The 66,240-nt window shown below is 37.2% G+C and overlaps 4 protein-coding genes across 4 annotated transcripts in view; 2 read left to right on the top strand and 2 right to left on the bottom strand.

The window, feature by feature from the left end:
* The window catches only part of LOC107563516 (progesterone receptor-like), a 9,932-nt gene extending 6,218 nt beyond the window's left edge, over positions 1-3,714 (bottom strand). The window contains exons 1-2 of the mRNA XM_016248410.1: positions 2,918-3,714; positions 2,078-2,187 (exon numbers count right to left, since the gene is read on the bottom strand). Coding sequence (XP_016103896.1) covers positions 2,078-2,187; positions 2,918-3,705 — 898 coding nt within the window. The 5' untranslated portion in view covers positions 3,706-3,714. The remainder of the gene's footprint in view (positions 1-2,077; positions 2,188-2,917) is intronic.
* A 9,243-nt stretch (positions 3,715-12,957) lies between these two features.
* LOC107563508 (short transient receptor potential channel 6-like) lies at positions 12,958-26,562 on the bottom strand. The gene is made up of 12 exons (XM_016248403.1): positions 26,314-26,562; positions 25,866-25,896; positions 21,936-22,121; positions 20,647-20,811; positions 20,241-20,457; positions 18,631-18,858; positions 17,290-17,554; positions 15,851-16,046; positions 14,002-14,205; positions 13,706-13,762; positions 13,395-13,470; positions 12,958-13,094 (listed from the first exon to the last, which is right to left on the bottom strand). Exons 1-12 carry the CDS (start codon positions 26,403-26,405, stop codon positions 12,958-12,960), a joined length of 1,854 nt encoding a protein of 617 aa, XP_016103889.1. The 5' UTR covers positions 26,406-26,562.
* Positions 26,563-27,976: 1,414 nt separating this feature from the next.
* On the top strand, positions 27,977-32,231 carry LOC107563517 (RING-box protein 2-like). The gene is made up of 3 exons (XM_016248411.1): positions 27,977-28,243; positions 31,154-31,201; positions 31,772-32,231. The coding sequence occupies exons 1-3, from the start codon at positions 28,069-28,071 to the stop codon at positions 31,888-31,890; spliced, it is 342 nt and encodes a 113-aa protein (XP_016103897.1). The 5' UTR covers positions 27,977-28,068; the 3' UTR covers positions 31,891-32,231.
* A 2,300-nt stretch (positions 32,232-34,531) lies between these two features.
* On the top strand, positions 34,532-41,644 carry LOC107563518 (G protein-coupled receptor kinase 7B-like). Its single transcript, XM_016248412.1, is given in 5 exon segments — positions 34,532-35,131; positions 36,079-36,516; positions 39,859-40,130; positions 41,315-41,397; positions 41,400-41,644. Coding segments are annotated over 5 exon segments (1,638 nt in total).
* The last annotated feature ends 24,596 nt before the right edge of the window (positions 41,645-66,240 follow it).

Genomic DNA, 66,240 nt, shown 5'->3' on the forward strand with positions numbered 1-66,240 from the left:
GTTCTCCACCGGAAGTCACTGAAGGAACATGTTATTTTTAAAGGAGAATGATTTGGAGAGTACGAGGGAAAAAAAAGAGAAGAGTAAATTGGTTTGCAGCAAGGCTGACAGGGCATAGTGACATGGCCATGGTCAGACAGTGGCTCTTACATATCTGTCCTCAGTGATAAGAAGAATAACAAGTCAGAGAAAGAACACGATGAACATTGGTCCAAATGATAATAACAGTCTTCTGGGACACTGTATACACCGTGACTCACATACATTGAAACATGATATAAAGGTTTCTGAGTGCACAACACTTTACAAAACACTGAAAATATATTTAAAAAAATTTTTAAAAACATGCAACCACAATTTCTGTTTTGTAGCTTACCATTAACATCTTTTGTTTGCTTTCAGGCCATCTACTATATGCTAGTGTGTTCCATAAAATTGGAAATACTAACATTTAGCATGTGTGCACATTTACAAAAAATAATAATAATAATTCTTGGTCTACTACAGTGGTTCTCAAACCTCTCCATGAAGTACCCCCAGCACTGCACATATTGTATGTCTCCCTATATCTGACACACCCACTTCAAGTCTTGCAGTCTCCACTAATGAGCTGATGAGTTGAATCAGGTGTGATAGATGAGAGAGACATACAAAATGTGCAGGGCTGGGGGTACTCCAGGACAGGTTTGAGAACCACTGGTCTACTAGGAAAATGCAAATTTTTGTCCAATCAAATGCTCTTTAAAATGAGATCCCCGCCCCCAATATCATCTTCTAGCCAGTAGCAAATCATGCTCATGGCTGTGAGGTAACTGAAGCCTATTGGCTAGCCCTTAAATATGTCTTAAATTTGGGAGGTTTCCTGTTTACGAAATACATCAATGGCCCTGTCCCAAATGGAACACTTCCCCCTTGTCCAAATACCCAAACTTGCGGTCTTGGCCACTTGAGAGCACGTGCGCGCAACAGGAAGTAAGTGTGCAAGACCGTCCCAGGTCTTAAAAATACCAAAGCGCAGTGCCCTTAACGCACACTAAACCCACACACAGGGTTAGTGTATCCCATCATGCATCATGTTCTGGAAATAAATTGTGAGACTTTTTGCCAAGATCGCGCGAGAGGTCACAGAAACCTTTCCAATGTAAGGTAAATATTAATAATAATAAGATATTACATATAATTTGGTGGTAAAACAAAGTGCTACACATTTTATTGCTGCAAAGATTAGTATATTTATTTTTGTACAACATTTGCAACTGCTTTTTATCACTTAATTAAATTGTAGCGTTTTTTACACCACTATAAGTGTGTCCCATCAGGTAAGGAAAAGTTGTACACACACTTGTGGTCTTCATGCTCACTTGAACACTTGTACCAAATACAGGAAATACGTCATATAAGTAGTCAAGTGGTCAAGTGCAAAGACTGCAAGTGTGGGTATTTGGAAAAGGCATTCATGTGCACTTTCGGTCTTGCGGATTTACAATGGCCGCCGCGTGCGCATGTCCGTTAAGTCCACGAGACCTTAGAGCAGGGGTGCCCAAACTCGGTCCTGGGGGGCCGGTGTCCTGCAGAGTTTAGCTCCAACTTGCCTCAACACACCTGCCTTCAAGTTTCTAGTATGCCTATAAGAGCTTGATTAGCTGGTTCAGGTGTGTTTAATTGGGGTTGGAGCTAAACTCTTCAGGACACCGGCCCTCCAGGACCGAGTTTGGGCACCCCTGGTGTATGGAGGAGAGGAGGGGTCCAAGAACTGATCCCTGAGGAACCCCAATCGTCATTTTAGCGTTCAAAAGGGTGCTCACGAGCGCCCCCTATGCGCCCTCGATGCGCACTTCTGCTGAGCCCGCACTGGGGCGAACTCCGCAGCAGACTTCTACCCGACAGTCAAAGCGGCATTACGTCACGAAAGTGTGGACTCAGAGGAAGAGGGTTTAGGGTACGATTTGGGACAGGGCCAATGCAGGAGAGAAAAACTGCAGTCTGCAAAGTTCATGGAGTCATCAATATACCCCATGACAAAGACAGATTATTATATTTTGACAGTTAAAGATAGTTTTAGCCCAATCTTGCTCACCTTCAACAGCTCTCTTGAAAAACACCTTGCAGCTTCCACAGGTAAGAACTCCATAGTGGCAACCCGAAGCCTCGTCTCCACATATAACACACAGTCTTTGAGATGGAACCCTGAATGTAAGCAAGACACAATATTCTATGGATGGTATAACCAAAACACATCCTGAACAACAATGGTGTATTTGGACCAAATGGCTTTAAACCTGCAGATGTTACTTTGATATTTTACATTTAATAATTTACACTTTTATCCAAAGCAATTTACATTGCATTCAAGGTACAGTTTATCAGTTCTTACTTTTCCTGGGAATTGAACCCATGACCATGGCATTGCTAGCACCATGCTCTACTGTTTGCAATGACATACACATTTCTTTGTGTTCCAAACGTGTCCAAGTGACTTTCTGGCTTTCCTTTTTTTTTTAATGGTTAGCTTATTCAGTGCTAAACTAGATGTGCTCAGTCCTGCTCCTGGAAAGAATTGGGTTCTGGCTTACACCAATGTAATATATAAATGTAAAAATGGGCATATATACAGGTGCATCTCAATAAATTAGAACGTCGTGGAAAAGTTCATTTATTTCAGTAATTCAAATTGTGAAACTCCAGAGAACTTGATCTATTATGCACAATAAAATGATTAAAGTTAATTTATTTAAATATAGTGACATTTAAATACAAATTTGTAAAGGTGACATTTCCAAAATAATTATTATTCTGAATAATTAAATTAAAACTACACACATAATTTTAATACTACTTCTTTAAATTCCGACAACTCAGCTTTAATTTGCTTACATTTAATTCTTAATGAGGCACAACATACATGACATATTCTTACCCTGGGAATGCCGTGTAGACTGTCTGTGAGCGCGAGATGAACCCATCTGGTGAAGAGTATCCAGCGAGCTCTTCATTAGTGGTTGGAAACCAGAACGGGGAGTCCGCGGGTGAAACCCATTTGGAAATGTCCGTATTGGACATCGTGGTAGATGCGCTCGCTCCATCGAAATTCAACATACCTCTACCGAGAGAAGGCGATACTCTTCTCGGAGGTGGCAAAACCAATGTAGATTGATTCATGTCAAACTGAAAGTTAGAGGAACTGTCCACAACCACCTGTTGGGCAGCTTGAGATGAGAGCAAAGTTGACGAGTCCTCAATAAAGTCACACTGCTGTTTCTTTTCGGCTGGGTCGTAGCAGTTTTCCAAGGCGCTGATGTTTAAGCCTAGGTCGCAGTCAGTATTGGGTGGCTCCATAATGAGAGACTGCTCATTCTCATCTTTGATTAACGCACTCTCCGAAACATCTGTCTCCTTGGGCAGAAGCACTTTTGCGCTCCACTGTCCGCTTTCTACTTTCAGAAATTCATCCATTTGGTCAGTATACGTTTTGGTACCGAGAGGCAAGTCAAGAAAAGAGAGCTGATCCAGACCGTCGCTGCTTGATCCAGGCGCGCTGCTGCGTAAAGACCCCGCGTCTCCAAAATTACGCACGAAGACCCTGCCGTGCCCTAAACTCTCGTCCGTAAATTTTTCGATTAAACTACTTATTCCAGTCCTCATCTCTGTGGAATCAGCGAGAGAAGTGTTCACAGTGTCCATTCTGCTGTTAGTTTTGGTTTCCATAATCACAAATCTGGCCGGCAAGATGCGTCCTCTCTGTTTGGTTGGATGTTGTGATCTGTGGCATATAACCTTCTCTATGTATTCTTCCTTGTGGTGAGAGGATGTACAAAAGTGTCCCTGCGACTTATTCCTAAGTAAAAAAAAACGACAAGTTGCTTTATTAATTAGAATCTGTATTTACAACATTTTATAACAGTATGCATATTTTAACATATGATATTTAGTAACCTTGATGTAGAAATTAAACTGTATTTCCTATCTTCACAACATGCCATTGAAGTGTGCTGCATGTTATTTACTTATTATAAGACTTTTTAAAATAAAGACTAGAGTTCAGGGCAAAAGTCTATATTGAATCAAACCAGTTGTGAAAAGAGAATTTCTTACCTTTTGGCTATAAGTCACATAAAATCAAATAGAGTCTCATGTAAGAGTGTGATCAATGAAGACCAAAATATCATCATGGAGAACTGGTGGTCATGGATGACGTTGTGAAATAAAATTCCTTATAGCCTAATAATATCGAACATGCTCAAGATAGCCAACATGCTTCACATAATGTGTTCAGCACAACTGGAGAGAGAAAAGACGTCCTTCTAATTTATCTACGCAGAAGTTACACATGGAGAATTTAGACATTTGTTTCCAGACTGAATATGAAAATTAGGCTATGTAGCCTAGCCTACTAAACTGTATGTCTGTGTCATCAATTTTAACCAAAACTGTCTGTGACATCTATGCTCAGCAAAGTCCACAAAACTAACTAAGAATATAGGCTGGTTTTATATTGTGAATGATCTTTGTTTGAGGTCATCCTGTACTTGTGTGCTTGGTTCCAGAAGGCCGATTAAAAGCTCTCTTGAAGCTCGTTTCCTTGCAGCAAAGCATCATTTAGCCTACTCATTTTCTCACCAAATAATTTTCCACTAAAGCATATCGTTTAGTCTAGGTGTCGAATGCTGTGGGGAATCAAATTTAATTATTTTTTCAAAGTGTAATTTCAGCAATATAATTTTTTTTAATGTTTGACTAATAAAGTGTGTTCTATTAAAGGGGTCATATGATGCGATTTAAATTTTTCCTTTCTCTTTGGAGTGTTACAAGCTCTTGGTGCATAAATAATATCTGTAAAGTTTCAAAGACTAAAGTCTCAAATCCAAAGAGTTATTCTTAATAAAGATTTAAGAGTCAGCCACGCCTACCTAAAATGGCTCGTTCTAACACGCCCCCACATGTCTACATCACGATGTGGGAAGATTTGCATAACGCTGCCCAAATGTTCACGCAAAGAAAAAAGGCGTAACTTTTATTCTCGCTGTAGTATTGTTGTTGCCGCCGCCGCCATGTCGTGAAGGGGCTGTGTGTTTCGTTGTGAAAGCGAAACTACTTTGTTTGGCCTTCCAAAAGAGGATGATATCCGCTTCGTCATGCCTGGAGCTGATCCGTGCTGGTTGCTGAGGAAATACAACAACTTTGTGCTGTGGATCACTGGATCGGCTTTCACTGTTCTCAAGCCCGCCGACCTCTGCTCACTCTAGCCCTCCGGCCGTTCCTCACTCTAGCCCCCGGCCTCCGCTCCCCACTAAACTGTTCTGGGAGTATCAAAGTTTGGCGCGTTTACGAAATTAAAAAAATGCACGTGTATAACTAGCCATTGTAATTACGACAGTGGTATATTTACGACAGTGGCCAATAGTGGTGATTGCTGTGGTAAACACTGCTAATTATATCATGTTTCATAAGTTTTGACTGTTAAATATGACTGTTGCTTAGCCTTGGCTGTATGATTATCACCCACGTCACAAAAAAGTGCAATCACTATAGCTGACAGACACAATAATCAAATCTTTCAGAATAGTGCTAGTAACAGCCCAATGGTGACAAAACTTTCCTGTTCTCCAAATCTAATTCAAAGTCTTTTTCTCTCACACTTCTCACATCAGAGTGCTCAGCTGAGAGGGTCAAAGTGACCAAACAGGTTCTTTTCTTCCCCTTCCTGCATCTTCAAGGCATTATTTCCGATTACCTTGCCAACCAAGCTTTATTGAGCTGTGACACTGGTGGGATGGCAAACTAGCCCCATAAGAAAAACACAAAAATTTGATCTTGTGCTACCATAATTAGACAATTTAGAGTATAATAAATGATTACATGAATCTTTGGAATACTTGGTCAAGCTTTTAGCATTTTTGCATAATGTCTACAAAATAATAGTCCCAGGCAATCTACATTAGATATATAATTTTGTGTCACAAAATAATTTTAACTCAAATCATAGTACTTCATGACTTATTGTTTATTTATTTGGTCAAAAAAAGAACATTTGATTCTGATTGGTCAGTAATTGAATAAAATATGTAAAATCCAGTCAATATTTCATATCTATGTATTTGTTTTTATGAAGCAGCAGTGTAACAAGCTAGATAATGTACAATGAGATTAGCAGGAAAAAGAACAAAGATACAAAACTGTTACGCATGTTGGGATATCATTTAATGGATGCAGTCAAGCAAGCTGTTATTGAGGTCAGAGCACTGGTAGTCAAGTCAACCAATGCTAATAAAAGCTTTTCACCTCTGCTATTTCTGACTCATTTCCAGAAGCACCTGGTAAATTATATCTGTACGGTGGGAAAAAAAGGTTTGAGGCTCTCGAGAGGTCAGGTTGAACTATGGTGTAACATCTCTGCCTCTTACTTTGAGACCGGAATTTAAAATGTATCGTGATAGACATCTATTAGAGAAACCTTTAGGATGAATAGCATAACAATTGTGTGTGTAAACTACCTATCCCTGGTAATCTGAACCTCTGGGTTGAACAGAATTACCTAGAAGACCAGATACAATTTTCACATACTGTATGAGTTTCTAACAAGGAAATAACTTGGACTTAAAGGTTCATTGCAGTGGTTTAGTGTGTTGGTTTCTCAAGTTCTCATTTGGGCCAGGCCACTATTCTGTCATCTTTGAATCCTTTTCTGGAAAGCCAAATGGTGGAATACTTGGCTGCATGTGATGGAGCATTGTCATGCATAAAGATCGTGGCTTTCTTGAATGCAGCTGACTTCTTCTTGTACCACTGTTTTAAGAAGAAACTGGCAGTAGTTTTGGGATTTAATTTTAGTCCGTCTACAGCCCAAAAGGTTCCAACTAGCTCATCATTAATAATAGCAGCACACACCATTACCCCCAACTCCACCGTACTGTTGACTGACTCAACTGGTGCGATGTGTCCATTAGTGAACCAGCCATGGGCCCAGCTGTCTACTCCATCAAGAATTACTCTCATTTCATCTGTCCATAAATCTTTCAAAAAATTAGTCTTCATGTATTTCTCGACCCAGTCCATGCTGCAGCTGATGATGTTTGTTAACTAGGGGTCATGTTTCAGCTTTTTACCTTAGCAAGAGCAGAGCCTGACACCTTGAACTTCTGGAGATTCCAGGTAAGTTGCAGTTGTAGAAAATGGTAGCACTGGAGGCTAATAAGTTCTGGTGGTTTCACGCTCACGCTCAAGTCTTTGCAGATCTTTTGCTGGTAATTTGCAACTTTTCTTCACATTTTTTGTAACCTCGCTGATTGTTATTGACAACAAACCGCTTGATTGTCCGATAGTCACGCTTTAATAGTTTGGAAATGTAAGACCTTTGTTCATCTTTGGAACACAAATTACGATATTATTGATGAAATCCGAGAGCTTTCTGACCGTGCATTGACAATAATGCAACTGAAATGTTCCCAGGCCCAGTAAGGACATCGTTAAAATAGTCCATGTGACATCAGTGGTTCAACCGTAATTTTACAAAAGCTACGAGAATACTTTTTGTCATGGTACTCTCGATAATGGCGGAGGACATTAATGCGGAAAAGAAGAATTGTTGAATAAAGTCGTTATTTTTGTTTTCTTTGTGCACAAAATGTATTCTCGTACTATGTATTAACGAACGAACGAATGAATGAAAGAAAGAACTCTTATCCCTTAAGTCTAAAAGATGGTTTGCTGGCCTGTTGGCTTGTTTTAGAGGGGCATGGGGGTTGCCAGAATGACAATTCAGGAATTTGCATTATCTAATAATTATTTTTATCTCTTCAATTACAGTTCACAATTCATGTAAAATATAATTTGCTGTGCACCTCCACTGAAAGGTGTTGCAGGAAAAACTGGTTGAACCAGGTTTGAATTTGGAGTAATTCAGGGTTGAATGCATTCAAGCATGACAAAAGATCATTAAAAAACTTATAACATTTTTGCTAAAGAAATAAAAAATATGCTGAAGATTTACTCACTCTTAAGCCATCCAAGATATAGATTAATTTGTTTCTTCGTTGAAGAGATTTGGAGAAATTTAGCATTACAACACTTACTCACCAATGGATCCTCTGCAGTGAATGGTTGCCAGAATGAGAGTTCAAACAGCTGATAAAAACATCGCAATAATCTACAAGTTCACATTTAATTCAATTAAGCATACTTTATCACAAGGGATATCTTGCTCACTGGGCTATTTGTAAACTGCTTTTAAGAATAACAGATCTTTTAAAGGGTCATATGATGTTGCTAAAAAGAACATTATTTTGTGTATTTGGTGTAATGAAATGTGTTTATGCGGTTTAAGGTTGAAAAAACACATTATTTTCCACATACTGTACATTATTGTTTCTCCTATGCCCCGCCTTTCTGAAACGAGTCGATTTTTACAAAGCTCATCAGTCTGAAAAGTGAGGTGTGCTCTGATTGGCCAGCTATCCAGTGTGTTGTGATTGGCTGAATTCCTCAAGCGTGTGACGGAAATGTTACGCCCCTACCATACTGTGATTGCATGTCCCGGCCGAAGCAAGGAGACAAAAACATTAAAACCCATTATAAACGAGGCATTTGTTGCATCGCGCCGCGTAAACATAAAACCATGTCTGCATTTGTGATCGGAGAAATGACAAACAACAAGCGCTACTCTGCACTGCTCAAAACTTGCGTTTGAATCGTCAGTGGCAAATTCTTTAAATATGAAAAACGTACTTACAGTCTGTGAGTCAGAACAGCCGGCATTGTAGTCTACTCTCCCAGGATCAGGACACAGTCCTCCATAAAATGTGCTAGACACATCTGAATATTTGGGTTAAACTGTCGTGTCCTCTTTTGGAAGACCAAACAAAGTAGTTTTGCTTTCACAACGAAACACAGCGTCACACACGGCGGGCTATAGTGAGCGGAGGCCGGCTTGAGAGAGCTGAGGCGGGCGGGCTTGCGGCAACCACATGTGACGACCCCCTCTGCTTCATCCACGGTGAAAGCCAATCTGGAGATCCACAGTGCAAAGTTGATGTATTCCCTCAGCGACCAGCACGCATCAGCTCCAGGCATGACAAAGCGGATATCGTCTACTTTTGGAAGACCAAACAAAGTAGTTTCGCTTTCACAATGAAACACAGCGCCTTCACGACATGGCGGCAGCAACAATACTACAGCGAGAATAAAAGTAGTACACGTAGATATGTGGGGGCGTGTTAGAACGAGCCATTTTAAGGAAGGCGTGGTTGACTCTTAACTTTTTTAAAGAATATCTCTTTGGATTTGAGACTTTAGTCTTTGCAACTTTACAGATCTTCTGTGGCCTAATGGTAAGAGAGTCAGACTCGTAACCCAAAGGTTGCGGGTTCGAGTCTTGTACTGGCAGGGATTGTAGGTGGGGGGAGTGAAAGTACAGCGCTCTCTCCCACCTTCAATACTATGACTGAGGTGCCCTTGAGCAAGGCACTGAACCCCCAACTGCTCCCCGGGCGCCGCTGCATAAATGGCTGCCCACTGCTCCGGGTGTGTGTTCACGGTGTGTGTGTGTTCACTGTGTGCACTTTGGATGGGGTAAATGCAGAGCACTAATTCTGAGTATGGGTCACCATACTTGGCCACATGTCACATCACTCACTTTTTTCACTTTATGCACCAAGAGCTTGTAACACTCCAAAGAGAAAGGAAAGATTGAAATCGCATCATATGACCCCTTTAATAGATTTGGGGCCTATAATTAATAAGTGAAACAGGGATTATTTTCTCAACAACTTAAATTGTCTGATAACATCTGGTGTCTGAATTATGATAAACCACACTACCAAAATGAGGGATTACTGAGAATCTCAGTAGATTCATTACAGTAACTGAGTGTAGTGAACTTATTAGGGTTCAGTGCATATGTGTTAAAATAAAAGTACAAAAGAGGGCAAACGAAAGGAAAGCACAATTTACCACCATTAAAGAAACATTTATTTTTACGTTTTCAGGTTTTTTTATTATAAATATACCATTGTCTCTGCAGTAAGACTGACATTTTTTAACTGTCAGACTTCACACAATGAATAATTTATAATTAGGGTTAATAAAACATTTGTGGTGGACCATGACTCTTAAACAACAATCATAACATGATAAAATATGATAGATTTTCAAAGTCAACAACATCAATAACACCATGCAAAACACAGTGACTACACATGTGCAGTGACATTAGTTCCCAGACTGTGGTCTGTTCTGTCACATAGGTTTGACTCTCTGCTTCACACAGCTTCAGTGAAAACCGAGTATGATGAAATCAAATAAAATTCAATCAAACCACCGTATATTTGTCTCTGTGCTGTGTAGTTCCTGTGTTTTGCCTTTGTAACATAGCATATTTAGATTATGACACAGCATGGCAACACAATGGCTAACAGCAGAATTATTAGCAATGTCAGTACCAAAAACGTGACTCTCCATAAAAAAAGTCATTCTGAAATGTTTTAGCATTTTTACTTAATTTAATTTCAGCTTCTTTTTTTGCAGAATTAGTGCCCTCCAGAGGAAACTTTGCTTAAAAAACAAACAAAAATTACTTAATTTTGAGGAAAGAGTAAAGAGTAATGACTACCTCACTATGACTACACCACTATTGGCTGACTCTCCCTATTAAAAACATGTTCTGGGGCCAGTTGAATAATCTGATCAGACTAGTAAATTTGTTTTCTTTAAGACTGGTAATGACGTCTTTTTAAGTCGGCTGCATAAAAACTTAAATCTAATTTTAGAATAAAAATCCTTTTATTCTTTTCTAGTTGGTCAGGCTAGTTATAAAGACACAGCCTTACATGGCTGTGTTTATGTAACTGACCCCCTGGGGCCTGTACCATGATGGTAGATGAACAAATTCAGAGTTACAGGATTAGTTTCGAGTTGACAAAACCAAACTACTCCAATCTGGCTTTGTTGGTACCATGATGCTGATCATCAACTTTCTTTGTCAACTCAGGCTTTGATCCTGAGTTTGTGGAGCACGTGTGACATCGCTGGCGAACAGCCAATCACGAGCCTTGGTTAAAGGTTAAAGGTTTTGCTAAAGGTTAAGAGATTGAATAATTTGATGAATTTAAATTCAGTTACAATAAAAAAGTACTTGTTCATTAAAGAGGACAAATAAAAGAAATTATCTTGATTTATCAGTGCAGTCACAAGTGAAACTTGTTATATACAGCGATAGAGACTCGAACATGTAAGGTCATGTAGTCATTTTTAAAGCATTATCTATTGATTCTACAGCTTATTTATATTACATACAATCTGTATATATTAACATTCATTGAAAATAAATGATTTATAATAACTGTTAAACTAAAATTGCTTGCGTGTAATGGAATAATATAAATAATATAATTATCTAAATCATTTAAAATAACTCTAAGTAATTATCATTAAAGCCAGACATTTTTAGTACTAGTGACCTTTAATTTGGAGCAAGTTAAAACTGGGGGAGTGACTTTTTTGTCTCAGACATGTGTCACTTCTCACATCTGATTGGTCCAATTTCAGTTTGAGCTGTCTAACTCAGAACATAACCTGCCCCGGAGCAGGTTAGCCGTAGAATGTTGGCAGCTAAAAGCCAAACCATTTTCATGGTACCTAAAAACCAGGATTGGTGCAAACTAAACTGAAACTTACCTGGCTAGCCAGCTAATCCGGCTTCATGGTACAGGCCCCTGGGGCCCATTCTTCGTACATCGCTTATTACATCCGAGATTAAATGTCACATCCAAGATGATATCATCGCACTAATCAGGATCTGGCTAATTCGGTTCTTCGAACGCACCTGTTGTTGATGATTAGTATGGCTGGATTGAGTTATCTGAGATAATTGCACGTTCATGGGTTGGTTTAATAGGGGCTATGCATCGATACTTGAAACCATGATCAGCAACGCAGCGATTGGCTGGTGGCAAGACAGCAACGTAATGACATCACATAATTAATAAAGACACCTGACAAAAAACTTTATACATTTTTGGACTTTTATCAGGAAACAGCCAAGCGAACAAAACTACATAAATGTTATAATAGATAAATGAAATGTGCAAATGTGTTTTTATTTTATTTTATATTTTTTTACAGGATTCCCAATTATTTATATTCACGATTTCTAATATTTGTACAGGCTTTAAATTTTTATTTCAATGTAGTAATTAGCAATTCATTTAATTTTATATTTGAACAGATTTGTTACGTGACAGCATTAATTAAAGTTTCTTAAGGGTCAAGATCATGTTATCTGCATCTCCTGCGCTCCATCAAGCCACTCCCATAATAGCTGTCAGCACTCAAATTAATGCACGACTCTACATTATCTGTATAGCATGTGTGTAAGACTCGAATACAATTATGAAGTAATAATTTTATGACGAATAAATCTTTCAGTGAGTAAAGCTGGCTGTGTCTGTTGTATTAAAGACTACACAATATTATTATATTATCTTTTTAAAGGGGTCATATGATGCTTTTTTAAAGATCATTATTTTGTGTATTTGGTGTAACAGAATATGTTGACATGCTTTAATGCTCAAAAACCACATTATTTTTCAAATACTGTACATTATTGTAGGTCCTCTATGCCCCGCCTCTCTCAAACGCTTTGTTTTCAACAAAGTCCCTCCTTCCGACAAGCGCATACGTACGAAGAACGGGCCCCTGGTCATATTTCACCCCAAAAATAATAATAAAAAAAGGAAAAGGAAGCCTATTTTAGTATGATTAAGAAGTTTTGCATTGTGAATTATATAGCGATATGCTATTAAATATATAGTCATGTCCCCCCCCCCCCAAGTATTTATATGTCATTATTAGGTGTACTACCTTTATTTGATGATATTTTAAATGGAAAAAGCATTATTTATGTATTATAATATTAATGAGAATCACCACTGAGAATAATGAAAAGATTGTTACTATTGAGAAAAACTACAGGTTTCGTTGACCGGTTATTCTCTCTCCCAGTCTCCTGACCAGTTCTGCTAGCTCCTCCGTCTGACGGGATTTCTCCTCCAGCAGCTCATAGCGTAAACTTGAGATATCCTGCTTTATCTCCTTTAGTTCCCCTGTAAGACACAAAGAGACTGATAAAGACCTTCTATCATCAGTGATATGCTTACATAACTGGATCACTGACACACAACCAGAAGTCCACCTAGAAAAGTACTTCCAGTGGACCACATTTTAAATAAAAAAATTAAACCTAATAATAAATACAAATATAAAACATAAAGTATAAAATAGAAAATAAGTTTAAAATTCAGATTTTAAATGTTAAAACAAATTTTTAATTTAGAGGACAGATATTACAAAAATGATCTCAATTTAATTAACAGCACAAAGTCTGGTTTGGAACAACATTGTACCTTCATTTACTTCATCTCCCTCTTTGTCAGTCTGCGCTTTGATCACATATCGTTTGATTAGCCGTTTCATGATCCTCTGTGGAGAGAAAAAATAGCACCAAATGTATTTCGAAGATTCTGTCAGATCCTAAAACATACATGATATACATTATTATTAAACAGCTTTCCAAAATAGCTTCTTCTGATTGGTCAGTCTCTGCCATTACTGATCACTGTCAGTAAACTATGTTGGAAATTCTTGTCTCTAATATCGTTCTGTGATCTCTTTATTCTCAGCATTCTATTGGTGACTTGTCAGAGTTGTGTTTTACCTGGTAACGACTTGTATGAGGTGAATTCTTCTCACTGGATTCTTTTTGTTTACCCGACTAAAAAGAAATAATTTCTTTGTGAATATCAAACCCAAACTATTTTGTTCTTTCAATAAATCAAAAGCTCTTCATGTTGTTGCACAATCTGGCCATAAGAGGGAACTAAATACCAATAAAAGCGAAAAAATATGCAGTTACATTAAGAACCCCACATCATTATATAAATAAAATGGAAAGCAGTGTTGTGAGAAAACTCTCTCTCGCTTTGATTTGAGAATGTCTCTCCTCCACCTCACCTCATTGAGCTCCGTGTCCTCCTTCAGGTCCTCTTTGTGTCTGTGAAGAGGTATTAGCAGGAGCTGTTTGAGATTCATAGCCAGGCTGATGACTGATTTTGGGCTGGGGATGAGATTAAAGGGCACAGGCAGCGTCCCTCCTTCTTCAAAGTACGAAAACCACAGCTTAGCCCTGGCAAACTTCCACTCCACATCTGAATCATCCTGTTACAAAGATACACACAAAGTACTGGCAAGTGACATTTCACTGGAAATGCCTTTAAATAATTTCCATATAGGTACATTTAGAGTGGCATCAGATATTATTTCACACTAATACATGTATGAATAGTGTTGCTTTAAATAACCAAAATGTCCATCATCAAAGTATCATTTATAAACATAAAGGTAGCACAGATACACTTTTTAAGAAAACCATTTTACCTAAAGAAGTGTTTTATAATTTTGGGATTTACGTTTGAAGGACAGAAATCATAAAAAAATTAACTTAACTAGATGTCTGAAACCAACATATAAAGCTACTGCTAGAGAAAGTGCATATTTTGAATCTTTACTGAGCTATAGAATTTCCTCATGTGACAGCTAGCCTCAGTCTTCTCTATATACACACTTAACATCAAATGAAATATACTAATATACAAAATATATCCCTATTTACACTCTTAAAATAAAAGTTACAAAAGGGGGGCTTTGCAGCAATGTCATTAAAGAACCATTTTGGGTTCCCCAATTAACCTTTCATGGAACAGTTCTTAATAGTAACATTTTTCGGTAACACTTTACTTGAAGGGGTGTGCATAAGACTGACATGACACCTTCATAATCATGACATGACACATGTCATGAATATGAAGGAGGTTTTATGCATGTTTATGACAACTGCCATTAAGTGTCATTCGCTCAGTTATGTCATTTTTAATGCAAATATGACATTATTTGACCTAACCGTAACCTAACCCTACCCCTACCCTTACCCCTAACCATAGCCCATAACAAAGACATCTCTAACAATGTCATCTTTGCATTAAAAATTACATAACTGAGCGAATGACACTTAATGACAGTTGTCATAAACATGCATAAAAACCTTCATATTCATGACATGTGTCATGTCATGATTATGTAGGTGTCATGTCATGATTATGAAGGTGTCATGTCAGTCTTATGCACACCCCTTCAAGTAAAGTGTAACCCATTTTTCTTAGTGTAAAGATCTTTTGAATAACCTTTTTCCACAATAAAGAACCTTTTTGTGGAATGGAAAGGTTCCATTAATGTTAAAGATTCTTCACGGAATCATAGATGCCAATGGAGATTCTTTATATTCAAGAGTGTACGTAAGAACTAAATGACACTGAATTTGAATTTGTAGCATGAGCATCTGATGAAACCAAATGCTGTTGACATATTAGTAATGGTCAAATAATGAGATTCCCAGATGGCAATAAAAAGCATCAAAAATGTTTCCTGTTTCCTGTATCCACATCAGACCTCTCTGGCGCAATAAACCTTTTATGGATGGATAATGACATTCTTGCTTTGCAGCAGCAACTATATTTGTTGTATTTTTCGTCCAATGCATGAACAATTCATATTTCACTGGTGGGTGCTACTGTAATATATTGTGAAGACCAAGTTGCTTTTACACAAATAGGCTGTAATTTATAAAACCAACAAAAATCAATTTCACAAGAGGACTTCTCATTGCATTTTAACAAATGCAACAGTACTATAAAGGATCTGTATCTCATTTAAAAGGGAGTATGAATGGGAAATGATGGTGTCTGGACATTTGCCCCAGGCCTGTACCATCCTACTATCCACAGATCTCCTTTCAGAATATGATTACCTCAATTTCCTGAAATGAGTTGTTGATCATGGCGATGAGCATGTTAAGTAAGACGATAACCATGGTAACATTGTAGACTCCGTAAAGGACATAGCCAATATTCTCAATGAATTTGTGCCCGTTGTTGATGACGACAGACTTGACCTCAGAAAGTCCAAAAATAGCCCAAAATAAAGTTTTAAAGCTTTCCTCAACCCTGGAGAAGTGGAAACAGGCAACTTCCTTTAGTATGGGTTATATCATTTCATAACTTATCACATATACATACATATATGAAAATATGTTTTATTATATGCATACGTCAAATTACTTAATTTGGTAACACGCTACAATAAGGTGCCATTTGTTAACTAACATGAATAATGAAACATATATCTTAGTTCATGTTCATTTTTAATATTTACTAATACATATTAAAATCAAAAGTGATATCTGTTAATACTTGACTAACATTAACAAAGATTAAGAAATGCTGTATTGCACATTATTAGTTTATGTTAATACATTAACTAAGGTTAACTAATGGCACCTTATTACAAAATGCTACCCAAAATGTTGCTTTGTGTTTTCTAATCTGTTTGTATGCTTTAAGGTAACTTAAGGTCAGTCTAAGAGTCTTTCTCTTAGTAAAATAACAAAGAATAACAGTGTAGTAAACGGTAAAACAATTTTCTCTACAATCCAGTGTGTTTATAATTATGAAAATAAAATAGTCTGATAATAAATAACATCAAGCAACAACAGTGGTGGTGAATTTCTATGAATTTTACAATCTGCTTACATCCAACCGACATGGGGTGCGTTTTCCAAAAGCAACTATGGTCGCAAGTTCCGTGGTTACCAATAGAGTTCAATGGAACTAACGCCCATAGTTAGCTAACGATGGTTTTGGGAAATGCATCCCTGACCGATGATTAGGTTTAGGATTTGGAGGTGGACCTTCATGCTTAGTTTTCTTCAAAAAAATAAAATAAAATCATTCTTTTTCATACAAAACAAACTGTATGAATTCATATAAAATCGCCAACTCAAAAAATACTTAATTTTCTCATGAGATTGGGTTGGACCTCAATATATGACCTCAAAGCTAGACATCATAAAAGCCACAACCATCCAATTTTGATTTCACAAGGTCTTTACTGAATTTCACTGTTTTTCAATGAATTACTTATCTATTTCATATTACCCCGAGCCTTTTTACAGAGTATGAAGAGTCCTGGACACTTATTCACTCTCATGTCCACATGGACATGGTCATGGTGTGGTAGTCATAATCAAATTTGCCAAACGCCTACTTCCAGTATGTCCTTATGCATTGCTTCCAAAGGCTCTGAGAGTTGTTGTAATTATATAACTAATAAAGACATGGATGTGATGCAATTACAAAGGACAAGACAAACAATCATCAAAGGAATTTATGTGAATTAACCATTGCTTACGTTGTGAAGGCGCCATTCTGCTTGGCTCCACGATAGTACGAGTAGAGGTTAAACATTCCCATCATGAAGGCCACAAACACCATTATGAAGATCACCATGAATTTAAATATGTCTTTCACAGTCCTGCCCAGAGAGATCTGCAAGGGCCCAAAGCTCTCATTCGCCGGTAGGATGTACGCAATCCGAGAGAAGCTTAGAACCACTGCGATGGCATAAAGGCCCTCAGAGATCAGCTGAGGGTCTGAAGGAACCCAGTGGACGCGAGCTGAAATGTGTACAAAGGAAGCTTGTTAAGGTTGAGCATGTTGTCTTTTCTATAGGTATTTCAAAAGGTCAAGCTGAAGGTATTCAACAACAAACAAACAAAAGTCATTGGTGGAAAAAAGTGTTAGCTGTCATATATAGATTTCTACTTGTCAGTGTTGGTTTTGCAATTCATTAACCTCTAAACCAAATGCATGTCGCATGGAACGTCAGAGTCTGCAGGGGTCCTAGGAAGGATTTAATTGACAGAAATACTGAAGCTGACATTTTCCAAAAGGGACTGAACATTTTAAAAAGACTGAACTTTTAAAGTTCATTTCTTCTAGTAATCAAAAATGTTCAAAGCTGAAAATATAGTTTCTAAAATAATTTAGTTTCCATGTGTTTTTTCTACCTGTTTTTTCCCAACTTTATTATTTTTCTGTAGTTTAGTTTTCACATCCTTTGTCTGTAGTTTAGTTTTCACATTTAGTTTTCACATCTTTATTTTCCTAAAATTATTGCTTTAATACTGACAGTGCTATGTCTGTCTTTACTGACATATATCTCTGAACTACACATTACTATACAGTATTATGCATTTTAATCAGTTAATCTATGCAAATAATGATCTCAACTAGATTGATCAGCCAACAGGGATGAATTCACTACCACATCATTGTCATATCGGAGTAGAATATATCAGTGGGAAATACAAACATTTAAATTTAAAATTTGTAAATAAATAAAAGAATAAATATAAATGTGTTACATTTACATTTATGTACTTGGTAAATTGTTTTATCCAAAGTGTCATACATTGTCTTACAAAAGTCATTTCTTAATAAATGTAGTAGAAATCATAATCATTTCTTTTACAATTTTTTATATATTTTTTTATGATGAGAAAGTCAAAAAAGATAGTAAAAGAAGCTGCATGTGCCACAAATTTTAGGAAAGTACCATGTATGATCTTCCTCAACTATAATTTAGAACACTGCACAAAACTTAAGTTTTGCAAAAATAATTTTTGCATTAAATTAATGATGTAGAAACCATAATCATCTTTTTTTCTTTTTTTTTGACAGCATTACTCACCAAGACGATAGTATTCTATCTCAAGGGGCAGGGTAATGTTTGATAGATCTGTGTAGTGCTTGTCGACGTAATTCTGTGCAACATTTGCATGCCAAAACGCCATAAATCTAGCAATGAATGAAGTCACAAAAATGGCCAGCATTCCAAAGTCCAGCAAATTCCATGGCTCTTGCAGATATTCCCGAGGACCCTGAGACCATATCTCTTTACATTCAGCCCAAATCATTCCTTTAATTGGAAGAAGAGACAGGTAATTAGAGTTCATGCACTCAAAGTCATTTAATGTCTTACAATTTATTTATTTATTTTTTTAATTAAAGGGATACTCCACCCCAAAATGAAAATTTTGTCATTAATCACTTACCCACATGTCGTTCTAAACCCGTAAAAGCTTCGTTCTTCTTCGGAACACAATTTAAGATATTTTGGATGAAAACCGGGAGGCTTGTGACTGTCCCATTGACTGCCAAGTAAATTACACTGTCAAGGCCCAGAAAAGTATGAAAGACATCGTCAGAATAGTCCATCTGCCATCAGTGGTTCAACCGTAACGTTATGAAGCGACGAGAATACCTTTTATACGCGAAAAAACAAAAATAATGACTTTATTCAACAATTCGTCTCCTCTGTGTCTCTCCGCATCACCATAGCGCTATTTTGGAGAATAACCACTGAACGCCATCAGCGTATGCTACTCTGTGTCAGCCGCGCTGCACAGATGCGCTGTTTTCTTTCAAATCAAAGCATAAATACACATAGAAAACGTATCCTTGTGTCGCGGCTCCTCCCGGTATTTATCCAAAATATCTTAAATTGTGTTCCGAAGACGAACAAAGCTTTTAGGGGTTTGGAACGACATGGGGGTAAGTGATTAATGACAAAATGTTCATTTTGGGGTGGAGAATCCCTTTAACATGATTGGTTTACAGATTTTGATAGTGCAGATGTGACAGATGTTAGACAGTTCAAAGTGTTGTGACCTATGAATCATTGTGTGCTTGCATGAGTCATTTGGGATTCATTTTAATGCATCACTGTGGGAAACAGTAAAATGGAAGAGTATTTTTGAACCTTTAGTTTCGTGTTGCTCATAGCAGGTTTTCACATTTGTTACACCAGACATTTATGGCTCTATAGTATAATATGGAGCTCATGCTCAATACTTTGGTGCAGTTGCTAATATTTATGTAGCCAAAAAGTAAAATGTGCATAGTTTTATGATAAAAAACTCTGTAGTTTTTATTGTGGTGGGGAAACATATAATGCAAATAGACATTCCTCAAGTCTACTCACATTTTAAAGTTTTTTTTCTGAAAAATATGTATAGATAATAAAGTAAAGTTGCTTCAGTCCAGTAAGTGTTCTTCTTAAAATACTACTAACAATATAAAAGCTACTCTTATGTTAACTTCATAAAGTACCAGGGGACAAGGGGGACAATTTTTCAAATTACACTAAAAGGCCTTTGACTTCCTAAACAAAGTATAAAATATCAATCAGACAACAGAAGACATACAGGTTTGCAATTGTCATGCAAGTGTTTAAATGACCTGATCCAAAATAAAAGTTTGATTTGTTGTTGTGTAACACAGTGAGAGATGATGTCTGACCTACGACCCAGGAAATAATCAGCATTTCCATCCAGGTAAAAGGGGTGGTCTTCATGCGGAACAACTGGGAGGGGTGGTCATGGATGGTCATATTTGGTAAGAGAGACGTCCCTTCGAAACGGTCGGCAGCATTCATTATGAGAAGGCCAAGAAAGATTGTGAAAGAAGCTGCGTGTGCCACAAATTTTAAGAAAGGACCACGTATGATCTTCCCCAACTATAATCAAAAACATTGCACAAAACAAATAAAGAATGTTCTGAAGCAATGTAATTTTAGTAAGAAATCAGAAACAGCATTGTGTTCATCGTTTTATTTTCTTACTCATAATATCACATAAGCAGAAAAGAAATTCAGTGCCATGGATGAATTCACAGTGACTAAAGGTTCAGGTTATTACAGTCTGACCTTGCTTGAGGGTGCTATCCAGTACAGTAAGGCCAGGATGGGAAGTCCAACCACAACCCCCAGAACCACCAGCAACTTGACAGCTGTGGTTTGCTGCCTGAGCCCTGACAGATTCTCATACCATATGGACAAAAGCTGCTGTTGGCAGTTTGGATGGGCTACAAACTGTGTGGGAAGCATCAGAGCAGGCAGAGATACAGTAAACAGATTTGTTTTTATTACTGTGCTATCATGCAGTCATTAAGTCGTTGTATTTTAGCACTTAAAGGGATAGTTCACCGAAAAAATTTAAATTCTGTCATTAATTACCCTCATGTTGTTCCAAACCCGCAAGAGCGTCGTTCATCTTCAGAACACCAATTAAGATATGTTTGATGAAATCAGAGAGCTCTCTGACCCTCCATAGACAGCAAGGGTACTACCACGATCAAGGCACAGAAAGGTAGTTGAAATCGTTGAAATGGTCCATATGACATCAGTGGTTCAACTGTAGTCGTATAAAGCTACGAGAATAATTTTTGTGTGAAAAAAAACCTAAAGTAACTTTATACAATGCATGTGATGCTGCTGACGTGGAACACGCATACGCTGCGCCTTGTTAACATTTAGAGGAGAGTGCACACATGCGTTGTGGCACTCTCTAAAATGGCACCCTAGGGTAGGGTGGCCATATGTGCCATTTATATGGGACACATCCTGGCCAGGATTTTTATATTGCCTAAAACATCCAAAGTAGTTTGACCAATAACATGCAGGTATTGTACATAATCGACCAATCGGGGCGCGTCGTGCGTGAGAAGGTGAGAACGATCAAAGCGATGCAAATACGTGCACGTGTTTGTTTGTTCGTTCGACTTGAAGCTGAGCACCGATCGTTGTATGACACCAAAGTACCGAGAGCGATTTGAAAGCATAAGGAGCCGTCTGCTCTGCTCTCTATAGCTCTTGTGAAATAATGTCATACAACAATCAATCTGCACAGTGCAAACAGCCAAAACCTGGATATTTTAGGCAATATAGAAATCCTGGCAAGGGTGCGTCCCATAAAAATCGCCCGTATGGTCACCCTACCCTAGGGTGACGCGAAGGAGAAGAATTGTTGAATAAAGTTGTTATTTTAGTTTTCTTTTTGCGCACAAAATGTATTCTCGTAGAGTAATTAATGACATAATTGTCATTTTTGGGTGAACCTTTCCTTTAATGCTACAATAGTTGAATAATTACGCCTAATAATTATATCACTTACTGAAATCACTGTGTGAAATATTAATGTTTATTATGAAACCTACCTTTTTCAGCTCGTATTTGATGGCCAGTTTTAAGCGAACTAGATTAGGTCTGCCGCCCTTGTCAAAGTGGCCACCTGCCTCTGTGTCTCCATTTAAAATGGCTTCCACCTCCTCTGTATTCCGACACAGATCCAGAAGTCCAACTACAAAATCCTTACATTGCATAGACAGCTTTTTATAATCGTTCTGTAAAAGGAAATTTGCATAGATCTGTTGTAAACATACTATTTTTCATACATAGGCTTAGTGATTTGAACAAACTCATAAACCTAAGAATTAGCCTAAGCTTTGGCACATAACCTGTCCCACAACATTTGTGCTACTGATGTGAATTATACCTCAAATCATTATTAAGAAGAAGTTTACTATAATGTTTTCCTGGAGGGTTAAAAAATGGGCGAAAAAATTTCAAAGAATTTGAAGAAGGTAAGCGTTGAAGAAGCAACAAGGGCCCTATATAGAGACTATCACAGAGATGGGGATCCTGACAGAAAGCAATCTCCAAGAACACTCTAGCAACCACCTACTAACACCCAGAACACCTACCAATGCCCTAGCAAGCATCCAAATCACCCTAGAAATGACCATGCCACAGTAACCCCCAAACTGATATTACCATGGGCAAGCACCACTCACATTCTCTTTCATTTATCTTCAGTGACTTAATGAAAGATATCGTAAAGTGTTACAAACACATTTCCTGGCATTATTTAGGTTACAGCCAGAGGCAAGTTTCTGTCCGTTTTTCTAATGCGCAACAAGTTCACTGAAAGGAAATCAATATGGCAGAAAGCGACATCTATTTTCTTTGTTTTGAAGAGCACAGTGTTTTGTTGTTGTTGTGACTGTACACAAATAAAAGTAGATTCTTTATAGTTTCATAATGATGTCTCACTCACTCTTACCTTTGATTCTGCTGTAACAATCAAGTGATCGCGCAGGCGCCTCACGCATGCACACAACATCAGTTAGGCTATAGCATATTGACATCGCACGCTGTTCATTATCAAAATAAAATAAGCCATCCAAACATATAAAAAGTTACACTACTCAATTTAAATAGTCCGAAATACAATCCATTGCATTCATCCACCAAACATTGCAGATGTAAAGGATGATTTATGTGCATTGGACGAAGTTCAAAGCATAATAAATAATAGCATTCAAATAGGCCTACATCATGAATATGGAAACATTTTTGAGTGGATTCGTGCTGCATAAGAGAGGTAGGCTATGTGAGCCCGTTTCAGTTTCAGCAGCAATTAATTTGTTTTGGGTTGATGTTTAACTACTTATAGAATTTGTCATTCTTTTTCTGAATACCGTTAAATTTAAAGGATTTGTTATGGAGTGAGAGGAACTAAAATAGCTTTCAGATTTGTTTGTTTGTATTTATTGATAATGTTAGTAAGCATTTAGCTTTATTTACCGGTATTTTACATTATGAATGTAATAGCTATATGCGACTTGACCTTTACGCGGCTTACCTGTTTTTTTCTCTCAAAAAACGCTTTTAAACCATACAGCAAAAGTTTTAAAATATCTTTAAAAATGTACTTTAAAAACTAGTCAACTTTTGTACGCTTGCGCGCGGGCACGTCCATGTCTGTTTTGTCATTGTAACATAAGCAAATGTGAGATAAAAAAATTATTTTCCTTAAGCAACCCTGACATTTTAACTTGTTTCTATGAATCTTTAAGCTCTTTTATCATAATGCATGTTTCACGGGACAGTGTAGTACTGTAAATGTCAAAACTTATTGGTTTACTGGTTTTACAATCATTCACAGTGGTAAAAGTGTTGTGAGGTCACACAATGATATTAAAACATAAAAATAAAAAGTTATTGCCCTTTTACTGCCACTAGTGGTCATTTCTGTGAGAAAATACAGTGAATTGTATATAGGAAGTTTTTTTTGTTTTTTTTTACCAAAATGAAGATAAAGGCACATTTTTCCATCAAGCTTATGTTATAAGGCTTGGAAACACTACTTGTGGGGAAGTCGTGGCCTAATGGTTAGAGTCGGACTCGTAACCCAAAGGTTGCGGGTTCGAGTCTTGTACCAGCAGGGATTGTAGGTGGGGGGAGTGAATGTACAGCGCTCTCTTCCACCTTCAATACCACGACTGAGGTGCCCTTGAGCAAGGCACTGAACCCCCAACTGCTCCCCGGGCGCCGCAACATAAATGGCTGCCCACTGCTCCGGGTGTGTGTTCACTGCTGTGTGTGTGCACTTTGGATGGGATAAATGCAGAGCACTAATTCCAAGTATTGGTCACCATACTTGGCCACGTCACGTCACTTTTTTTAACAATGATTTCTATGTATTATAACTTATACAATATGTTAAAAATATTGTTTTATATTTAAAATATATTTCCCCTTAAACAGCTTCAACATAGTTAGCTATATGTTTGTTAGTAGCTTGACTAACTACTTTTAATTCTGAGTAGCCTGCAGCTTGTCCATTATCATGCTACTGAACTTTTTTGACAAATTAAATGTTTAGTTGTACATCATCTTCACAGATTTCTGAAAAAAAAACACTCCACCTGCATCTAAGATGCATATTAATTTTGAAAAACTTTCTAAACATGCGACATCTGTGATTTACCAAATGTCAATGAGTTTGAAAGGTTGTTTAAAACAAGGTAACAGGTGTCAGAAAAAGAATAAAGGATGAAGATGTGCCTGAATGATTGCATTTAAATTGATTCATTTTGTTGAAATAATTTGTTTGTTTCTGTAGCAATGACAGCACTGAATCAGAGATCAATGAGCCCTCCTCCCACACTAATGCTGTCTTAGTTATTCAAGAAAATCCTCATCCCAGTAGCCAAAGGGCACAACTACTGTTATCAGTGTCAGTCTTTTTCAATCTCTACAATATAAACCTTTTCCCTTTAAAATTCAAGAACTCTGAGATCTTCTTACAACTTTGACAACGTTCTGTATATTGAGTGATAATAACCCAAGTAAGAGAGACTAGAGCAGACAGCATGTGAGGGGCTAAATGTTGGAGAATGTCAAATACAGGTGCATCTCGATAAATTAGAATGTCGTGGAAAAGTTCATTTATTTTATTCATTCAACTCAAATTGTGAAACTCGTGTATTAAATAAATTCAATGCACACAGACTGAAGTAGTTTAAGTCTTTGGTTCTTTTAATTGTGATGATTTTGGCTCACATTTAACAAAAACCCACCAATTCACTATCTCAACAAATTAGAATACTTCATAACACCAATAAAAAAAAACATTTTTAGTGAATTGTTGGCAAAGGCTGCTATCAAAGCAACCTGGGCTTCCAATACACATGAGCAGTGCCACAAACTGATCGCCTCCATGCCACGCCGAATTGAGGCAGTAATTAAAGCAAAAGGAGCCCCTACCAAGTATTGAGTACATGTACAGTAAATGAACATACTTTCCAGAAGGCCAACAATTCACTAAAAATGTTTTTTTATTGGTCTTATGAAGTATTCTAATTTGTTGAGATAGTGAATTGGTGGGTTTTTGTTAAATGTGAGCCACAATTAAAAGAACCAAAGACTTAAACTACTTCAGTCTGTGTGCATTGAATTTATTTAATACACGAGTTTCACAATTTGAGTTGAATTACTGAAATAAATGAACTTTTCCACGACATTCTAATTTATTGAGATGCACCTGTATTTGAGATCAAACTTGTCATAGATTTACAAAAACATGCTGAAAGCAACTAACTGGTTCTTAAAATACAGACCACAGATGAAAGAGAGAGGGGAAACATGTGTAACTGACCTTTAACACAAAATATTACAGTTATTAAGATCCAACCCTCGTGACAACTTCTCTACGACAACATTAAATATAATATTAAAGTAAATCCAAAAATCACATCAGCATCTTAAACAGTTCCAGTTTGGTAGTTATTACCCCAATTCACCTTGAACTGGGCCCAGCATATAATGTTTGTCCTGAAATAAACATATGTCAAAAAACAGAATTATTTTGATGTCAGTTTCTTTACATATTTTTTTTCAGTAAAGACTACTTTTTAGGAACGATACTTCAGGAACATGTAACATAGTTTGAGTCATTTATCTATGTGCAGCTATCAACAAACAAATAGGGTATACTTCTTTATTATTTATGTTTTTTTCTGTCATGTATGTGTTTTGTGAATGTAGGCTACCACTGAGAAGAAGCACTAAATGTCATTGTGCTGTTGTGCAATGACAAAGTATACTATTCTACAATAAAGCAAATAAATACACAAGGAAAATTATGAAAACTTAATAGGTAAAATGTCCTTAACTTTGCTAATAATGCTAAAATGTTGTAACATTACTTCGTATGTAGGCTATCAAAAATGTCAAATAAACAGCACTCACCTCTTGCAATACCGTGGTAAAGGATACTTTTCAAAGTCGGTGTTCATCCGATGGACAGAAGTGTGTTTAACAGAAGTGTTATCAGTGGACATTGGTTTGCTGCTGTCTTCATGAATATCTCACTGCTACTGATGCGCACGAGACAGCTGCTCACCACTGGAATAGATGTGCCCATGCAAAGTTAAGTGAAATTCTCCTCAGTCTTGTTTTTTTTTTTTTATTATTAAAATGCGAACTCTGGTTTCGGTCTGGTCCATAGGACTACACGCGCATAATTCAGGAAGCTTATTGAATGTGTTCACCAAATCGAATGTATGATGACGTCACGGCTATAATGTAGAAATCGTTCAATGACACTGCCTTTTCTAATTTGATGAGCTGATTTTTAAAGCAAATTATTGTACGATTTGAAACATTGTATCTGAGCTGAGATAAATATTTTAAGCGACAAAGTAACGAGCAGTACTTTTTGGAAATATCAAATAAATATTACTTTTTATTATTATTATAGCCTGCGTGGAGCGGGTCGCCCCCTCATGGGCGCTGGCATAATAATAATACAATGATGATGATACATTTACTTTACAAGGGCGCTCAGTGTGTTTTACAAAGTGTGAAAATAAAAGTGCAACGATGGAACATGACTTGCATGATGGTATTGTTCAGCATATGGCCAATGTGATTGTGATCTATATGGATGCATGTAGTATGAGGGGAAACATAGATAAAAAGGAACCAAACAAGATCCTACAAGCCAAGATAATTGATATAAGTTGACATAACTGTGTCTTTAGAAGGGTTTTTCATTTTCAGGATTGTTAACCAGACCAAAATATCGAAATGTAGCCAAAATCATGCTAACAGAATTGACATAGATTGTCTTTTTGAAAGGATGATGAGGATTTCATGTAGCTTAACTTTGCAGTATCACCGGCAAATTATATCAGCACTCTGAATGTCCGTTTACATGATCAACTACAGTATTTTATTTAAAAATATATATGATAAAAAAGCCGACATAGGTCACAAATTGACCTTTTTATTTTATTAGCCAAATTTCTGAAATATTTGCACGCGTAACTCCAAATTCACAGATTTTTCTTTTAGAGTTTGAAAACTTTCCAAATCCCATATCAGCATTTTGTGTAATAATGGAAAAAAGAAAAGAAAAAAAATAAGAATTTGGGGTGACCGTCACTATAGCACTTTTGGCACAACTGTAATTTGACAGTTGGCACAAGCAATCACAGCCAGGTCAAAATTCGCAGCAGCACTCTTACACATGTGATATTGCTTAAATGTAGCATGCCACGTTCAGTATTTTTATTTTAGAAAATAAACAATAATGCTTGCATGTAAAACCAAGTGAATAAATTCTAGTTTTAATTCTAATTTCTACTTTTTATTTATTGGTGAGCAAAACCTATAAAACAGGGAGAGGTGAAAAATAAAAGATATGTACATCACAGAACCTGAAAGTGAAAAAAAAAAATCATAAAAATGCATAGGCCTATCAAATAAATGCATAAATGAAGAAGTCATACAAATTAAATAATTGAATGCGTTTCAAAAGAAAGCAAGAATGAGTATGGTTGTTTTATAGTACTTTGGAGAAATTAGGGAAAAGTGTGAAAAACACAAGTGTATTTAACACATCCAGGCAGGGGCCTGTTTACGGTCAACTCCAGTGAGAGACCGATTTGCGCGTCTGCAGACCAGCCTATCTCAGCCATTTTGTTTCTGCACCTCTTCGCCATGGCAGAGATGGACGACGGTTATGAGCCGGGTATAGTGCGCACTCACAGCGGGTTTTCTGGATCTAAATCAGGGGGAGACAAGATGTTCTCCCTCAAGAAGTGGAATGCGGTAGCCATGTGGAGCTGGGATGTGGAGTGTGACACTTGCGCTATTTGTCGGGTTCAAGTAATGGGTGAGTGTTTTTTTTCTAGCTAACCGGCTAGCTGAAATAGCATTTGTGTACCTTTCTGGGATTCTTAGCTGGTTCTGGATTACCTCAACAGACCATGAACAGGCAGATAACATTGCCTGTATCCGGCTGACCCACTACCGAGTCGTTTTTTAGCAAAATAACACGGATGACATACTGCTGCCTACATAGACAGCATTTGTTGAAATCATAAGTGGTCACGTAAATGCTGACTCAAACGTTAAAAAGTGTCTATAATGGCCAAAATGCCGTGATTGAGTCGATCAAACGCAAGTTGTAAAACAAACACGAGAATCGAACCTTCCGTAGCCAAAATAGCGCTCGAAATAATATATCGAACATTCCAATGAGCCATGATGTTGAATCGAATTTTAAACTCATATTATTCATTTTTACAAACATATTTACATTTTTGAATGGACCAATGGAATATCTACAAGAAACATGTATCCAACGTTTGTATTCAAGTGTGAGGCTCAAAAACACATTTAAATGCACACAAATGTCGCTTTAAACGTTCGGGTGAACTTAAATGACAGTTTGAAGGTATCTATCATTCTCAAAAAAAAAAAAAAGTCAAACGCATCTGATGCCCAAAAGTGCCCAATCAATTGTGTAGTGTTTTCACACTACCATTAACCCAAGATATAGTCATTCTAATCCCCACGTTTAACCCCGTTTAAAGGAACATTTCATAAGCATTTGTCACACGTGAAATAGTTAACCCTGCATCATTCTGGGTAACCTAACCCTGGGTGGGTGTCCATAAGCTGACGTTTCGCACTGTACATAGTGAACTCTCAGGTTAACGGTCTTGTTTGCATTTTTGCAGTGTCATTGATTTGATGAATGCAACATGTTTTCATGAAGGCTCCAGAGTTGTGCATCTTTTCCATCATTTTTTCCACCCAGATGCTGAAACAACTGTTTATGCCAAGCGCTGTTTCAGAAATGGTCCAGAACACATTAAAGGGGGTCATATGATGTTGCTAAAAAGAACATTATTTTGTGTATTTGGTGTAATGAAATGCGTTTATGTGGTTTAAGGTAAAAAAATAAATAAAAAAACATTATTTTCCACATACTGTACATTATTGTTTCTCCTCTATGCCCCGCCTTTCTGAAATGCATCGATTTTTACAAAGCTCATCGGTCTGAAAAACGAGGTGTGCTCTGATTGGCCAGCTATCCAGTGTGTTGTGATTGGCCGAATACCTCAAGCGTGTGATGGAAATGTTACGCCCCTCACCATACTGTGATGCCCTGTCCGGCCGGAGCGACAAGACAGAAACATTAAAACCCATTATAAACGAGGCATTTGTTGCATCCAGTGGGGACATAATTATGGATTATAATGACTAAACTTAACCTCTGATTTCTAGTCGTGTTCTCTTTTGGAAGGCCAAACAAAGTAGTTTCGATTTCACAACGAAACAGCGTCACACACGGCGGGCTTGAGTGATTGGCAGCCGGCGGATTCGATGAAGGAGTGTCCGGCGGGCTTGCGGCAACCACATGTGACGACCCCAGGCTGGACTCCGCTTCGTCCACGGTGCAAGCCGATCTGGCGATCCACAGTGCGAAGTTGATGTATTTCCTCAGCGACCAGCACGGATCAGCTCCAGGCATGATGAAGAGTATATCATCCTCTTTTGGAAGGCCAAACAAAGTAGTTTCGCTTTCACAAAGAAACACACAGAACACAAACACACACACGCGTCTTCACGACATGGCGGCAGCAACAATACTACAGCGAGAATAAAAGTTACGCCTTCTTTCTTTGCGTGAACATTTGGGCGGCGTTATGCAAATCTTCCCACATCGGGACGTAGGTATGTGGGGGTGTGTTAGAACGAGCCGTTTTAGGTAGGCGTGGTTGACTCTTAACTTTTATAAAGAATATCTCTTTGGATTTGAGACTTTAGTCTTTACAACTTTACAGATCTTCTTTGTGCACCAAGAGCTTGTAACACTCCAAAGAGAAAGGAAAAATTTAAATCGCATCATTTGACCCCTTTTAATGTGAGGCACGGGAATAGCTGCTGGTTGCTAAGCATCTAGCCCTAACATTCTAATACCATATCTTCATATACTGCAGTGTGGGGTTAAGACTGCAAAAACACTGCTAAACCTGCTCCAGAGCAGGGTTTCTTAACCCTGGGTAAAAAGTGATGCTATTGCTAATCCCACATCTAATTTACAAGTGTGAAACATACATTTACCCAGTATACAGAGCAGGATTGGTACCACTTTTGGGGTGTTAAAGGAATAGTTAAAAATTCTGTCATTTACTTGCCCTCATGTCGTTCCAAACCTGTATGTTCTTTCTTATGTTAAACACAAAAGAAGATATTTTGAAGAATGCTGGTAATCAAACCGTTGTTGTCCCCCGTCGACTTCCATAGTAGGGAAAAATACTATGGAAGTCAATGGGAGCAAACAACTGTGAAATGTATGCTTGAAAAAATATGCTATTGCTATAATATTATAATAAACTACACTTATGAGAGAGTTGTCAGATTTTGTGATTTCAAATAAGCATGGTGAACAGTTTTGGAGAATTTGATGTTTCCCCATTCAAAGAGATAGGTGATGCACTTGTCTTTATGATAATTTAAACAAAAAATACAAAAATGATGTTTAGGTAGGCAGCTGACGGCTGTGAGACAGCCATGCTTTACTGGTTCATCACAAGTAAATGTAGTTAATGCATTCCAACATAATCAAAAAACAATTATACACAGAGTCAGACTGTAATTGCATGTGACTTTAGTAAATCTGTCCTCTGACAGAATTTTAAAATGACAGATTTCAACTATGCCCTAAATGAACAGAAAAAAGAACTGGTTATGTTTAAATGAATATTAAATATGTATTTTAAATGTATTTCAGATGCATGCTTGAGATGTCAGGCTGAAAACAAACAAGAGGACTGTGTCGGTAAGTCAACTGTAACATCACTGCTGGCATACTAATTGCCTGCCTAATTAATCAATTACATTTATCCCGTAATTAATCGATTACATTAATCCCCTAGAAGCAGATGGCTGCACTGTTCACTGCCGTTATAGTTCGCACTAATATTCTTTAAATTTTATCTTTATTTTTCCCATTTGTGACATACAGTATAATAAATTATATACTTGAGTCATTTATCAGTTTCTTTTATCCAAAGCGACTTACAGTACACCCAGGGGCAATCCAACTAAACCAACCTGGGGTTAAGTACCTTGACCAAGTGCACGATCCATAGTATCCATTTGCGTCACAAAATAAACCCTGCCTCCACACTGGTAGGTTAAATCAAAGGATAGTGTCACACTTAAAGGGATAGTTCCGCCAGAAATGAAAATGCTGTCATCATATATTCACCCTCATGTTGTTGCAAAACCAGTATCACTGTCTGTCTGTCTTCTGCAGAACACAAAAAAAGATCAATTGTGGAATGTCTCAGTGTTTTGTTTTTCTGGGTTTGAAACATCACTGTCTCTTATGCTATCTTTCTCTCAGTGGTATGGGGAGAGTGCAACCACTCCTTCCACAACTGCTGCATGTCCCTCTGGGTGAAGCAGAACAATAGATGCCCACTATGCCAACAGGACTGGGTGGTACAGAGGATTGGCAAGTGAGGATTCAAGCTTTGGACCCACATTTCCTCCGTTGGCACTACTCTGCTTAGGGAGACCAGACTGATTATCAGAGCATCTCCAGCCATTGAATGTGTAGGAAAACCTGTGTGCACGTGTGTGACTTGTCAAAAGTGAAACCAAGGATGTTGGCAGAAATCCAGGTGACACTGGTTAGCTTTACCATTCTGTCACCTCATACAGCATTACGAAGAACCAGCCAGAAGAGCTCCGGGATACGACAGATTCACTTGGGTGTTTGTGGCATCATGTGTGATTATAATTGAAGTTGTGCTGTGAATGTGTCTTATGTGCGTTAGAAATAAAATCAAATCTCAATGTTGTTATAGGTGTTTGTTTCTGATTACTGGATGGTTGATTATTTTTAAATAATTTTAAGGTGAAGATTTGCGCAACACACACACACACGTGTATGTATATATTGTTATATATATACACATACATACAGACGGATATAGATATATATTTATAAAATTAGTTTTTTTTTTATGATTATTATTTTTAATTATACATTTTTAGTGTACAAATATCTCTTAAAAAGCCCTCACAGCACAGAAATGAAGGATTAGATTACTCAAAGAAGATTTGGTCAGCATTAAATGAGAGTAATTATTATTAAGCTGGCTTATAGGCACATTTTACATAAGTACTTGCAAAGTGCAGAATCAATTCGAAGAAATAACATACTGGGGAGAAAAAAAAAGTTAATATACAGAAATTTCCATGACTTTTCTATCTTTCTTCACTAATTCCAGTGAAACAATCAGCTCAGGATTTGAGTGCTTGTGATTAGTCCGGAACCCATAAGAACTATTTCCAAGACAAAGATTTAGTTGGAATTTGACGCAGGCTTTTTTAGCCAATGGCGATGTAAACTCAAATATTTGTATAGATGGTTTCCCCGGTGCATTCTGGGTTAAGGTTTTGCTAAAGAGTGTAATCAAGGCTATATATGAGGAACTACATTGTTTTTGTAGTTGGAAAGACATTAAACAGTGAAACAAATGTCCACCTATACTACAGTACAAACAATATGTAATGTAATAACTTGTGAAAATGCGGTGTTAAATATAGTGTTAACCAAGAATAAAGCTTCTTAGACATTGTTTTAGGGTGCTCATATTCACATCTGGCAGCATTCTGGTCCACTCAGTTCCTGATGGATATAATCAAGGCTTCCCCAATATAATTAGAATATATCCTGTATCGAATCTATACCTATAGTGCATTTCTTGGTGTTTATCTGCAAGTTTAGATTATTTGATTTCTACAACAGAAAAGAATAGAATCTTTATTGCTGCACAACCAATTTATTTTCATGTTAGACATGTTTACATAGCGATACTGCTTGGCAAATCAATGAGGTGCCTCCTGGGATGTATTGAAGGAGTTCATATGTTTGTTGGACACTTGTTGGCTATTATCTGATCTCACACATTTAGAAAATTAAATAAAATGTTTGTAAAGACGTTTATGTGCAGGCACATGTTACTCTACAAAACTATTTTCCAGCATTTCAATTGTCATTACTTAATTTTCTAAGTATTTTATAAGAAGGAAAAAATAAACAATGTCTCAAATCTTGCCATCTTAATAAATGCTAATGCTGTATCATTATAGGAATATGATGTCAGCCGTCTGCCAGACAGCCTCCTCTGAAACATGGCTGTCCGTTGTGCAAAGCTGGGTTGAATGCAGCCGAGAGGACAGATTTAGCTAAAATGTTTACACCTAATGAAGGCTTATTCTCACGTTATTCTCATTCAATGTGCTCGTATAATGAGCTTTAAACCTACTCTTGTAAGCTCCTAAAGTCTTCAGACTCTCAAAGAACTGAAAACAACCATGAACTATCAGCTTGTAACATCAAGTATTAAATTGTAATTAGTTGTTAAGGCAAGTCTAGCTGCTATGGCTTAAACTTGGGTTTCGGAATTTTAACAGACCGCTAAAAGAATTAAACTTTAAACTAGTACTATTATTTCTCCAAGTTATTTGACGTATTTTCACTTGGCAGACAATGAAGTGGGCATCAAGGTCGGTTCACACTGGCTGACATGGTGAACTGGCACTAACAATGAAGGAAGGATTGAACTATAGTCTAGGGACCAGAATGTCCCTTTTTGCTTGGGCTAGTAAGAAACCTACATGCTAAAACACTGAATAGCAACACCCTTGAGCATTAAAGAGGCACAGTTTTACACAAGCAAGCACCACTCGCATTTTCTTCATAAACCTAGTAGAATCTAGTTCTGTTTATTTCCTTGAACTGAAATTGATAGTAGAGGACGGAGCACGTTAATTGCATTGTCTATCCCTTAACATTGTGGCTAATCATAGTCCAAAGCCTCTTAACTAAAATACGGCATAAGTTCCTTGAGCAGTATCCACGAATTAGCATACAAAGAGACTTACTTAAGAGAAAATCCTTTTTGAGGTTTTTAATTCTTACTGATCAATTACGTGAGTGGAACACGGAAGACTCCGACTTGAGGCTCCGAAGCCTCATTCATTTTGACTCATCATCATATCAGAGCTTCACTCTGCACTGCCTGTATCTCCTTATTTCTTATTCATTGCTACCTGCAGCGTCACATAGTTGACCCTTCACCTCACCACAGCCATGTGCGACATGGGTGGACTGGACAACCTGGTGGCCAACACAGCCTACCTGAAAGCACAGAGTCTAGACGACAAGGAGATGAGGAAACGAAGGCGTAGCCTAATTCTTCCCCAACTTGAGAATTGTACAGAGGTGCGTGCAACTATTCCCAAGGACTTTGAGGACATCTGTGAGCAGCAACCCATTGGGAAAACATGCTTCCGACGGTTCCTTTTAGCCTCCAGTCCAGAATACCTAGCCGCTGCAGAGTTTCTGGATGAGTTGAATGACTGGAATTTGGCAGAGGCCGGTGCTAAAGACAAAGCCAGGCAGAATATCATTAACAAATTCTGCAAAGCTGATTCCAAGAGTTTCATGGCTTATCTGACAGAGGACATGGCAGAAAAGTGTAAAGTTGTCTCTGAGAAGGACTTTGAGGAGGTGATGATGGGACAGGTTAAAGAAGCCACACAGGAGTTTCTAAGAGAAAAACCTTTCATTGAGTATCAGACCAGCCCGTTCTTTGATAGATTTGTGCAATGGAAGCAATTCGAGAAGCAGTCCATCTCTGATAAATATTTCTATGAGTTCAGAACTTTGGGGAAAGGAGGATTTGGAGAGGTGAGTATTTGCACCTCCTACCCAGTCACAAATAAATCTACAGAGGAAACCTTTTTTTTTTAAAGGAAAGAAAAAAAAAAGTTGTTGTCTTAGCTGCGGAGCATTGTATAGTTGGAGTTACTTACATTCATGTCTTTAGAATGTAGGTTTATTTTGGTTTTGTTACTTGCTTTCCGTAATCCTTTTGGTAAGGCAAACTACTTTCTTTTTCATTTTTTTCGGTGGACTAACATGCACTGATGTGTTTTACAAAATAAGACCAAGAATGTGCATTTAGAAAACACGGTGTCGTTTTGTTGTCCTGTTATGCATGTTGCAAAATCTCTTACTTATGAAGTAAGCCATTCACAGGTTGATTTTACCAACATTGGCATCCCATAACAAATTCAGTGCACAGGGACCAGAATTCCTAGCGACGGCCCTGAGTGGCACTATCAAACATTGCTCTGTTAGTTTCAGTGGAACAACATGACAGGTTCTAGCTCAACCTGTGGTGTGAGTTTGGGGCAAGACTATCTGTTTCTCCAGCCAATGGAACATAAGGTCACTATTTTTCAGATGCTATATAGGCAGAAATTCTACACTATACCTTTAAGACCAAACTAAACACAATATGCAATGTTTCAACTGAGTTGGACATCCTTTGATGAACAGTGGAATACAAATGCCAAATGGAATATAAGTCCCCTTGGCACCATCTGGGCACCTTTTACGTAATATTTAGTGCACATAATCAAGGGAATGGACACTGCTTAGACTACATCCCCTTTGAAAAATTACCTTTATCTGAATATTATTTCAAGTGTGTACATTCTCACTGTTGCCCCATATTACAGCAGGAATGTATTGCTTTGTACAAAATGTAGAATTCTTCCCAAATCTAGCCCATCTTTCCATTTCAAAAGAGTAATGTTCCTCTATTGAATGTTATTTAAATTTCTCTCTAGGTGTGTGCCGTTCAGGTCAAACACACGGGCCACATGTATGCCTGCAAGAAGCTAGACAAGAAACGTCTGAAGAAAAAAGGAGGTGAAAAGATGGCTCTGCTGGAGAAAAAAATCTTGGAGATGGTAAACAGCCTGTTTCTGGTAAACCTGGCCTACGCGTTTGACACGACAACACACCTGTGTATGGTCATGACTCTGATGAATGGAGGGGATCTGAAGTACCACATCTACCACACTGGGGAGATTGGCATTGAGATGGAGCGCATCATTCATTACACAGCCCAAATCATCACTGGTATTTTGCACCTTCATGCGATGGATATTGTGTACCGGGACATGAAGCCAGAGAACGTCTTACTGGACAGTCAAGGCCAGTGCAGGTTGTCAGACTTGGGTCTAGCTGTGGAACTACCAAACGGGAAAACCATCACTCAAAAGGTAAAAACAGTAACATAAGACAAGTCTTTATGATGTTGATGGTGTAGATTAGTGGGTAACAATCTGGCCTGGTATATTAAAACTTTGAAGTCTAAATCCAACAGATATCCAATATGTACAAATATCAGTACAACCTGCTGAACAACCTAGACAACCGCTGAACACCCGAGTCCCAAAATTACCCCCAATCATAAATGTGTGTGTAAAGCTTTTCAAAGTATTTACTAATACCTCTCAAGTTATTGACACTTGGTGATAACCCTAAAGCAGGTATAGCTAACCCTGCTCCTAGAAATCCAACTTTTTTTAAATAAGTAATTTTTCACAAGTGCAAAAAGATTACATTCTATAAAGTATGCATTTATGTAGTATGTACTGTATCTGGACATACTACATTCACCATGTTGTCATTGTCACGAGACGTACCAGCGTAAGTTGCGTCACGTCACTACCATTCATAAATCCTCTCCCGTGGCCTCATGGGATAGTAAAGTGTCCATCGAATGCACACTTCAGGATTACATATACGTACATTATAGGTAGTCGGATTTTTGTCACACTGTTTTTCACCTACAGGGAAGTATGCTCTTTCAGATGCAGCCGTAGATGCAAGCTGTCCAACCCTGCTTTAACACACCTGTCTGTCATTTTCAGGTAACCCTTAACACCTTGATTAAGGGTTAGCTGAGCTGAGCTTTTCATGATGGTATCTGTCCAGGAGCTGGGTTGACTACCCATGTCTTAAAGCAATATTTCCCAACCACAGCAATGTAGCTCCTAACATCTGGCCTCAGTTATACTAAACATTTTGAAGGTTTCCTTTATCCTATACATCTATGAAGTCTCTAATGAGCTGATGAGTAGAATCAGGTGTGTTTAATTAGGAACAGTTTGAAAATGTGTAGGCTGTGTCCAAAATCACATACTCCACATCATGATATCTGGTCACGAAAAGACCAGGTGCATGCATAGCAGATTGCAATACGAAATTGCAAAAAATTCCTAAATCAATATGAATTGCAACCCAATGGCAAAAAAAATAAATAAAAAAAAATGGTATGAGAGTATCTTATAGCTTCCAGCTCCCAGGAGCCAGACACCATAGTGCTACTGCAATGCGCATTTCCACAGATACAGCCCGTTGGAGCATCTCTCTAGAAAACATGCCCAAACTGTGTTTTATTTTAACAATTAATTGTATTAGATACTTAGTATTTAAATCTACCAAATCATAATGACTATGTTCAGTATCATTTTAACTGTATCAGCTCTCATGTATAATGTCATGGATAATTCCTTAGAATGATTCTAATACTTCCAACAATTAAAGGGATAGTTCACCCAGAAATGAAAATTACCTCATGATTTACTCACCCTTGAGCAATCCTATGTGTATATGACTTATTTCTTTCAGACGAATACAATCAGAGTTATATAAAAAATGTCCTGGCTCTTCCGAACTTTATAATGGCAGTGAATGGGGTTTAAGATTTTGAAGGCCAAAAAAAGCTGCATCCATACATCATAAAAAGTGCTCCACACAGCTCCTGGGGGTTAATAAAAGTCTTCAGAAGTGAATTGTAGTGTTTGAGTAAGAAAAATATCCATATTTAAAAGCTCTCTCTAACTAGAGAGTGGCGTTCCAGCGGATGACATAGGACGTAGAGTAGACGAACGCGGAAGTAATGAACAAAGAAGCTCAACGGAGCAAGCAAACAAAACTTCGTTCATGTCAGAGGATTTCGATATAGGTCAAGAGGAGGATGTTTTTTCTTTGCTTTAAACAAAACTTGGTTCTCGCTAGACTAGTATATTCTTACCGGAGCTTATGTTACCTACTGTACATCATCCGCTATAACACCATTCTCTTGTGAAAGCACATATGACGATTAGCGGAAGCTAGAGATCACAATTTTGTAAAGTTTTAAATAAGGACATTTTTCTTACACAAATGCATCGATTCACTTCAGAAGGCCTATGTGGAGTACTTTTTATGATGTATGGATGCAGTTTTTGGCCTTAAAAATCTTAAAGTGCCCCTATAATGGATTTTTGAAAATTAAGTGAATGAAAACATCCTGCAAAGTTTTAAATCTGAAAGTGCACCGTGTATAAAGTTATTGTCTCTCAAAAGAAAGAGTAATTTCATGCTGACTTCAACATGAAACATTAGCATATTGCCTGCCCACTTGTTGGTCGTTTCGCAATGGTCTCAATGAAAATGCAGATTCATTCTTTGCCACTAGGTGCAGCTTTTGGAGAGGAAAAAATAGCGCCCTGGTAGCGCTATATACAAAGCAGCACTGCGCTCACAAACGCTGCTTTATCAGGCATTGCAGGCATGATGAAATGAAAATGAGACCAATCGGACCAATCACTGCAGATTAGCATCACGCAAAGGAGGGGTTTGGAAAAATGAATCTTTGAGCGAATCTTTTGGGAGTCGTTGAGCAAGTAAGGTAAAAAAAAAAAAATGTTGACCTTGCATGCATGTCAACCTGTTGTTGGGGAATCCCAAAACCAAAATATGAACCTTTCATTATCCATAACAGGGGCATTTTAAACCCCATTTACTGACATTATAAAGCTTGGAAGAGCCAGGACATTTTTTTTAATATAACTCCGATTGTATTCGTCTGAATTCTCTGAAAGAAGAAAGTCATATACATCTAGGATGGCTTGAGGGTGAGTAAATCATGGGGTAATTTTCATTTCTGGGTGAACTATCCCTGCATGTGGGCAATATGCAGGACTTTTTTTTTTTTTTTTTAAATATAACTCCGATTATATTCGCCTGAATTCTCTGAAAGAAGAAAGTCCTATACCTCTAGGATGGCTTGAGGGTGAGTATCATGGGGTAATTTTCATTTCTGGGTGAACTATCCCTTTAACTAATTTTTCCAAGTAGCAAAATTAGAAAAATCTGAGCTCTACCAAGAAAATTTTGACTTTTTCATTGTGTACTAATATTTCAGACAGCCAGGGGTACCACAAGACCCTAAATAAGCCCTCACTAATGCTAATCACAGTAATACGCAAAGCTGGCATTGATCTAGGTTGGAACAGCACGCCCTTCTTCAGAAGAGTAGTGTGCCTCAAAGGGTTTGATTTGAGTCCCAGGAGACACATACTGGTGAAAAAATGGCAAGGGATTGTTTTTGTGTGTTTGACTTGTCTCAGGAATCTCTTCTGAAATGGGATTTTAGTGAGGATGATGAACAGGTCAAAGAGTTTGTACCATGATAGATGTCTTTAAATATGATTTGAAATGCTTTTTCAGGTGGCTTCAAAAAGGCTGAATGATTTTTCTCATAACCCCTCTTGTTGTCTTTTCCATCGTAGGCTGGCACCAAAGGGTACATGGCGCCAGAGATCCTGAAGCAGGAACCGTATCGTACGTCAGTGGACTGGTGGGCCTTGGGCTGTAGCATCTATGAGATGGTGGCTGGCCGTCTGCCTTTTAGAGTTCACAAAGAGAAGGTTACTAAAGAAGAGATAGTAAGGAGAACTCTAGAAGACGAGTGCAAATTTGAACACAAAAATTTTGACGCCCCCTCAAAGGACATCATCGGTCTTTTTCTGAAAAAGAACGTTGAAGACCGCCTTGGCTGCAAGTAAGTGCCAGCATTTTTGTGTTTCATGGCAAGAGGACACACTTTTTCCACTCCAGGTCATTATTAGGACGTGGTCAGTCCAACTCTGCCCTCTGCATGCCAACATAGGAACAGAAGCTTTACTCTGTCAGCAAAATCAAGCCAGTGTGGAAGCAATTTGAAGAAACAGACCGTTTCTGTCAGCCTTTCTCACTGAGAGCACTGGCAGTGGGTTTGGAGCCTCAGCACTGGGTTTGGACGGAGCAAAGCATGAATGTTAAACATAATATCTTTGGGACTTTCATTCTGTGGGTGAAGACACCAACAGATTCAATACCAGCTTCATTGCTCATAGGTATAAATTACATATTAACATATAATACTGTTCTCAATGTCAGTTGCTGAAACCATTTCAACCCATTAAAATTTTATTTTAATCCTATTAAAGGAACCGTTTCACCCAAAAGTGAGCATTCTGTCATTATTCACCCTTATGTCGATCCAAACCTGTGTGCTGTTATTTTTTCCATGGTACACATAATGAGAATCTTTCAAAGATTTATTGTGCAGCTTCTGACACATTTGTCAAGAATGGCCAAAAACATCATAAAATCACCATACGGATTCAGTATGACTTATGCACTTTCCGCTTTTAGTTTTCTTTTGCCTTTTCATCGTTTTTTGTGAGGAAACGAAATAAAAAATGTAAGCTATTGTTCACTGACAGTCTTTAGCTCTCAAGTACTGTGCTGAAGGCCCATTAGGGTTGATGTCAAGCCATTTAGTCACAAAGACCTGCAAAAACCAATGATGTTTGATATTATCGACGTCCAACCTGCAGAACTGGTCCATTTGATTTGAAAGCTTGACAGAGGGAAAGAGTGCCAGGATGTAATGATATTGGTCTGTTTATCATAATGCTGTTGTCCTACAAAAGACTCATATTAAGTTAAGTTCCAAGAGAAGGGAAAAAAAAGAAAGCAAAAAAAATCTTACAACATCTAACATTTGAACGTCCTCAAAATGTGGAAACTAATTTTGCATAATTTAATGGAAACTTCGGCAAACGTTTTTAAATACAGAACGCAGCATGCAATTTTGGTGTGATGTGATAGTAAGTAAATATGGCTGGATTATTCCTTTAATTGTGAGTAAATGTCATGCAATAACCATACATTTATTCATAACTGTTTATTTGCCCTTAGGGATGACCCTCTGAAACATGAGTTCTTCAGATCCATCAACATCCCTCGACTAGAGGCGGGGCTTATTGCACCTCCATGGGTACCAAACCCAACGTTGTGTACGCTAAAGACACGGGCGACATTCGAAACTTCTCTGAGGTTAAAGGGGTTGAATTTAATGCCAATGATGAGAAGTTTTTTAAAGAATTCAGTACAGGAGCAGTGCCAATTCCATGGCAACAGGAGATGATTGACAGCAGACTCTTTGATGAGCTTAACGACCCAAACAGGAAGAAAGTGGGACTGGATGATGATGATGAGCAAAAATCCAAATCTTGCACTCTTCTGTAATAGAACAAGAACATCTTGCACAACAAAACAATTGTTTGTTTTTTTTGTGCTTATTTACATATTATTTTGTCCTTTTTTTTAGATTTTCAGAGATCTTCCCATATAATCACATTTTTGAAGAAAGGATCTTATAATGACTACTTTGATGGGTTATTGCTATAATAATAAATAATATAATTTTAGTATTCATTTCTTTTAATGCCAAGTGCTTTTAATAAGCATTTATATGGAAAATAAATAATTTTGTTCTGTTGACGGTTGATGCATCTTCTGCACAGTCATATGCTGTGTCCTCACCAGTCTTATCAGATTTTAAAAGACATGTTAATTTTTTTTTTATTAATGTACATTTTTCAGTTACATTTCCCTGTAATTGTTAAATTGGTAATATTATTTATAATGAAGAAATCGTGTTGATATTTAACTGTATGCTCTGTTAAACACGCTGAAAACTGAAATGAAAAATGAAAATTCTGTCATCATTTACTCTCATCTTGTTCCAAACCTGTATGAATTTCTTTCTTCTGTTGGAAAGAAGAAGAAAAAAGTTGCTGGTAGCCATTGACTTCCATAGTATGGTCGTAAAATACTAATGGAAGTCAGTGGCTAGCAGCAACTGTTTGGTTACCAGCATTCCTCAAAATACCTTCTTTGTGTTAATCAGAAGTCGTCAATGGCTACTAGCAACTGTTTTGTAACTAACATTCTTCAAAATGTCTTTTTGTGTTTAACAGGTTTGGAACAACACAAGGGTGTGTGTTTTTTGTGAACTATCCCTTTAAATGCTGTGTTAGTTGTAATAAGGTCCCTCTAATAATAAACCATCCATTAAAACAACATCAGAACTCATTAGAATGTCTTGCCACTGGCTTGCATGGCTGACACACTTGTTAAACAGACGCCACTTTCAAATTCTCTCTCCTCAAGTTGCAAAATCGACTAGGCCTACTATATATGACCAACAGAGGTCACTGCTCACAATGAGATACTGTTTTTTTAGGTGGGAAGGAGACTTGTGAATAAGGGCACTGATAAACCCAGCCATGCTGAAGAAAGTTTATCCTTTTCAGAGGAGTAACATTTTTATGTGAGCTCCTAAATATTTTAGCCGTGCTCATAACTAGATTATCTCAAATCCTGTTCTTGTCACGGGAGATTATTCATGAAATACGATGAAGGACCCGGGGTCAGGCACGACATGGGAAAGAGAGGCTTGTGGTTGTGGACAGGCTGCAGATATTTGCCCTTCTCCTCCACGTTCCAGGATGACACCTCAGCTGTGTGATAAACAAGCTCTCCCGAGGCGGGTGGAAATCTCTGGGTGCGGCTCGGCCGGTGCTCTCAGACCCACTGCGCTGCACCCTGCGCCACATGCTCCAGTGTTTTGTCCACATCTAACGAGCAGTGACTAAAATAGCCAGTGGTTTCATTAAGAAAACAAGCCCCTTCTGTTTGTATTATGTGCAAAGGTTTACGTTATTAAACGTGAATATTCTTATGCTGCTTTGCTCTTCATCATCCCACAGACTGTTCCGTTATTGGAATGTTTTTGCCTGGATGTGTCTGGGTCTCTTTTAGACTTTTAAAGGATGATTTGGCTTAAAGTGAGCAGATTTCTGAAATGGAAACTGGGGATATTTTCCATTTCAGTGGTCAAAATATCACGTAAAAAAATCACTTGTTATTAACTATAAATGAAAAACTGAGAGTTTTTTTTAAATTACCTTTTTAACTTATCTTGTTATTTTACGTTTGTGCTTTTGGAAATGTATTTGTACTAACCCTAATTGGCCTTATTATTTTGCATTTTAGGCTAATTTTAAGTATGCTTTCTGGGAACATAATTGTTGCAAGTGTAAATAGTAGCCTATATAAACAAAGCCACTTAAAGGAAACCAGAGGCCATGTTTCTGGGTGGGGGGGGGACTTAAACCAGCCTAAGAGATGGTTGCCTGGTTTTAACTGGTCTTCCAGCCTGACTCTGATTTTTGTTTTTTTTACCAATTCTTTAGCTGATCAGCCTGCATGGGAGACCAGCTGAACACCAGCTTGGTCAGACTGGGAGACCACCTTAAACCAGTTATGTCCAGCTTAAGACCAGCCAACCAGCATAGGCTGGTTTTAGCTTTTTTTCTTTTAAGGAAGTAGCCAAAACCCCTCTAAAACTAGCCTGCTGCATCAGCTACAATCAGGCTTGAAGATCATCTAAAACCAGCCAACCAGTATTTTTTCCCCCCAGCAAGAGCTATCAAATTCATGGTTTCTGCAAACAGTGGTTGACAGAAATTCAGTGACGTCTAGGCTGTGTGATCCAAGTTAAGCGTTACGCTTTCTCTAATGGTAGACCCATGGACCCAATCTCCCAATAATAAGACTATCTCTGATATTAATAAGGTGTGGGAATTACTGTGTTGCGATGGGGTAACATTCGGGAATGTTTAAAATTGTGTGCAAAACAATCCCGCATTTTATTAAACATACTAACAATATTACTTACGTTTATGTGACTACATTGAAACTGATAACAGTGTCTTTGATAACTGATGATAATAGTGCTCCATTGTTGTCCAGCTCGCAGCTACCTCTGTTGGTGAAAATACTGATTGGACAATTGTTCTGGTAACCAGGTTGGTTGGGCCTTTTTGCAGTGTATTCGTGGGCTGTTTTGAACTGGCACGTTTCTGGGGACAATTTTGGGACAAATGCTGTTGATTACCAAATAATTTAATCTCATCCCTCAGTTAAAATTAGTTAATTTGGCATGCTATTATCATCCAATGCTCCCCTCATTTTTTTTCTTCTATCATGCGAAGAGACGGTCATGGGCAGACGCTTATCCTATTTCTACACTGCAGACAAGGACAGCAGCTGGAGGACAGTTGAGCTTCACAGCTCAAATAACACACATTTTTGCATTAAATAATTAATATAAGCACTTGAGCAAAAGCTTGAGCTCCAAATTGCTGCTTTTAACCATCTGTTTAACTATTTTTTGTTTTTGCATACCAATATGCCATCTAGAATTTGAATGTCTTGTTATTGAACTGGCAAATACACAAGAATGCTTTATATAATTGAGGACACTCTCTTCAGAGCTTATTGACATTTGTCCAGAGGACTTTACTATGGTGTCAACACCTCTTACAAATGATCTTGTCAGGTCTAATACTGGGCATTTATATCAAGCGATCTTGCTTTTGAATACAATAGACATACTTGCTTAGAGATTTTTGCTTGCGTTGAACTAATTTGCAGTTCTTGAGTGTTTAGTGGTGGATATTAAGCTGTTTTATCCGAACCGCCATCTGAAGGCCTCTTCTTTTGGTATCTTCTTTTACATTGAAATTATTAGGTTCAGATTTCACCTCGGCAGTACAGCCAGTGCTCTCTAATCTCATTTAACAAGCTGACATATGGCTGCTAACACAATACTCTCATGAAACCCTCCACTTCGGCCTCCTGCTTCACACTTTAACAGACTGCGGTCGGCCCTATAACATTTCAGAGGGCTTAATGTAATTTTCAGTGTGCTTGTGCATATGCATATAGGCAGGAACACAAGTTTAGACACTTGCATTTTACAATGAATTAATGTAGGACTAAGGCAAGCATCACTGTTACTGTTACTTGAGGTGTTTTTTGAGACCCCTAAACCAAGTATTAAACTTCCACATGTGACTCATCTTAAAAATCCTCTAGACTTAAAACGAAGAAGCCAAAGGGTGCCAAGATATATCATTAATAATAATAATAATAATATACTTGTGGGTGGACTCTTTTGACTTGGACCAGTAAGTTAACATTCTAGCAACCACACAGAGCACCCTAGCAACCGCATGGCAAAGTACTGGAAAACACACACAACTCCCTAGCATTAGTTTGTATAGGCAAGCAACCCTTACAAAATGAAAAATTTTGTTATTTTACACATTCTAAAACAACAGTATTAAGATCAAAACTAATGTTAAACCAATCAAAATTTATATATTATAATATTATATTTAGTGCTGTCTGTCACACCCCTGTGGACTGTTGATTATGGTTTCTCCCTCTGTGTCCTTATTTGGTTGTTCCTGTTCCCATTATTAGTTAATCACCTCATTGTGTTCACCTGTCTGCCCCTCATTATCTGCCCTATAAGTTCCTGTCTCTTGGATCCTAGTGTTGTCAGTTATTGTTACCCTGTGCGCCTACCCTCTCGTCTAATCATTAAAGTGTTCTGATATCCTTCATCCTCGTCTTCCTGCCTGTTCCCTGGCACACCTGAACGAGACAGAATAACTGACCACAAAAAACGAGATGTTTGGTGTCTGCGGCAGGGTGGTCGGGATTTGGAGAGGTATGTGGAGGAGTTCCTAGAGCTCTCTCACCAGGTGAGCTGGTTGGATTCTGTCCTCGGGGTCTGTTTTCGGCTGGGGCTGGATGATGACGTCATCAGCGGTGCGGTTCCCACGCATAGCTTTCCCCTGATCGAGCTGGTTAATCAGGTCCTGTATCTGAATAGTGGATCGAGCTGGTTAATCAGGTCCTGTATCTGAATAGTGTTGATATGGAGGTAGAGGAAATTGGTCTTCCTGGGTAGAGTAAAGTCACAGCTGATAATTATGAGTCTAGTCCAGTCCACACTGATATTCATGAGACCAGGCAAATTACAGCGTTTCTTCCCAGCGGTGCGGTTCCCACGCATAGCTTTCCCCTGATCGAGCTGGTTAATCAGGTCCTGTATCTGAATGGTGTTGATATGGAGGTAGAGGAAATTGGTATTCCTGGGTCGAGTAAAGTCACAGTTGATAATTATGAGTCTAGTCCAGTCCACACTGATATTCATGAGACCAGGCAAATTACAGCGTTTCTTCCCTATCCCAGACTGACTTCCAGCGTGGAGGACCCACCGCTGGTGTCGGCCCGGGCAGCTGGCATCCCGAAACCAGCGCCCTCAAGCCTGCCAGCCTCTGTCACATTCAGGTGTGCCAGGGAACAGGCAGGAAGACCAGGATGAAGGATATCAGAACACTTTAATGATTAGACGAGAGGGTAGGAGCACACGCACAGGGTAACATTAACAATAACTGACAACACTAGGATACAAGAGATGGGAACTTATAGGGCAGATAATGAGGGGCAGACAGGTGAACACAATGAGGCGATTAACTAATAATGGGAACAGGAACAACCAAATAAGGACACAGAGGGAGAAACCATAATCAACAGTCCACAGGGGTGTGACACTGTCAAACGATTAATCGCATCCAAAATAAAAGCTTGTTGCATAATATGTGTTTGTTCTGTTTCTATTTATTATGTATATATACATGCAGTATATATTTTGAAAATATTTACATGTCTATTTATATTCATATAATTTAAATTATAAATATATTTAATATTTAAAAAATAACATATTTTTTCTGAAATATATGCATGTGTGTGTGTGTGTATTTATATATACATAATAAATATACACAGTCCACATACATTAAGTAAACAAAAACTTTTATTTTGGATGCGATTAATCATTTGACAGCACTAATTATATTATATTTATTCTGTGGATTGTAGCTCTTCTCACTCTAATCTTGGTCCAAAAAAGAAAAGTTAAATTAAATGTATTAAAGAAATATCAATAATAAATGTATTTATGAATTAATATTAAGCTAGATTAGTAAATTAGTAAATATTTTTAGTTCATGATACCTAATACATTAACTGCAAAATAATATTAAGAAGAAGAAGAAAAACACTTTTACACTTTTAATGTAGGTTATAGGTAATGTTAATTTCTGCATGTACTAATACTTTTTCATAAGTTAAATTAACAGTTAATGTTAAGAAATAAGGACAATGAACAATAATTATATTTATGAAATAATATTAAGATAGATTAATAAATAGTTGTTCATTGTTATACATTAACTAATGTTATTGAATGGAACCATAATATAAAGTGTTACCAAAACATTTGTTACTTAAAAAAACATTCATTAAATTTGTCAAGAAAATTAATTTCAACCTTTGAAGCTTTTATCATGTCAGGTATTTCCTGACATGTGCTACATTAAAGTCTAGTTTATTTTTAGTTTTACCTTACAGTGCACCAGTAATGAGAGATCATACACAAATAGGTTAACTTTTTAATGCTGGCATGCACTGAGAGATTAGTTTTTGATTAGGGTTAATGAGGCCATGCCCTATGAAATATGCTAGAAGACAAGAGTGCTGAGATCCACACTTCTGTGTAGGAAATCCAAGATGCTCCATGATTGCTACTATAGACTACATATCCAGAGAGACATCTGTGGCTGCCGCAGTGACAGCTGGAACTCCACAGAAGATCTCTGAACATGTTTTTCCCAGGCTGGTCTGTCAGTATGAAACTCAGATACTCTTACAAAGACCGTCTCTTGGTCCTTAATGGAAATTGTTGATCAAATCACCCAAAGAACACCGCCATCCTCTTCGGAAAACACACACACCCTCAAACACACATTCACACCTACTTGTATAGACACTAAATATTTACTGTCGCAGCACACACTCTCAAATGTGCAAAAACCATAAACACATGCACACTTTTAGCGCTTGTGTTGCTGTGCAAGATCAAAGTGACAGTGACGGCAATTTGGAAGTCATGTTTGAGACATGGTCTGGCTTTGCTTCACAGGATGGAAGAGCGTAAAAATTCCTGCTCACGAATCTTCAGCTGATAACTTGACTTTTTCCACTTGTGTGTTTTCAATTGAGCGGGCCAAGAGCCGAGGAAGCATTTGGGGAAATAGTAAACCACTGATTATGACTTTACACGTCAATGACAAACAAGGCTGATGAAAAGATATTTCGGTTATACTTTATTTAAAGGTGTCATGTTGCAGTGAACAATCACTGTACAATCAAGTGCTGTGTAATATTGATTAACAACATGTTAAAAGCTTGTTGCATAATATGTGTTTGTTCTGTTTCTATTTATTATGTATATATACATGCAGTATATATTTTGAAAATATTTACATGTCTATTTATATTCATATAATTTAAATTATAAATATATTTAATATTTAAAAAATAACATATTTTTTCTGAAATATATGCATGTGTGTGTGTGTGTATTTATATATACATAATAAATATACACAGTCCACATACATTAAGTAAACAAAAACTTTTATTTTGGATGCGATTAATCATTTGACAGCACTAATTATATTATATTTATTCTGTGGATTGTAGCTCTTCTCACTCTAATCTTGGTCCAAAAAAGAAAAGTTAAATTAAATGTATTAAAGAAATATCAATAATAAATGTATTTATGAATTAATATTAAGCTAGATTAGTAAATCATTGTTCATTTTTAGTTCATGATACCTAATACATTAACTGCAAAATAATATTAAGAAGAAGAAGAAAAACACTTTTAAGCATTTATTGTAGGTTATAGGTAATGTTAATTTCTGCATGTACTAATACTTTTTCATAAGTTAAATTAACAGTTAATGTTAAGAAATAAGGACAATGAACAATAATTATATTTATGAAATAATATTAAGATAGATTAATAAATAGTTGTTCATTGTTATACATTAACTAATGTTATTGAATGGAACCATAATATAAAGTGTTACCAAAACATTTGTTACTTAAAAAAACATTCATTAAATTTGTCAAGAAAATTAATTTCAACCTTTGAAGCTTTTATCATGTCAGGTATTTCCTGACATGTGCTACATTAAAGTCTAGTTTATTTTTAGTTTTACCTTACAGTGCACCAGTAATGAGAGATCATACACAAATAGGTTAACTTTTTAATGCTGGCATGCACTGAGAGATTAGTTTTTGATTAGGGTTAATGAGGCCATGCCCTATGAAATATGCTAGAAGACAAGAGTGCTGAGATCCACACTTCTGTGTAGGAAATCCAAGATGCTCCATGATTGCTACTATAGACTACATATCCAGAGAGACATCTGTGGCTGCCGCAGTGACAGCTGGAACTCCACAGAAGATCTCTGAACATGTTTTTCCCAGGCTGGTCTGTCAGTATGAAACTCAGATACTCTTACAAAGACCGTCTCTTGGTCCTTAATGGAAAATGTTGATCAAGTCACTCAAAGAAAGCCGCCACCCTATTCAGAAAACACACACCCCCTCAAACACACATTCACACCTACTTGTATAGACACTAAATATTTACTGTCGCAGCACACACTCTCAAATGTGCAAAAACCATAAACACATGCACACTTTTAGCGCTTGTGCGGGTGGTTGGTGGAAGTCATGTTTGAGACATGATCTGGCTTCGCTTCACAGGGTGGAAGAGTGTAAAAATTCCTGCTCACGAATCTTCAGCTGATAACTTGACTTTTTCCACTTGTGTGTTTTCAATTGAGCGGGCCAAGAGCCGAGGAAGCATTTGGGGAAATAGTAAACCACTGATTATGACTTTACACGTCAATGACAAACAAGGCTGATGAAAAGATATTTCGGCTATACTTTATTTAAAGGTGTCTTGTTGCAGTGTGCAATCCTTGTGAACTTAAAACCACTGTACAATGCTGAGAAATATCAATTAACAATGTACTTACTATGTGGTTAGGATTAGGGTTTGGTTTAGGGATAGTTGCTTGTTATTATGCCTAATTTTCTGTTATTACTATGTAGTAAGTACATGCAATATATGTAACATGGACACAAAATCTAGTTTAAATGACATGTGCCAAGGTTAAAATATACTCTTAAGATTTTATTTTCTTAATAGAACCTATTTTACACAATCAAAACATTATGTTATATACTATATATATATATATACACACACAGTGTTGGGGAAAGTTACTTTTAAAAGTAATGCATTACAATATTGCGTTACTCCCTAAAAAGGTAACTAATTACGTTAGTTACTTTTTATGGAAAGTAATGCGTTACGTTACTTTTGCGTTAATTTTTAAATCTGACCAGGGCTTGCTTGTTTGTTTTTAATGTAAAAAGTTCTATTTTTAGCAAATGTAAAAGCCCTTTCACACCAAAAGTGAAAGGAATAAGCCTCAGGCTGAAGGAAAAGTAAATTCACATCTGTACAGTAGAAAGCAGGAGAAGAATGTTCAACACTCCTTAGCAATAAAAAAAACAATGAAGCACAAATGTTAGTTTATCTAAAGTCATTTTTGCTTATTAGTATGGCTGAACTGGATCATCAAAGGTCAGCAGCAAAGACACTGGTTAATAAAATGGGATTAAATACATAAAGCTTATTTGTGTTTATTTAACATATTTAATTATTGCAGGTTTGCGTCATATTCTGAGTTTGCATTTCACTGTTTTAATTCATTTTGATGAATACTGAATCTGTTTTTTGCGAGTGAGATGAATTAATGCATGTTCACATTCAGTCTAGAGCTACAGTAACATCACAGCGCACCCAACGCCTCTGTACTTCCGATTTCTCTCGACATGGGGACATGAGACTTGTGAGTCAATAAATGGGAAACAAAGTAACTGGCGATACTTATTTGAAAAAGTAACTCAGATATTTTCTTGTAAATGAAAAAGTAATGCGTTACTTTACTAGTTACTTGAAAAAAGTAATCTGATTACGTAACTTGCATTACTTGTAATGCGTTTCCCCCAACACTGTATATATATATATATATATATATATATATATATATATGTATGTGTATAAATGATATGGTAGATATAAAGTATATATACTGTAAATGAAATGAGTTTGTTCAGTTGCCATATATATATTTATAACAAGAATCTTTTTTGTCATTATTTCAGTACAACCATAAATTGCAAGCAACAGTGCTGAAACATATCTGAAAATGATGAAAATCATATTGAAAATCATTGTACATGTGTATTGTACATTGTGTTATAGAGAGAATGTCTAGTTGTCATGGTTCCTCATACTGCTAAGCGTTGCATTTATTTTTCTGTGTTTGACTATTTAGTAGAGCCCATTACTTGAATTCTTAACATTTCCACAAATAAGTGAATTCCATAGAGGAGGCCAAAGGAAACACAAACCTCAAACACTGGCATGTTTCTCTCTCATTCTCCCCTTCTCTCCTAATGCGCACATTTGTCATGCCCCAGTATTATAATAAAGAAATAAATGTAGCTTATCGAATTCAGCTCTAGACACTCTGACCACCACAACCACTGACCGCCATTGTCATCTTACAACGAGAGCAAACCAAAGTCAACAAGACTTTTTTTGATTTACTTCTGTTTACTTTAAGAAGGTTGAGTATTAAGCATAATTTGATGAGTTTTATAAGGACAGATACATCTGGAAGATAGATGCGTTCATTGTTTCTGTGGTCAGACTGTTTACATGAGTTAAAAATATTCCAGGATGGTAAACTTTGGTTTAATCTATAACCAGTAGTGAAGTCTTGGAACAACTGTAATTTAAACCTGGATAATATTTTCTTTCTATTTATGCCTGTGTCTATTTGTTTGTCTTCTCGTGCCTGTTTTTGCTATACAACATTTTTGTATATTTTGTATATACAATTGCCTACTGCCAGGTTCTCAGCTAATATGCAAATAAAATACATTTTATGTGCATGTCTGCAATACAAATTACACTACAAGTAATTCGGCTGAACATTTCAACAGATGCCTTGGAATAAGGTGAATTGCTTTGTTTTCTGCACTAATTATAATGAACATGCACTTGTAGTGTACATCAAATCTTAAAAGTATATAAAAAAAACTGTACTTGCAGATAATATAATATTAATTAAATAAATAGGCCACTTAAGTGTACTTAAAGTGCTTCTTTTTCATAAGAGTTATTCCTCATTTGTATGGCCCTCTGAATGAATAAGAGCTGTTCTCAGGAGCAAGGGGGTCCCACTGATGTGCTCTATGGTATAACTTGTCTCATAAAAATGTTGTCCTGGGCCCCAAGATTTGAAGTGATCACCCTAATGGGAATATATTCCGCAAACCTCAAACAATAATTACACTCTGCTGCACGCTGTCAGACCTAACATAGAGATATCATTACATGTGCAAATTTACTTAAAACAAACTGCAATTTCCCGCTTATGTGGTTCAGAGGTTTGGCCCAGACATCTTTGCATGAGACCTAGGAAGCGAGGGAGTGAAAAGAGAGAAAGATGGAAAGAGAAAAATGGACATGGTAATTAAACTCGATTTAACAATAGTAATAGGAAAAGTAAAGAAAGAGATACTCTATTAATGAAGAAGTATAGAAAATTCATCAGAGAGACAATATGACAGCCAGGTGAGATTGTTCTTCAGATTTGAAGCTGATCAAGAAAAATGAAGTGATGAAGTGGTGCTTTTCCAGGCAAGAGAGCAGCTCTGTGGTTCTTGCAAGTCAAAGGCTGATATTATGTTGGTCTAGGTTGATGTAAGTCTTGGGTCCATCACTGCAAGTATATGGGATTTTGTTAAAATGCTTGATTGTTTTGCTATTTGTCTGATTGCTTAGAAAACTAATAGCACCCATTCTCAACAAGCCATACGTCTTTTTTACATCTTACTCTCCATAGTGTGGTTCAAGACAAGTTAGATGCTTTAGCCTGCTTAGAAATCAGTATACTCAGGAATGCTGAATCCACATAGATTCATAGCTTATATTTGGTATATTTGTATATTTTTACCCTTCAGATTCTTATAGTGTTTTGCTCTGTATGTGAGATCACCATGTGGTTTGCTGGTCTGGTATGAGTCGCTATTGCCGTTCACATGTCCAGACTCCCATGTGCCTATTGAAAATGCCTCGGTGATGAGACCTATGTTTAGAGCTGCTGTAAGTTAATATGTTAGTCATATTTTTAGGTTTCTCTGACATGTGGTCATCACTGGCTTCGCACTTTCATTGCACTCGCTTTCTGTCTCCTTTGTTGGCCCCTACTTGACCCTTGGCATTCATATAAAATGAGACCCATTGTAACTTAGTTGTTCATGTTACAGAATGTTTTTGAAGATAAGGATATTTGTGCAACTGTCTACCTAAACTGAAACAAAATAACAAAATCAAATGGAATGAGGGACACTGAAATGAAAGAGCATGAAAAACTGCCAATGCATTCCAGAGCATTTTTGCACTCACAAGAACTCACACACACACACACTTTACACAGATGTTGGTCTGGGTCTGTCTGACAGTAGTGTATTTATCTCTTCATGGCCAGTGATGTTCCTTATTGTGCTGAACACAATTCCTCTGTGTCCACTTTTCCAGACCAAATCATGGTGGGGACTTTCCATTGACATCAATTGTTTTTATATTAAATTATATTTTCACCCTGCCCCTAACCCTCAAAGAATTTTTTGATTTGAATGTTTAATCATTCATTCATTCATTCTTTCACTCATTTTAGTACTGTGTTGGAAAAGTTACTTAAAAAAGTCTGCATTACAATATTGCGTTACTTCCTAAAAAAGTAACTAATTGCGGTTTTTTTTTTTTTATGGAAAGTAATGCATTATGTTACTTTTGTGGTCCTTTATGTCATCTGGGCTGGGCTTGCTTTTTTGTTTTTAATATAAAAAAGTTATATTTTTGGCAAATGCAAAAGAAAATGTAAATTCACATAAACTCACCTTCCAGCTGTGCTGCTATTCTGGATTGCATGAAGAATAGGCCACAGGAGAAACTTGAATAGGCCACAAGTTCATCACTCTTCAGCTATTAAAAAAATGAAACAAATGTTATGTTTATCTAAAGTCATTTTTGTTTCTTTCATTTGAATTGGTTCATTGAAGGTCAGCAGCAAAGACATGGGTTAATAAAATGGGATTAAATACATAAAGGATAAAGGATGTATACAGCATTTCTAATTCTTTAAAATTATTTTTCAATTAATGCAGTATTTCTGATTAAAATAGAGACTAGGCCTTTCAAATCAATTTTTTAATGCAGAAAAGCACCTCCTGTTGAGAGCAAAAAAAGAAAAAGAAAAACCTGTAATTTCATGGTGTAACCACTAGATTCTTGTATAGAACTCTATAGAGAGGCTTGTGAATTCCCTAGTTGTTTTTATACATAATTGTTTACTTTTATTAGGTTGTGGATTTAAATGTATGTTAAGGCATTCTCAAAGACTACTTTTTGTCAAGGTTTACATTTTTAGTTTTAAATGTTGATTTGAAGTGTAGGTTTTTGCATTACTACATTCAAACCTGAACACAGAAAGCATTTTGTTACACAAAAACATTACAATTCTATAAAAATGTAACAAAAATGAACAGGAATGCTTTATCAGAGCTTAATCGTTCTGGGTCTGATCTGATTTTAACCTCTTATTTCAGTCTTCTGACTCATTTTGGCTATATGGTTATAGCCATACCAATTCATTTGAGTATGTATAGTTCTGTATGTGTGTGTCTGTGAGTGTGTGTAAGTAGTGTGTGTGAGTGGATGTATCTGTTTTACACTCTTGATGTTTTAGAGTGTAACCCCTTCCTTGCTGTCCACTTTTTTACTGCATTGTAGTTGAATTTTTGATTTTATTTTACATAGTTGCAGTGATACAGTCACACCAGTTCATATGTGTGGGTGTGTGTGTGTGTGTGTGTGAGTGAGAGAGAGTTGGTGTGTTGATTTTGCATTCTAGATGTTTTAGAGTTTCACCCCTTCATTGCTGTGCAATTTGTTCTGCATTATGGGGAATTTGTAGATTGTACACACAAAAATGTTCAGTATTTTTATTTCTGTGTTTTTTGTGTTCACATACCAAGTGCCATAAAAGTCACCAAGTTCCATACCATTCTGGTGAAGCTATGATTTAAAAAAAATTCAAAATGTAAAATTCTACAGTCAGAAGTGACCGAAGACCGCACAAGGGTTAAAACTATTTTAAATCTCTTTTTAAGTGTGCTAAAGTGTACTTGTTTTTCACAAGAGCTGTGCTATTCAAGAGCTCTATCTCTGTTTCCAGTGTACAAACCCTTTCATCTCATCCTTCATTCATTCAGCAACTCTGAGTGTGGGTGTGTGGATGTATGTTTGTGACAGAGCTCTTTATCAGAGATTTTCATATAATCCTGTGTAAACACGCGAGGATGCCATATATATCCAGAGAACATATTTCCAATTAACATGACTTTTGTCCAGGTGAGGTTGGCTGCAGTTCTTCTCATTGGAGTGTCATCAATGGCTCTTCAGATGTCTGTGCTTGAGAGATGGTGGCAGAAACCATTAAATATGAAGCATCTTATGAATTACTTAAAGACCAAATGTCATCTTAGCACTTGGTAATAACAACACATGTCTCAGCATGCTTTAAGTGATCATGATGAGATCTCGAGGGCCCCAGAGATGACTGACAAAGAGCCGCCTTTGTCACATAAGGGCCTTTCGCACCGCGGGGACCTTTTCATAGTACCAGAACTAATTGTGGAACTACCCACTTTTTGGCATTTTCGCACCGCCGGAACTGGGTGCAATTTTAGTACCGGACTGCCTTTTTTGAGAACCAAATTAGCTCCTACTCCGGAGCAGGGTCTAACCAGCACAACTGGTACTAATCGTGACGTAAGTAGACATTGATTGGCCAAACGCGTACGAAAATGCCCTCACCCGCCATGAATTAAAACGCAGTGTAAACATACTGTAAACATTGTGTCAACTTATTTCGCAAGTATGGAGAACAGCGATAGATGGACGGACGCTGAAGTGCAGGCACTTGTAGCAAATGTAGCACTGCCAGTTGTCGTTGGAGATTCTTAGTCCTCCTTTCCGTTCTTTCAATCGCTTTACGAATACGTCGACATTCCATGTCCATTATTGTGAAACCCACGAGACACAACAAAAACACAGCTCCGGTCACAGCGTCCTTCATCCTCCTGTTGTTAATGTTGTTCTTCTTTGTTTCTGTTGTTGAACGCCGCGCACAAATGACGACGTTGTCGTCCGGCTTACGTCACTTCTTAGTACACACTCTTGGTGCGAATGCAACCCTTTTACTTACTGTTAATAGAATGTCTAAAGTGGACTATTGAAATAAAGTGTTACCATTCGCGCAAAATCGTCCCAGTACTTTAGTACTGTACATTTAATTAAGACGTGCGAATGGCCCTATATTGTACACACACTTTTAGTACAGAAAGTCAAATACAGATGGTGTTTTAATTTGTTGATCATTTGTCTTTCAGTGTCCAAATAAACTGATTGCCAATATGCTCTTCAAAATATCAAAAGTAAATATGTAAATCAAAATATATATAAAATTTAAGAACAGGCACTAGATGCTACTAAAATGCATCTTAATGAAAAGTTTCCGTTCAAAACCAGAATTTGTGCCGACAGTACCTTCCTTTAAATATTAATCAGGGCAATGTCAGAGTATAACAAGCAAATCCTGAAACATCAACAAGTTTATCTTTCTCTGCAGTGATCTGGTTTAAGTTATCTAATATGGTTCAATCTTGGATTGATTTTTGAGTGTCCTTATTTCACTTTAGTGCAACAGAGAGAATAAGACATTCACATGCAGGACATGCTATTTCAGGCCAGCTCACCGCAGTGTTTTATTTGAGATAGTATCCCTCGCTCTGTTTGCGTTCAGTTGAGTGTGATTATGAATGAGGAGAGCAGGTCTGAATCGGTCTTGTTTTGAACGCTTGAACTCCTTTGCTCGTGGGTAGCTTACAAATGACCTGTTCTTCTCTGAGCTGTGACATAATTACTTACAGATTTCACTACATAGCACAGCAGATATTCACGGTGGAGGTCAAGCCTGAGCTCTGAGCTGAATAAAAGAGACTTTTGAAACATGTTTCATTTACTGGATTTGAGGTTTAGGATGAGAGGGATGTGGGTATTCTCTCTTTTTCTTTCCATCATTCATTCTCTTATTTGATGGAATGCTAGTCCGGAGGCAATGGAAACGTAAGCGCTTTATGAGTGATAGCCTTTATACTGTATATACAGTAGTATGTGACTCAGGACTATGTTATTGTGTGCGTGTTTCAGTATATATTTCTTTGACTGATAATCCTGGTTATAAGCTAACCTGGTTAGTCCATGGGTTTTGTTAAAGCATAATAGTTAGGTTAAAAAAAAAACCCTAGTGAGCTGCCAACCAACACTTGTGAAAGAAAACAAAATGCACTTTAGCAGATCTTTTTTTTTTTGTAAAGTGCGTTTAAATATTTGTAATAATTGAATTGGTGATATATGTACTATACTTACAGATAATATGATTCTAAATGAAATGTACAAAAATGAAATTACATTTATATTAATAAAATAAAAGCCCACTTAAGGAGTACACTTTCATGTTTCTTAACACACTTAAGTACACTTAACAAAATGTTGTGTGGAATAACATACTAAAGTAGTATATATGTAACTGTAGTTTGTTATTTGATGTTACACTAAATATTTAAATGTTATAAATTCTAAGTTCATCATTACATCGTGTGCATCATCCCAATCATGTGCAATTACAAGTATATTTAAAGGAGACATATTATGCCCCTTTTTACAATATGTAATATAAGTCTCTGGTGTCCCCAGAATGTGTCTGTGAAGTGTCAGTTCAAAATACCCCACAGATTGGAAACAGAAACACTGTTTTTCGGGCCTGTCTCTTTAAATGCAAATGAGCTGCTGCTCCCCGCCCCCTTTTTCAGAATAGAGCTGCATCATTACAGCTCTTACCTGCTAAAAAACATCTGTTTTGGTTCTGATTATCATGTTTATCGAGTTGAAATCATGCGTTTTAAACCATATTAGTTTAAACTTCTGATATACGGTTTTCTGAGTGCGCACATCCGAAGCGCACGGACAGAAAGCGGCTGTCACAGCATGCGAGTACTAAACTAAGTTCTCATTCACACACAAGTTTACGTTAAAAACACACGAGTTACGAAAACAGTTGGTTATGTCTGTGAAGGTAAACAGCTGGGAAATAAACTGAATGTTTTTTTTTAGATCTGTGTGGCAGCAACAATATACAGTAATCAATAAATCCACTGCTCTCTGGTCTCCTCTGAGGCTGGGACTCTAAACAGTGTTCTGTGCTCGTCTCTGCAGCCAAAGGCAGAACAGTTAGCATGTTTTGCTCAAACTTTCGCCATGGCATTAGAGCTGGTACACCGTTGTCGTTTGTGAAATCAAAATGGGTGGAAATTTACAGATTAAGGGGCGGTAATATTATAATGAGATCCCTTTGCAACATCACTAGGGGAGCGAAATCAGACACGCTCGTTTTGTCAGACGCTAGCAGAAAAAGGCTTACTAAAACAAAGTTACTGGGTTAATCTTTTTCATGTTTCCTTGGTTGGTAGATGCACCAGGGATCTGATTATAGCACTTAAACCCTGGAAAAGTCAGATTTTCATGATATGTCACCTTTAAATAAAAGTTTCAATAGAAATTACATTAAAGTATATTTTAGCTTCAGTACATTTGGCAGTACACATTAACTGCATTTCAAAGACTATAGACGTAATTATAGAAAAAAATGCACATCATAAACTTAACTGGGTCAAAAAAGTACTGTTAACTAACTGGATTTAATATAAATTTAAACTATAATACATTTTCATAGAATACATTTAATACTGTTCCTGCTGCATGGACTTTTGGTCAGATAATTGCATATTTCTCACTCTGGATTATATATTTGATTCCAATGATTGTCTGTGGTGTTTGATATGTATACTGTATTGTTTCTTGTATTTTTCTGTTTCTATTGTGTTAATGTTTTGATTTGTGAGTGCTTTGAGCTCTGGAAAATCACTTTATGAATTAAACTTTTATTATTATTATTATTACTACTATTTTCATGTAACTGTAAATAACATTCAAGTGTCAGTTAAGTGTCCAAAAACATTACATTCAGTTCACACTTATTTATATTCTTTCAAATGATGTTATTTCCACAATAAGTACTAGTGTATTTCTTAATAACTACACAAGCTAAACTTCTATCAAATTCTTGGCTCTCTAAAAATAAATGTACCCTACAATGTTTTCCTTTTCAATTCATTTAGTATGGTTTGTAAAAATGTATGTTTTGATTTATTATTATAAATAGTTTATTTTTATATATTTCAATTATATTAGCCATTTAGCAGTGTGTTTATTCTCTTGTGGCACCAGCCATGGCTACGCTTGTCAAAACAAAGTATACGCTTTCAGTGCGAGGGAGTTCTAATTGTTAAGTAGAGGTTTTTCCCTCTCAGATTATTATTTTGATAAATATCCCCTTCATTGTCTTCTATAACAATGCACAAAAGGCTGCATTTGATGTAGCACTGAATGCCCAGCACCCCTGCCCACAGCGGCTAGTCTTTTGAGGCATGGGTTTCTTTTTCCAATGGTTTGGCAGGCCAGGCTGGATGGTTGTGCAGAGGGACAGAGAGGGGGTCTATGATGGGGTGAAAACTTGCAGCAGCCTTTGGGACAATTACAAGAGAAACAGCCGACGGCTGCTGTGTTTCATATCCCCCCCTCCGAACTCCTGCGAGTCTGTGTCTGTTGGCCTGCAGTGAATGCCTGCTTTGTGTTCTCACACCTCATGTAATGAACTGAGGTATTATGGACCGGGTCTGAGGTGTCCACACTCACGATAAAGCACACAAGATGTCAATTAGTGCTGTGAGCCAACCTTTCATTCATCCTTTATTTATTCTGTTTATTTTTGTTGAACACAATTATTTCTGACATGGCGTTTCATTGGCATGAATTGTGATGTAAAGCTTTAAATTGCCCAGTGATTGGGCTGTTGACGGGGCCGGTCGCTGCGTCCTCAGGTATCTGGGTTGTGTCACATTTCGTCTTTGGACGTAGAATTGACATGTTATTGTTCTGTCCAGACTCAAAGCTTGGTAGCTGTATTCTGCTACCTAAGTTAGCAACAACTTAATCTTATTCTTCCTATGGAATAAATCTGGAAGTTAGAAGGTAATTCATAACCTTAATTTATTAGCACAGTATCACCATGAACTGCTAGAGACAAATAAAATATGCATGTACTTTCTTATTATTTTAATATTTTGTTTATCACTCCTGGTGAAGAAAGAAAAAACATGGTGATGTTGTTACAGAGTAGTTAGTAAGTACTGATTAATATTAATTAACTGCATGTACTTACTATAGGGTTAAAGGGTTAGTTCACCCAAAAATGAAAATTCTGTCATTAATTACTCACCCTCGTGTCGTTTCAAACCCGTAGGACCTTCGTTCTTCTTCGGAACACAAATTAAGATATTTTTGATGGAATCTGAGAGCTGTCTGACCCTGCATAGACAGCAACACAACTGAAATGTTCCCAAGTCCAGAAACGTAGTATAAGGAGATCTGTAAAATAATCCATGTGACATCAGTGGTGCAGCCGCAATTATACGAAGCTATAAGAATACTTTTTGTGCGCAAAAGAAAAAAAAAACGACTTTATTCAGCAATTCGTCTCCTCCGCATCACCCTGGTGCCATTTTGGAGAATATCCGCTGGACGTAAACAGCGTATGCTGTTCTGTGTCAGCTGCGTCACGCCGGATCTGTTTCCTACGTTGTTGCGATTTGATCTGAACAGAAACAGCTTATCCGTGTGACGCAGCTGACACAGAACAGCATACGCTGTTTACGTCCAGCGGATGTTGAATCTAATGTTCTGAAGAGTATGTGTGGCAGTCAGTCACCGCACCGGTGTGGATATTTACTGTCTTGGAATATGACCCAAATATGAATTTTCACCATATATTGCAATCTGAACAAGTAAGAAACAAGTCTGCCAAGTTTGTTCTGACCAACTGAGGAAAAAAGCATTACCATAAATCTCGCTACCAATGGTGATTAAATCTAAGGATCGGTTAGCTCATATCACATCAAACCATTCAAATTATTATTATTGTTATACTTTATTCTCAAATGATTAATGTTAACAACATCAGCATTGGTGACTATGAGTATAGTGTGTATTAGCGTGTAGATTAGAGGTCTCAAATGACAACTACAGGTTTGTTTTCCTTGCACACAGGCCTGACACTGGAAACACCAACTGCTGACTTATCTGTCTGTGGCAGCTGGGCAGATTCTGCACCTCTTCCTCTTCGATTGACACTTCTGTCTGATGTATACCTGTGTCCGGGTGGTGACTGTGTTTTGTTTTTATCCCACATCTTCCCATTGCATCTGTAATATGGTTTTGAAGGTGGGGTGTGCCCTTCAAACGCCTCTTCATATGTGGCACGACAAGCTCTTTGACCAGCTCCGTCAAAAACAACATATTTAAAGACTGTCTGCTTTAATAAATTATAGAAAAGCATTTCTTTCAGCGATTCAGAAAAGAAATACTTTCGGGTCACTTTCTGTTGTGCATCAAAGGGTTAAAATAAAGTGTGACCCAATAGTTTAACACATATGGTATGCCTCCATTACATCCTTTTAATTTCGCTCTATCATTCTGCTATCACTCCTCTGTCCTGTTTTCTCTCGTTCGTCTCTGTAATCTAATCTCTGCAGATAAACTGTATCATCCTCTGTCCTGGTGGTACTTGTCTAACCTGAAGTCTGCTCCCCCTCTGCTGCTGTCTGCTGACTGATCACACTCTCTCTTTCAAAGTGAAGGGATTTATGGGTAAAAGATGCTCATCAGAACTTCATGTATAACGCTGAATACTATCAAAGAGCAAAGCGCTGTTTTGTGGACATGTTTGTACATCGATTTGCTTTGCTCTCTCTAGATCTTAGAACCTATCTGAAGTTGTTCATTGATGGACAGATGATGGACAGGACGTCTCTTATCTTCCAGTACTATAACCCTCTATCACACAATGCTTCCTCTCAGGAAAAAACTAATTTTCTTTGCTAACAAATGATGCATATATGATGGCAATAAAATGGTAATAAAGGGATGTCATAGAATTAATTAATATATTTTTTCTTTACTTTTATGGTCTCGCTGTGAGGTCAAAATGTAATTGTTTTATGTCATATAGCAGTTAGTGTCTTTCTATTGTCATGCAATAGTCTTTTGGCAAATTAAAAAGACATGTAAATCGAAAAAAAAAATGTACTTAAAAAAAAAACTACTGGCAGATCGATAGACAGATGATAGATCTCAGATCAAAAATCTCAGTTTAGATTCAAATCTCAGTTTGACAGTTTAACAGCTGAGCCCAAGCCTCCGTTACTAATTTGAAAAGGGCACTTTAGAACTTGAAACGAAGGAACGCTGAGTTGCTTCATTAAAAGTTTATTGTATTACTGTATTAAAAGCTCAGTGTATTACGTAGAATAGAGTATTATGAGAGAGACGTTGACTGAGTGTGATTACCTGCATCTGATACAGCATTCATTCTCCAATCTCATATTCACAATAAATCATTAGTTTGGATGTCCACTGAGGAAAGCGTTATCTTTGTGGTACTATCCTTTCATCTGTTAAGGGTAATTTCCAATGACAGCGCTACTCAGTGCATTTGTTGGCTGTGTCGGTGTTGATGAAAATAAAAATGACTTCCTTGTTTACAACCCTGTTTCAATCTCTTTCAATATAAAAGTCTTTACTGCTGACTCACTCATAAAATCAGTCTCTTTTTGCCATCTAATGGCGGAAGGATGTAACTAAATTCACACACACACCATTCTCATATTAAATACTATTAAATGCTGCTAAATAAAATATAAGTTATTGAATAATAAAACTCAATAAACAACAAAAACAGCCTTCATCAAGTTGCTAGGCAATTCAGTCAAAAGTACAATGGCAGCGCTCTGATATACAGCATTAAATGTTATTTTAGATTCTGCCTTCAGCCAAAACGATTTGCTCTGGAACAAATAATACATTAATGAGACGAAAGACTGCCCATTACAATTACCCAAAACAAATTATATCTCATGTTTTCACTATAGAGACATCAGAGGCAGAGGCAAATTCCAGAATCCAGGTAAGGTAAGGTAAGGCTGCTCTCAGCGGGTTCATTAGCGGATAAACGCAAATAAACGTTATCTTTATTAACAAACCGCATAACTGAAGTCTAAACAACTACATGTTCACCTAAAAAACTCTTAAAACTTCATTCTGTAAAAAACTAAAAGTATTATTTGTAAAATTATAGTGGATTTGGGCGTTTGCCATGACACTCACTGTGAGCAATACCGCATGTGGAAACAGTGAAATGGTACTATTATCACTATATATATATATATATATATATATATATATATATATATATATATATATATATATATATATACAGTATATTGTGATAATATTTGTGTAATCTGCAGCATAGTATTTACAGGAACATTTCCTTTGCAACAAATTAAGGTTAAAGGTTATGACCAGATTCGGTCCTGTAGAGTTTAGCTCCAACCCCAATTAAACACACCTGAACCAGCTAATCAAGGTCTTACTAGGTACACTTGAAACTTGCAGGCAGGTGTGTTGAGGCAAGTTGGAGCTAAACTCTGCAGGACACCGGCCCTCCAGGGTCAAGTTTGGTGACCCCTGACTTAGACAGTCAGCTCTACCAATGGCTTGTCTGCACATTAGGCTGAGACAGCAGAAAGTAGTTTAACTTGAAGCAAAAATAACACACTTCTCCATGGTGATCACATGTCACTGAACCTCCATTGTTTCCTGCTTTCCACAGAGCTTTTAAAAGGGTTAAAACCAGGACACCCCAGTCCAACAATGATATGTTTTGCAGGGTGTCCCGAAGACACCCACTCTCAGTGTACCATCATGTTTTTTGGCTGCTGACTTGTGTCATGTTTCCAGATTGTACCTGGTTAAGAGGAATGGCTGTCAGCCTGGCACCAGGCAGCGTTACGTAAACATCCCCACCTGGCACCCAGCAGTGAATGAGTCGTGAAAGCTGTCCTTCTTTCCAAATACGCTTCACAGACAAGTAGAGACACACCAGAGTCTTAAAACATGCCACATGAACAGAAGAGCTAGTGCTCACTGGTGTTAGAGAAGCTACACTCTTAAAAATAAAGGTTATTTATTGGCATCTATGGTTAAATGAAGAACTTTTATCATGCATGGAACCTTTCCACTGCACAGTTTCTTCTTAAACGAAAAAGATTCTTTAGATTTTTAAAATGCTGCAAAAACTCCTGTTTAAATTACAGTCAAGTTTCATATAATGCAGTTTGTTGGCCTACAAGGTATTAAAATGGCAATTTTTTTTACAACCATTTATCTTGATTGAATTAAATAAATACAAAATGTCACAATACACCAAATAAATCATATATATAATAAAATTATATTATTACAATTAGTAAAATATTAATAAAACATCTTAATATATATCCAAAAAAAATTTAATATTTTAAAATTTCATTGCAGGGAATCAACTGAATCATTAAATCATGTAAAACAGGTTCAATTCCGAGAACCGTCTGGACAATCCAGATGTCTCAGCTTAATATAAGAAAGACTGGTTGTTTTAGGAAAGTTAGAAAAGCCACACTATTCTGAAAAAGCTGTGCTACTGCGCTACTGAAAAAAAATGTGTTAAGTTAGGAGTGCTGCTACTTTAAGTTAGTTTTTATACTTATAAGAGAACAAGGAACAACAGTGTCTCGTCGGCCCCTACCACCATATGCCAGAAATTATCATACAGATTTGCCTTTGTATCCATTTTTAACACACAGGAGAAGAATCAAGCCTTTATGCAGGCTGGGGTTTCACTGTTTACTCTTCTACCTCCAAGGCCAGAGGACAGAAAAAGAGAGAGAGGGAGACTCTGGTTTGAGTAAATGAAGGGAAAGGTAGAGAACTGTAAGGTATAGAGGGAAGGAAAGGGGTGGAGAGAAGCAAGAAAGGAGCCCTTTGAGTGACAGTAATTTAAAAACCTGTGCTTTTTATGAGTTTCCTGCTCTTAGAAAAACATACAGAGAGAGAAAAGGGGCCCAATTCAAATCGCTCTCTTTAAGCAGGACTCTCATTGCAGGACGCTGCTGTGCATGTTTGTACATGTGTCTTTAAATTCAAGGGGATTTTGCATTGTTTGGGACTTGGGAATATGTATTGGTTTTATGTTTAATATATATCATAAGTTACCATGCCATTCCAAATGAGTATTTATTCCATAGTACAAAAAAGGGATATTTTGCAGAATGTCTGAGCTTCTCTTTTTATGTACAATGATAAATAATTGTGATTTATACATACAAACTACAAATACAGACTCAAGAATACCCCATACATCTTGGGCACTAAATTAGACAAGTTCTTCAATTTACAACATTCAAACACACCACCTTGTAATCTGTTACAAGATGTACAACAACCAATGATATTTGATATTATTAAGGTCAAACACGTGCATTGCTTTCACATTATCTTAAAACCCTTGTGAAAAAAGTACACTTTAGCATACTTTTAGATTTGAAGTGCACTAAATGCACATTATTTTACACATATGTTGACTACATCTAGTAACGACTAATCTATGGCCGATAAAACTGTGTATTAAGCTTACTATCCAAGTAGGGAGGTTCTTCATAATCAAACATAATTTCAGAAGCATACTTTTGGATCAAAGATAATATATAATACTAAAGCATAAGCCTAACTGTCATGATATATATATATATATATATATATATATATATATATATATATATATATATATATATATCCC

Source organism: Sinocyclocheilus grahami, unplaced genomic scaffold, assembly GCF_001515645.1.
Source record: "Sinocyclocheilus grahami isolate Dianchi unplaced genomic scaffold, SAMN03320097.WGS_v1.1 scaffold877.1, whole genome shotgun sequence".
NCBI lineage: Eukaryota > Metazoa > Chordata > Actinopteri > Cypriniformes > Cyprinidae > Sinocyclocheilus > Sinocyclocheilus grahami.

Bases quoted from the DNA above. Each gene is read 5' to 3' on its own strand.
- LOC107563508 (XM_016248403.1), bottom strand. From the start codon at position 26,405: ATGTCCACTGATAACACTTCTGTTAAACACACTTCTGTCCATCGGATG. The intron at 20,458-20,646 runs GTCAGACTGTAA...TTTTGATTATAG, and splicing joins GGATAGCACCCTCAAGCAAG to TTGGGGAAGATCATACGTGG. The intron at 16,047-17,289 runs GTAAGCAATGGT...CCACTTCTCCAG, and splicing joins CAGAATGGCGCCTTCACAAC to GGTTGAGGAAAGCTTTAAAA.
- LOC107563517 (XM_016248411.1), top strand. From the start codon at position 28,069: ATGGCAGAGATGGACGACGGTTATGAGCCGGGTATAGTGCGCACTCAC. The intron at 28,244-31,153 runs GTGAGTGTTTTT...AATGTATTTCAG, and splicing joins TTGTCGGGTTCAAGTAATGG to ATGCATGCTTGAGATGTCAG. The intron at 31,202-31,771 runs GTAAGTCAACTG...TCTTTCTCTCAG, and splicing joins CAAACAAGAGGACTGTGTCG to TGGTATGGGGAGAGTGCAAC.